The sequence below is a fragment of the Lampris incognitus genome, chromosome 1, assembly GCF_029633865.1.
Source record: "Lampris incognitus isolate fLamInc1 chromosome 1, fLamInc1.hap2, whole genome shotgun sequence".
NCBI classification, from domain to species: Eukaryota; Metazoa; Chordata; class Actinopteri; order Lampriformes; family Lampridae; genus Lampris; species Lampris incognitus.
Window position 1 is genome coordinate 128,092,194 of NC_079211.1, and position 72,089 is coordinate 128,164,282.

The window sequence follows — 72,089 nt, forward strand, 5'->3', positions numbered from 1 at the left end:
CAATGTCCATCAGGGGTGCCAGACATGTATCCTGAACCTGCCGCCCTCACTCATTGAGGGGTTTCGCTATAGGACGTTCCTGGGCTGCTATGGACCATTGAGCAATAAAAACCCTGTAACTAAATCCAGAGGCTAATCCAGCCCGGACAATCGCTGGCAGACCCTTTGGGCTATGCGGAGCAGAATCCCCGCAGACTGTCCCTAACACTCTTCTCATGTCATGGGGCCACACCAGCATGGGCTCATGAAACTGCATGGGGCGCTGGGAATGATGGGAACACTAAGCGCAAGTGAACGCGCATGCCAGTGTTTGGGAGTGTCACTCATATTTCATTGACAATGCAGTTCACCACCCCCATGTTTGCGATAGATGGTCATCTCAAATTGCATCACTGCGTGAACCGGAAATGTGGAAATGATGGAAGGTCTTGATCCAATCTTAGCCTCTGAATAAGCACTCAGATCTGCTCTTTTGCAAACTTAATCCACTGAGTCGAGTTGTGTTGTGATGCATTCAGGGCATTCGGTGCCAAATAGTCAAGGACAGTACCATCAGCCAATGGAGTAATTTGATGAGGAAGGATGGCCCTCTTATTCACACACACACACACACACACACACACACACACACACACACGCACACACACACACACGCTCTCTCATACACACGCGCACACGCACACGCACCCACACACATTCAGTCCAACACTGTGGAAACCACACCCACTGCTGGCTGTCATATAGAGTCCAAACCTATCGAGGAACAAATCAACCCCAACCAGAAAAGAAATGGATTCTTTGCACTTCCTTATTAGTTAAAACGCAAGATCCAAAAAAAAGAAAAAAAAGAAAAGAGGAACGTGATGCTCTCCATTATACTTGAAACTTTAATATAGGATTTGCAATTGAGACTATATTACCTTGATTGGAGTTCAGAGACTTGGCTATAGAAACATTTGCACATCATCATTTCAAAGAGGAACATCTGGACATATACATGCATATAAATATCAACGTATTAAACATGTGCATAGAGTTTCTCATCATCTGAAGACGATGCACAATCTGTCGGACCCGCGTGTCCTTGGCTCCTTGCAGCCCTTCTCAGCCAGCAGAGTTGCGGACGGCGCATTTGGATCGCTGCTGTCCGGACACTCGGCGCTCCCGTCAGCCGCCTTCCCTGCACGCGGATCTCTTCTCCGTTTGGCGCAAAGCGGCGCCACTTTCGACTCCGGAGCCGCAACCCTGACCCACACGTCGCCGGTAGCCGCCGTTCAGTCCGCGCATCCCGCGGCGCCCAAACTGTCGGAGACGGAGGACATGACTGAGGATGACCCCAAAGTCCATTTAGAGGGAAGGGATCTTTGGCAACAGTTCCATAAGTTCGGCACGGAAATGGTCATCACCAAGTCGGGAAGGTAAATGGACTGACTGTGAGGATGCAAAGTGAGGGTAACTGATGGCGGGTCAGCCCTGTTGGTTTTCTTTGCAGATGTGCTGACTTGATAGCTGTGGCGTGTCTTTCCGTGTGCAGGCGCATGTTCCCGCCGTTCAGGGTGAGGTGTGCGGGCTTGGACAGGCGAGCCCGGTACATGTTGCTGATGGATGTCGTGGCGGCGGACGAGTGTCGCTATAAGTTTCATAACTCCCGCTGGGTGGTGGCGGGGAAAGCAGACCCTGAGATGCCCAAACGGATGTATATCCATCCGGACGGCCCGGCCACGGGAGAGCAGTGGATGTCCAAAGTGGTCAACTTCCACAAGCTAAAACTCACCAACAACATATCCGACAAGCACGGATTCGTAAGAGAAAACCCCCACTTGATTTTGAGTTGCCTTCGTATAGTTCGTAGAAGTTTTGATCTGTCACGTGACGTGAAACGGCCCAGTAAAGGCAGTAACAATCCCAACTATAATAATCATAGTAATGTTTTCAAAGTTGCACAAATTCTTTCTCCCTATATGCATTTTTTTCCTCTCTCGTTATTTTCAGACAATTCTCAACTCGATGCATAAATACCAGCCGAGGTTTCATGTGGTGAAGGCCAACGACATGGTGAAGCTGCCCTACAGCACTTTTAGGACTTACGTGTTTGCGGAGACCGAGTTCATCGCGGTGACCGCCTATCAGAACGAGAAGGTAAGACTTCTCCTCACACCAGCCCGACTCTCACTCCGATCCCTTCATCCACCAACCGGTTCTAGTCACACCTGGGGACATTATTATTCACACCTTTACCTCGGATCTATAGAGCCGCTGTCGTGGTATTACGTTAACTATGTAGGGTCCTAACTTTAGGGGGGGGGGGGAAGTTTCATTGTTTTCGGGGCGAAACTCTTTGTCGTTCGTTTCAGATCACACAGCTGAAAATAGACAACAATCCCTTCGCTAAGGGATTTCGTGACACTGGCAACGGCAGAAGAGAAAAGAGGTGAATTCACTGAAAACTAAACCTCAACTTCAGCTTATTTCAAATGCACACAAACAAACACACACACACACACACACACACACACACACACACACACACACACACACACACACACACACACACACACACAATATTACATGTAAAAGTATGCACGCACGCACGCACACACACACACACACACACACACACACACACACACACTGCAGTTAATAATGTTAATATGACAACAAGGTTAGCAATTTCAAAGCACATCATATGCTGTAACAGGGTTGGGGTAGCCAGGGGTAAAGGAGGCAAATGATCAAACCAGTAGTTGGTCTATTTTACTTGTAATGCATTGATCTCCAACTCCATGCAAAAACTAATGTGTCTTAATTATCTAAAGTATCTGATACCTTCACAATATTAAGTACATAGTGTGTTATAATTGACCTTGTCATCAGTGTACACATCTATCTATCTATCTATCTATCTATCTATCTATCTATCTATCTATCTATCTATCTATCTATCTATCTATCTATCTATCTATCTATCTATCTATCTATCTATCTATCTATCTATCTATCTATCTGTCTAAAACTTCATAAATTCATAGCACAACTTGCCATGCTAAAAACTTTAGGGAACTGCATATGACAGAATTTAAAATGCACAAGTGGTATTTTGTCCTTATCTTAAAGTTATGTTTTTGTCAGTATATAGGCCTATGAAGAGAACCGTGGGGAATCATATGGAGGAAAATTGCTTTGAAATGCCTTTATGTATCCCCCATGTATCATAATGTATCGTCCTACACATGTATTCTCTGCTTATGTCTTCATGCATGCTCAATAATCCAGGTAAGAAAATCACAGAAAGTTGAATCAGTTCACGTGGACACAACATTTATTAAGAGAGAAATGTTTCAAGTGACCTCTTCAGTCTCAACCGACTGCAGGTATCCCCACCTTTATAAACATCACAGTGGCATAACGACCAGAACTATCGATCAGTTCCATATGCAAAGTGCTATGAGCATTAACTAGAGTTACGATGGCCATGTGTACTATTCACAGAGGATTGGTAATGGTTGCAACCACAGCATTGTTAGATGTCATAAGAATGTAATCTATAAACATCTAAACATCTATGTAAACATTTATGCGAAGAGGGTATGACCATCCCTGAACCGGGGGGTGGGGGTGGGGGGGGACTAAGAGTACGTCTGTCACCATCTTACAATGCTGTGATTGCAACTATTCCCTATTAGATGAGTGATGAAACATTTCTGTCAATAAACGTGTCCAGATGAACTGATTCAACTTTCTGTGATTCTCTGCTTATGTTCCAGTCAGTCATTCCATCCCTCACATGCCATCAATGAGTGTGATTTAAAAAGTAACTTTTTCTTCTTCCGCAATCATAGGAAACTGCAGCATCCATCACAAAAGTCAAAAGAGATGCATATGAATGGCATAAAAGCTGAACCACTGTTGGCAGAATATTCAGTGATGGCCTGTATAAAAGGTATAGATTAATATTGGGTCATATTTTCATATTTGGTTATCTGACATACCTGTACCTAAAAGTGACATTTTCTTTTATACGTTAAGAAGCACATGAAAGTGACAGCGGTCAAGATGGAGACAATGATGACAATTCAAGACAAGACTCTGGAGAATCTTTCAGCCCCAAGAAGACAAAAGCCAGGACAGATTTGGCCATCCAGCCTGAGAAGACATTAAAGACAGAGAGAGAGACTGACCCTGAACGGAGCCATGAGATAAATCTAATGACTGCTGGAGCACCTTCATCTATAGGCCGACCAGACCAACCAGGGCCAGCGGGGTGCCTTGGGGAAAGAGACACACATTTAGTCGGGCTTCCGCACAACTACTTTTATCCACCAGATTTAAGTCGACATCTCAATGATTTAAGTGTAGCCAACAACCTATTCCACCCTGTCCAGCTAAGCATAGGGACAGCCTTGTACAGGCCTGCCACCATAGACCATCCACTGCCATGTGGAGTGAGCACTATGCAGACTGGCTATGCATCACCTGCAAGAGCTGCAGGGCCGGGACTCGACTTGCAACACCACACGCTGGTAAAGGTACAGCAGGCATGTTGTCAACAAATAGGCCATTGTATTTATCAGAATGTGCACAAATGGATGCAATTATGTGGTGTATCCTTTTTCTTTGACAGGACCTGGTAGGCCTCTCTCATTTTGGAGGAGTTTTCTATTACCCGTATTGCAATTTCTCTGCAACACCAATTCCAACTCGATACCCTCCAGCGCAGCTTCATGCAGATTTTGAGCCGTATCAGAGAATACAAGCCCAAGCCAGTCATTTGGTGTCCCCCGTGGTGCCCCTTCCTTTTGTGAATGATCTGAGATATCAGGGCCTCGCGCCTTGTGTGCACTTCTGCTCTTCTTCACTGGTTAACGACCAATGGACCGGCTGTGGTCAAAAACAAACTTCAGATGTTCAACTAAAAGAACCTTGTATCATGCCACCGGTCACAGACTCCAATGAAGAAGTGTCTACTTGAAATGAAGAAAAACGCCTTGCAAGTATTAAGAGATATATGCAGCTTTAAATGTCGACATGGAAATGATCCGGTTTAAAATCTATGGCTGAAGCACTGCACTGTAGCTCATATTTCTTTTCTCCTTGGCAATTTATTTGAATTTACCTCGAATAACCTATGGAATTTGAAGTCCACATAGAAATATCCTAAAACACATCTGGATGTTGCATTAAACGTTTTAACGGAATTTATTAAAATTTTCATTTTACAGATTGATTTAGTCAAGTTTTCCTTCCATCTGGCCGCACAGTAAAACAATCGACTTTGCTGTGTACATTCTGTCTAAAAACGTCTCAAACTATTGATTTGGTATGTCTGTTGATAAAGTAAAGTAGCGAATTCGGGGGACAACGTAACCACAGGAACTGCCGCAGCCGGGAAGCGAGCCTGTATCGCCCGCACCGCAGGAGACATTGCTAACCGCTCGACTAAAGGGTCGTACTCGCGAGCCAGCGGCCAGCGTGTCTTCTTATCCATGCATGTTGCAGTAGTGTCGAAAAGCGCCAGCAATATTCATAACCAGTGCGCAATACTGCTGGAAAGTTTTCATTGTTCTCATAAAACAGAAACTGTTCCTATTTGGCAGTCGTCGTAATTTTTTAAACTTGCATTTGGAGTAGGCCTTTTCGTGATGGCCTCTTCATCTTTTGATTGTTGGTCTCCTATTTTCTTTTTAATATGCCATTTATTTACATTATGAAGCTACTGCATACGACTGCATGTGATTTATTTTTCCCATTTTGACCACTTGCAAATAGGAAAAACAAATTGGTGAAATAAGCAGACTCATTAACTACAGAGCCGAACAATGTCGTCTGAAAAGGGAGGGGGTGAAGAGAAATAGACGTGTTGTGCTGTTTTGGTCCTTTCCATTTTCAGTCGGTGTCAAGAGACAATATTCATAAATTATACAAACGCGTATATGCCAAATGCTGAAAAAATACCCTGTCCCACAAGATTGCATATCCAATTCAACAGAACCAAGAAAAACCCAGTTTTCAACACTTTCATTTTCTTATCCTTCCTTTCCATTTTATTTCCTTCCACTTTCAATTTGTGCACCTTTTCAGTTTCACCGCTGAGCGGCACTGCGTCGTCTGCGCCTTTTACTACGTCACATCTGTGCGACGCAGTCTCAGCTCTCTATGAAAACATTCGTCTCTGGCGCTAATGTCTCCGTCAAATAAACGCGTTTTGAGGATTCATGTTCTGTTTTGAGGATGGCGAGGATCTCAGTGAACTACATTCTCTTGTGCGGACAGTTTCTGCTGCTGATGACGGTGCTGATTTTACAGTTTTTGGAAGGAATTAATTCCCAGAATTCTTCATCCCCCTCGTCGTCGTCGTTAGAAACACCTGCACACACCGGACAGGCAGCGACTACTGTCCCGTTCAGTAATCAGCCGAACGTGACTTACACCGAGCAATATGAATACAGACCTACATCTCCAGTCGTTCTCTGCCGCTATTTGTAAGTATAAACCTCGCTCCCTATAGCTAGTAGCTCATGTTAGCCATATCATATCGTAATCATATCATAGTAGTTCTGCATGACATTGTAGTAGTACATTTGCTACAAAGTAAGTTTATCATATACAAGAGTGCATGTCACGTCAACTTCATTTAGTGTAAGTGCACCTACTGTAGATCATCAAGAGGCAGTGAATAGGAGATACATTATCTAAGTAAGTTAAGGCACAATAGTAATTGTACAACAATACATATTAAACAATATTGTGCAATAGTACAACGTTGATATAAACGTTGTATCCAGATGAATTGATTCAACCTTCTTTGATTAACTTACTTGGATTATTGAGCATGCGTCAAGGCACAATAGTAATCGCTCACACCAATAGTTGTATTTGGTGATTCATATTAGCTGCAAAGGTCCACTAAGTCAGTCTATGAATCTTTCTTTCTGAAAATTTAAGGGTTAAGGTAGTACTGAAAGAGGAAAGTTTTAGGTCTTTATTGAAAGAAGTGAGTGACTCAGTAGCAATAATGGAGACAAGGATTTCATTCCGCCATTTTGGGGCCAGGTGAGAGAAAAGTGTAGACCCAGAGTGTGTCAGTTTTGTAAGTGCACAGTTAGTAGTCTTTGAGAGATAGTAAGAAGGAGGTAAGCAGGAGTGGAGTGTGCATGGGTTTGCGGGTAAGTCGTTGTAGTTCCTGAACCTAAATGTCACCAACATAGTTTTCTCAGTTAGTTCTCTCCTGTATAGTTGAAGGTGTGGTAATTTGCGAAATCACCCATTGTTGTGATAGAAAGGAAAACCTGCTTACACATGGCCCTCCATGGGACATGATTGGTCCACTGAGGTAAAGGCTAGGATTAGGGTTGGGCATTGCATTACATTTTAATGTATGAAATACGCTATATAACGTTTGATTGATTGATCGATTGACTGACGATTTATTAATATCATTCATTTACCTTGTCAGTCTTCTTCTTCTTCTTTCAGCTTATTCCCTGTTTCCCAGGGGTCGCCGCAGCGGATTTGATAGTTTCCATTGGCACAGCACCAATGGTGGTCTTTTCAATCCGCATAATGATTTGGCAAAATTTTACTTCAGATGCCCTTCCTGACACAACCACTAACCCTATAGTTGCTGAAATCAGTTTCACATTTCCTCTCTTGTTTCTTGTCATATCAATGTTTTTGCACACAGGCCGGAGGAGTTCGTGCACTGTCAGGACCCTGTGGATCATGCAGGCAACAATAGTGCCTTTCTGGAGTTGGGCCACGGTTGTGTCGGGGTATGTGCCACTGTCAATGCCTTGAAACATGTGGTGGCTAAATCATCAATAACTGACATCCAACCTTCTTTTTAGTGGGGTGGCCAGACTCAAAAAGAGGTGAACCACACACCAGTCATTTGCACTGTACTAGATGATATTGAGTGTGCTGGACCCAGAGAGTTCCTCAGAGGGAATGTACCCTGCATCAAGTAAGTGTTGTTATGTGAGATGTCATTATATGCACTTGCCCATATATACGACCTTAATAAGGGGAGAACATCATTGTGTGATGCCGTTGTGAGAAAATTTTAGGGCAAGCCATTCTAACATTTATTCGAACGAGCTACTTTAAATTTTAGATATCTTGGTCATTTTTGGCTCAACAAAATTTCAGGCAACATATCTAATGTTATTTTTGATGATTCATCATACTAATCAAAGATAGCAGTGAGGAAATAATGACTCATTATAATGTGAATTTGAGATATCAAAGTAAATATATGCTGCTGTTGTCACCAGTTAAAATTTTAAATCTTGATATCTTCAATTAGAACTTGACAAAATGTTAATTCATGATGTCAATGAACAAGGGGCTAGTCAAAAGTTTAATCTCAGTGTCTGTATCTTATTTATTATTAATCATGATGAATTAACCTTTATTGATTTCTGCTCACCCTCATACAGATATATATTATCCAAATTTGATTCATCAGATGAAATTGTTCCCTTGGTATTAGACCTGGTATTGGCAGTTTGATTATGACTGATAACATACTAATTCTAGATGGCTTCCTCTATGTATCCACAATATAGTGACTAGTCAGAATGATTATTGTAAATATCTACACGTTTATTTAAACACAGTTATAACTAGTCAAAATGTTGATTCATTCTGCATAACATGAATGCAAGTTTGACTTGTCAAAAGCTATACTAGATAATTAGATATGTAAATATTTGTGATTGTGAATATCTAAAATTGAAAAAGTTAATTCCATGTAACTTTTGCACAATCATGACTTAGGAAGATACTTAAACATTATCTCAAAATTATTTATGATTCATTCTAATGAAATCGTAGATTTTTAAGAAAAAAATCTAATCTTTTGTAATGATCCCTTGTTACTTATATCTAAAAAATTGATTGCTTAAATACAATTATAGCTACTCATAGTTAATTTGATAGATTAGTTTATTAAAAAGAATTAATTTGAGATATCTTCAGCACCAGTTTGACTTGGCTTAGATATTTAGATAACTAGAATTTAGATAGCGGGCAGCACGGTGGCACAGTGGTTAGCGGGGTCGCCTCACAGCAAAAAAGTTCTGGGTTCGAGCCCCAGGGTAGTCCAACCTTGGGGGGGCATCCCGAGTCGTCCTCTGTGTGGAGCTTGTATGTCCTCCCTGTGTCTGCGTGGGTTTCCTGCGGGTGCTCCGGTTTCCTCCCACAGTCCAAAGACATGTAGGTCGGGTGAATCGGCCATACTAAATTGCCCCTAGGTATGAATGGGTGTGTGTTTGTGTGTGTATATATCGGCCCTGTGATGGCCTGGCGGCCTGTCCAGGGTGTCTCCCCGCCTGCCGCCTAATGACTGCTTGGATAGGCTCCAGCATCCCCACGACCCTGAAAGTAGGATAAGTGGTTCAGATAATGAATGGATGGATGGAATTTAGATAGCTAGAATGTTATTGGGACTAGTAAAAATAATGATCCACTTTTTGCATCCAAGAATGGTATGTATAAAACAGATTTCTAAAACTGATAAATGTTATGACACTTTGCCATTACATTTTCACTTTAAGATGCTATTCCTATTATGTGGTTTTTCTTATTGCATACATTCTTCCTTGAACATTACTTTTTCTGGGTCCAGTACCCCACACTTGGATTTGCAGCCCTGTTTGTCTTGTAGAATGTTGTGTTTTGAGCTTCAGTCACACTAAGAAGCCAGCAAATAGGGACACTAATCCTTCAAATTGAGCATTGTCTCACAGTTCAGACCGTTTGCTGTCTTCCACAGATTTTTATGTTGAGATTTTCCTCATCCAAGTCAAGGGTCTAAGGATAGAGTGGGTTGCACAGAATGTAATGTTGTTGTACCCCCTTGGGCTAAATTGTGATTTAGGGCCACATAAATAAGTTTGACTTGACTTACGGTGGTCTAGTAAATCCACTTTAGATGGTTTGAGCTATGTGAAGGGGTAAGAGTCCTGAAATTCCACAGTTTGTTCACATATATATGAAGATAAATTGTCTGTCAACACTTGTATTTGTGGAAAAAAAGAAAAGAAAAAAATTACAAAAACCGAAAACGTGCAAGATAATTTTAACAAATAGTTTGCCATTTGCAGCTGTTTAAGAATATCTATCATGTGTGAAAATTGGTTACATACAACTCACTTTCACATGGTACTTGCCATGTGTGAAAATCATTTTTGTTCAACATAGAAAATGCACATAGACATTTGAGACAGACTTTACTAGTTTTTGTTATGACAATTACAGAGGAAGAACTTTGATTTGGGGTTTTCCAAAAATCTTTAAAATTGGTTGAAAAGTTACAACTAGTCCTGTTACTTAGAAATTCCAGATTTGCATTGCCATCAACCATCATGCAATAATTTTTTATAAGCAACATTACTTGTACCAGGGAAGAGATCTTAAGATAAGAATAAGATGTTATTTCAGGTGCTCAATCAGTTGACCTTATTGTTCACAGCTGACATGAAAGGTAAAATGTTGTGAGACAAAAAAACTACGTTACACGTCTTTTAACAAGCAGAGTAGCTGCAAGAGGTGATATTTTCCATAACTTTGAGCTGCTTGGTGGATCATTTGAATGGGTGCTACCATCCTAGCAGTTTAATAGTTTTGACTGATCTTGTAGTTAAATTGTATTTTTCAACAATAAGAGAGCCATAAGGCAGACATACACTCACTGGCCACTTTATTAGGTATACCTTGCTAGTACCGGGTTGGACCCCCTTTTGCCTTCAGAACTGCCTTAATCCTTCGTGGCATAGATTCAACAAAGTACTGGAAACATTCCTCAGAGAGTTTGGTCCATATTGACATGATAGCATCACGCAGTTGCTGCAGATTTGTCGGCTGCACATCCATGATGCGAATCTCCCAGTCCACCACATCCCAAAGGTGCTCTATTGGATTGAGATCTGGTGACTGTGGAGGCCATTTGAGTACAGTGAACTCACTGTCATGTTCAAGAAACCAGTCTGAGATGATTCGAACTTTATGGCATGGCGTGTTATCCTGCTGGAAGTAGCCATCAGAAGATGGGAACACTGTGGTCATAAAGGGATGGACATGGTCAGCAACAATACTCAGGTAGGCTGTGGCGTTGACACGATGCTCAATTGGTACTAAGGGGCCCAAAGTGTGCCAAGAAAATATCCCCTACACCATTACACCACTACCACCAGCCTGAACCGTTGATACAAGGCAGGATTGATCCATGCTTTCATGTTGTTGATGCCAAATTCTGACCCTACCATCCGAATGTCGCAGCAGAAATCGAGACTCATCAGACCAGGCAACGTTTTTCCAATCTTCTATTGTCCAATTTTGGTGAGCCTGTGCGAATTGTAGCCTCAGTTTCCTGTTCTTAGCTGACAGGAGTGGCACCCGGTGTGGTCTTCTGCTGCTGTAGCCCATCTGCCTCAAGGTTCGACATGTTGTGTGTTCAGAGAATCTCTTCTGCATACCTCGGTTGTAATGAGTGGTTATTTGAGTTACTGTTGCCTTTCTATCAGCTCGAACCAGTCTGGCCATTCTCCTCTGACCTCTGGCATCAACAAGGCATTTTCGCCCACAGAACTACCGCTCACTGGATATTTTCTCTTTTTCGGACCATTCTCTGTAAACCCTAGAGATGGTTGTGTGTGAAAACCCCAGTAGATCAGCAGTTTCTGAAATACTCAGACCAGCCCGTCTGGCACCAACAACCATGCCACGTTCAAAGTCACTTAAATCACCTTTCTTCCCCATTCTGATGCTCGGTTTGAACTGCAGCAGATCGTCTTGACCATGTCTACATGCCTAAATGCATTGAGTTGCTGCCATGTGATTGGCTGTTTAGAAATTTGCGTTAACGAGCAGTTGGACAGGTGTGCCTAATAAAGTGGCCGGTGAGTGTACATACCAACATGTACCCTGGCTCTGCTGAATGACAGAAGCCAGGCAGGTGTGGGCTTGGTTAGTACTTGAATGGGAGACCTCCTGGGAAAACTGAGTTGGTGTTAGTGGGCCAGAAGTGGGACAGTCTTCCCTCTGATCCTAATAATAATAAAAAATCAATCCCAATGCCCCAGTGCAGTGACGGGAACACTTTGCTGTAGGAGATGCCGTCCTTCGGATGAGATGTTAAACTGAGGTCCTGACTCACTGGTCATTAAAGATCCCATGGCACTTATTGCAAAGAGTAGGAGATCCCCTGGTGCCCTGGTAAAATTCCCAACCTGGCTCTCTCCATCTGGCCACCTAATCATCCCCCCATGTAATTGGCTCAATGATTCCCCCCTCTCCACCTCAAGCTGATCTGTGGTGAGTGTTCTGGTGCAAAATGGCTGCCGTGCATCACCCAGGTGGGTGCTACACGGTGGTAGTTGAGGTGAGTTTCACCCCTTCAGTGTGAAACACTTTGGGAATCAAGATAAAGCGCTATATAAATGTAATCCATTATTATTATTAAGAGAAGCCAGGCTGAGGGAATAGCTCTCCAGATGGAAGTGAAGATGAGGTTTTCTTGACAGGTGTTCTTATTGGCAAAATGTTGTGTTATTGATATTTCTAAATGTCTGCTAGTGTTTCTGTTATTAATAACCACCAGAAGTCACGCTGGCATAAGAGTGAGTCTTGTCTCATTTTGGGCTGTCTTCAGAAGTGTATTTAAGTTCCTTTTGCTATGCAGTACACAGTGACTACTGGCCTAAAAACAATATGCTCCAATAATGTATTTTCCTTAGTAAAATGTTATCTGCTTGCATCACTATTCAAAGGTTAAGTTTAATCAAATCCACATAGTTAGAGGAGTCAGAAAAACCAAAAACTTTTTTCAGGTGTTCACTGGTATCTGGGTTGTATTTGGGATTGGAAACGATGATAAATTGGCATTACCTCCAAATGTAGTAAGTGCAATCTGCTGAAATTCCATTGTTTCAGGCACTAAATTGCGATTGTCTTTTTAATTTTTGGTATTGAAAATTAAAAGTAGGTGAACATCGTTGGATGTTTCATATTGTCTTATTTTAGTATGACGCTGTCATTAGTTTAAGGGTGTGGCCCTATCCACTTTGCCCGCATACTTCTGTCAGTCATTTCAAGGTTTTTGGAGAGCGAGGAAATTTTCAATTTTACAAACTGCAGTTTATCTACAGTTCATCTATTTTGCTGTTGTTATTTGATAGTTGAGATGGGTTGTTAGTGTCAGAAGGATGGACAGAAAGGAAATGAAACTGGGGGTTTCGTCTCCATTTAAACCTCTGCAGGTAACCAGTTCGCCACTAGAGAGCAGTGTTTACAAACGTATCAAAAAAATCTGCAGTTTTCAGTCATGTGTTGGGCTGCAAACTAGATTTTCAGTTTACAGTTTGCTCATGTGGCTGATACTTTTATCCAGAGTGACTAACCAGAGAGTCAGCACTCCCTGTATAGATTTGAGTGTTACCGATAGCCATCATGGCGCACAACATAGCATATCATAGGAGTGCTGTATGAAGTAGTAGTAGTAGTACTTTTAGTAATCATATCATAGTAGTACTATATGAGTTAGTAGCTGTACATTTACAGCTTAGTAATTATATCATGGTAGTACTGTATGTAGTAGCAGTAATAGTACATTTAGTAAATATATCATGGTAATGCTGTATGTAGTAGTAGTAATGGTAGCGCATTTACAGTAATCATATCGTAGTAGCTCTGTATGAAGTAGTAGTACATTTAATAACCATAGCATGGTAGTACTATATAATTTGTGGTAGTACATTTACAAACTAGCAAGCGTATCGTTGTAGCACATTATTAAATAGTAGTAGTAGTGTTTGTAAAAATCATATCACAGTCATACTTTATGAAGTAGTAGTAGTACATTTGCTATACAGTAATCGTATCATAGCCAAGTAAGTATGTCATGTCAAGTGCAACAGTTTTAACTGGAGTGAATAAAAACAGTGAAATGTGTTATGCAGTATCTAATGTACTCCTGACTCCCTTGGCTTGTCCAGATACACCGGACATTATTTTATCACCACCCTACTGTACTCCTTCTTCTTGGGTTGTTTTGGAGTGGACCGCTTCTGCCTGGGCCACACCGGCACAGCCGTGGGCAAGCTGCTGACCCTGGGAGGCCTTGGTATCTGGTGGTTTGTCGACCTGATACTTCTTATCACCGGCGGGCTGATGCCTAGTGATTACAGCAACTGGTGCACATACTACTAAGGCCACAAGCCGACACAGGCTGAGGGACTTTGGCTTGGTGACAGACGGGATCAGAAAACATGTAGGATTCAGAAAGGTGCAGTTGTAGCCTGACAAGGGTTGCAACTGTGTCCTCTTTAGACGGTTTCAATACTTTGGTTTTGGGGATTCACATTATGTCAAGAGATGCTGTGTATGGAGCATATAAAAACTGGTCGCAGCAAAATGGTGCACTGATGTTTTAACACCAGTATACTGTCCAAGTACTTAAAACTTTTACATCTTGTTACATAAAGCCACAAAAGCATAAATTGGAGTATTTGCTTTTTTGTCACTTCTTGAACATGTTTCATCAATGAAAATGAAAACAAAATAAATTGTAGATTGAACGCTGGTTGATTATGTGATATACTCAGTCAAACAAGTACAGACAGAACCAAGGATGTAACGTTGCGTAAATGGTCCTTGCAGCATATATGAGATTCCATCGTTTGAGTTATTTGCGCTTGGGAATTTTTTTTGGAGGGGCAACCCATACATCTTAACTGTGTTTGAATATCTTTCTGCTTTGCTTCCAGGCTTGGATTTTAAGACTGCTTAAAGTACAGAATTTAATCAGAAGAATTTATCTTTAACTGTAAGGTTTTGGTTGACATTCACGATAACACTAGACCCAGGACCAAGGGCTAGGAAGTGACATGAAATGCTATAGATGCAGAGGGTGAATTTGTAACGTCATATTGCTTCTTACTGTTCATTTAAGTATGATAACATGTCGCTTGTCACAGAAAACGCTCTCAACACTTGTTGTACTGAGTTCATGTACCGAGTTTCAACTGAAGGATGAACTGGTCCTCCACAAGAAGTTTCATGACCCCATTCAAAATGTGTCAGATTTCACAATACAGGGTCATGAATCCACCAAATTTGTCTTTTGAAGATTAAATTTCAGGTGAAATTTTAATTCATGTTTGATTTTTTTTTTTCCTTTCCCATTTTAGGACTATTCGTTCTTCCACCTGCTGAAACTGTGTACATAAACTGACATAATCGTTGTTTACAGGACTTGTTAAGACCGGCCTAAATGTGCAAATGCCCTTCGTCTGGATTATTTTAGTTATAAAGTCAGGATGACTCACAAATTCAGTTTATATGTCCCATATGATGTACTGTAACAAACTTTATTACCATTGTCTTGTGGGGTTGAAGGACCTTGCCCTTATAAAATGTTATATACAATATTGATTTTCCCACACTGGTTAGTTGGAAATTGTTTTTGTTACGTTGAACTGTTATTTATTTGCTTTATTTGTTTATTTTGTGTCAAATGGATTGTGAATAAAGAATGATCCCATTACCAGCAGAGGAATAACATGTGCTTTGACCTTTCATTAACTGTACACCATTCTTTTGAAATGAACTCGAATGGCAATTTCAAATAGACCTGTTGTATCGTGCCAATAAGTGGACAGCTTTTCCTGAAGTTTAAATTCAGGTTCAGGTCAAACTGAACTTGGAGTACTTCTGCAACTGTTGATTCAAAGGGAGAACGGAGCTGAAGTGTTTTTCCTCGCTGTGCTCCTCGCTGTCTTTGTTGTGCTCGACAGCCTTTTAATTAAGGAGTGAATGTGGTTCTTGGAATGAAATGTCACTGCAGAGTCCTGGGATTTTGAATTTTCATTCATTCTGTAGTGGCAAAAAGGAATGCAGTCCATGTCCCCCTGCACCAGTCGATGCACAAGTGCTGTTTCAATAAAATCCTGACTGGTAAGGTGTTATTTTCTTAATTCTTTAATTTGATGAATGGGCTGTATGTAAAAGAGGCTGCTGTCTCTACTAGGTACTTAAAGATATTGAATTGAACGTTGGCACCTTAGTCACTTACTTGAGTTCCACCAATCCACCAGTACTGACTCATCATCATAAAGTGGGGGGGAAAAACAAGATGTCTTTTGAGAAACACATTTTATTACATTTCTGCACAGCATTTGTCTTGTATTTGATTTTCTTCACCAACAGCAAATGAAGGCAAATGCACATCACGTAGTTGCATCATATGAGTCCGTGGTTCTCAAAGTGGGGTCTGGGGGACCTCCGGGGGTTCCAGGGGGTCCCCAGCAAAAAGGGGAATAATTTATTTCCACTATAACGCCATCCATGAATAACACAATGACAATGTATGACTATTTTGGTCATGGGTTTCATAGACTTTGTGTAACAAAAGATCTAAAAGCAAAAATCTCTTCAGATAGGGGACCCTGGGACAAACTCTCATCAAATGGGGGTCAGTGGTCTAGTTTGTGTCAGTTTAAGGGTCCTTGATGCGAAAAAGTTTGAGAACCACTGATATAAGTGACCTGTTCATTCCCAAACCCACATCAATACCCAAGTTACATAAAAGATAGTTCTGTTTACACCAGTTCGGGGGGAAAGATTGCAGTGCTGTTTGCTCAGAAAACTCCACGTACTCTGTCATTAGGAGTGATTACCAGTGAATATACAGAGTGACAGCACTCATTTGCTTCATCTTAATGACCGCCGTTTATTAAAAACAGTTCGTCTATCAATCAATCTCCTCGGGAGTGATAGTCAGGATGACATCTCCATCTTTCCGCCGCACCGCCACAGTAAGAGCCGCGCCGGTCTGCACAGCTTCACTCACGTCCTGCAGAGTGTGAACTGGCTGTCCGTTGATGTCAATGATCACATCGTGATCAACCATGCCGCCGCTGTGGAGCAAGCAACACGAGAATAGATCACACACACACACACACACACACACACACACACACACACACACACACACACACACACACACACACACACACACACACACACACACACACACACACACACACAACCTGTTGAAACACACTTGACCCTGCCCAGCTGAGCTCGCCTATCTCAGGGAAAACATCGGTTCTTTTCCCTTTCTCTGTTTCTGGTCCCTACTGATAATTTGTTCGGTGACTCATTTTGCTTTGAGTTGCTATTAAGGTATACTCGATATATTCCACAAACACTGTTCCAGTGAGTTTCCGTTGGTTGAAATAGTTGCCCTTCTGGGTGGAATTTCAGTGCGTTTTACTGGGTGGCTTCTCTGCCTCCATACGATTAACCTTTTGGTTAACCAGTTCTGGCTATTTTATTCTTCTTTTTTTTTTTAGTTCTTTTTAAATCTTATTTTAATGAATTGTCGGGGCATGTCATTGTACTCATCTGTACAAGCTAAATTAACTTATCACCTACTCAACAGTGGCTTGCAATAAATACATGCTAGACAAAAGCTTGAATTGTGATAAGAAAATGTTAAATTAAATGTTAAATTACATTTAAATCCCTACATTCATCATGCGAATTAGGAAAGTACACCATGTCATTATTTGCCAAATTGCCTCCAACACAATAATCAAAAACTCAAATGACAGCATTTGGTTCTATTAACTTTTAAATACCCCCTCTCTCTCTTTTGGGGGGGGGGTGGCTAACAGGTCTTTCAGGGGTGATTATCCCCTACAGGACCACTCCATAATCCACTGATATTATACTACATGTGGATGGACGGCAATCACAACATCTTTTCCAGTGTATCTGGCTTTATCCAAGGCTACTGCTATATGCTGTTCAACGCTCCGGTGGAACAGCAATGGTGATGGGCTATTTAGATCATGGTAACTGTAAAGAGTAATTTGGGGGGTTATTCTGCTTGGCTCTTTGGTCTGGTCCTGTCTACAACTCAAGACGACTTTATTTATCCCAAAAGGGCAAGTCAGTTTTACAGCATAGCCAGTCCACAACAAAACAATTCACAGGCAAGCAGCAACATGTCGGAGACAACAGATTAGTACATGGGTACAAGCAACACGAGCAGCAAACACTCTGGCACCCTCGAGTCTCCCCGTGTATGAGAGCTTACACGAGAAACCAGGTGAAAAAGAAAAAGATAAAACACCCATTATAGTTCACACAAGTTAAAGATAACGTGGCATTCATTTAAAATGACCACTGTTGGCATTTAGTAACCTGATGGAAGGAATGAAGGGCTTAGAATAGCAGTTTGTTTTCCTAAGGGGCGCATTATAACGCCGGCTTGAGGGCATTACAGTGAATTCACTGGACAGAACGTGGTCGGATTGGCTGATCTCCACCACGCAGATAGCCTGGAGGAGATTGTGCATTTGGTCATGTGTGTGTGTGTGTGTGTGTGGGGGGGTTGTATGTGTGTGGGTTTGTAAGTTTGTTTGTGTATGTGTGTGTGTGTGTGTGTGTGTGTGTGTCCGCAGCTAATCTCGCAAACTACTAGACGTATCATTCAAAAAAAATTTGTGCAGTTATGGCTGTATGATGAAGAACCTCTCGTGGTTGCAGTGATCAAAAACCTTCGTAAAATGTTGTTCCCGCTATCGCTCCCTCTCTAGCTTGCTTGACCACTGCTCTGCATCACTGTCCGCTCTGAGTCAGCCTTGTTCATGCGTGACTCACATGTACGGTTGAGTCAGATTGGGCAGCGATAGTGTCAAAATCAAAACATTATGTATTCGGGTACGAGTCTTGAAAGTAAATGAGGAGTCGATCGCATTTCGCAAGCCAGCAAATCATTCCCTGCTGATCTCAGCACAGGAGAACTGGAGAAACACCGGATAAACCAAAAATAATTCATCTTATATACCTTGCTGCCACGTGGCATTGCCATAATCTCCAATGTTAAAACTCCGCTATAAAAATACAATTTCAAGAGCAGGATTAATTACAGTCACAGCTGGATTTTATCTCAGTTACAATAAAACATTTCCCATGGCTGAGCTGTGTTTTCTTACCATTGTTTTATGAAAGAAAGTCAATCAGCAGAGCAGCCATTCCCAGATAGCATCCAGATGTGGGCCACTTCAGGCAATGATGCGGCACTGATGGCCTTCTTCTGGGCCTGACAAAATGGATGTGAGCCTGAAGTGGCCCACATGTATAATAGCAAATGTGGCCCAAATATACCAAATCAAACGTGGGCCTTTTTTGTCAAAGATGCGGTGCTCTCGGCATCATGTAATCTGAATGTGACCCTGAAGTGGCCTGTGTGGTAAATGGTGAATATGGCCCAAATATCACAAAACAAATATGGGCCACCTTTGGCAAATATGTGGCACATGCGGCATTGCTATGGTTTGGTTTTGGCCCAGATCTGGCAAACGGGAGCGGACTGCCCAAGTGCCATCATTCCATGCGGTATGTGGGCCGGATGGTGTTGGGTGTGGGACGGGTCCGGGCCACAGCAATTTTCCTATCTGGATCGCCTTCATTTATTTTATATCATGAAAATTGCGATGGTTAAACATGTCTTTTAATAAGGGCTTTGAACTTATGATACCCTGATCGCTGTTATTTCGGTTTGAGTGCTGCATATTAACACATTTTTTTTCATATTTCCTGTTCAATCGACTCTGGTGCGGCACAAAAATCTTATAATGAGAGGAAAAAAATTTAATTTTCTGTCCATGAGTGCGTGTATTTCCCTTCTCCCGGTAGGTGAAAAAGGGTTTATCGCCAAGTCTGAACACCAGCGAAGGGGAGATACGTACGCCTGGTGGAGATCTGCACTCTACTGACTGCACTCCTCTAGTTCCTTTTGCTTTCTGGGCCACATATTTCTCCCAGAAGGAGCACAAGTCTCTTTACTGGACTCAAATTATCTCGGAGCAGACCTTAAAAAATACCATATAGGCTAGCTACTCTTGCCCTTTACAGACAACCCATTAAACCAACAAATAAATGAGAAAGTTAAAAGACTTTAAATGAATGATTGATGAAAATTACATAAAATAGTATCGCAGACATCAAGAGTTAAGCTTCCTCATTCCTCATTCTTTGTTGTCCATGCTTGACAACCAACTCTGTATTCACATCAAACTTAAGTTGAGAGTCAAACAACGTTTCTATGTGTCGAAAATCTGAACATCCTCACCATGTATAATGCTAGCTTTTGGTTTGTCACTATATTTCCTATAATCAACAATTAGTTTCCTAGTTTTTGTTATGTTGAGGTCGAGGAAGTTATCATCACACCATTTAACAAACGCAGGTAGGGCACAACCATGATCTGACTCCAAGGCCCAGAGAAGAGACAACAGAGCGGTGTCATCAGAGAATTTCACAAGACAGCTGTCATCTTGACAAGTCCTGCAGCTGTCTGTGTACGTAAGCGGGGGGGGGTGGGGGCAGGACACAACCCTGGGATGAGCCCGTGTTTGAGACCTTGGTGTTGCACATGTGTTCATTCACCAAAACCTTCTGGATTCTGCTTGTTAAAATAAATCCAAAAGCAGCACTAAAAGTTGATCAGGTAATTTAAAACAAGAAGCAAGTTGCACAACCAAAAGACAAAAAAAAAAAAAAATCAAGGCTGCATCTTGTTAAAAGCCGAAGTCTGACATGAGATTTGGGTTTCTCAAGGTGCTTTTACTCTGTTGAGGATGAAGAGTTTTGCATCCTCCACACCTTTTCCAGCTTGATAAGCAAACTGCGAGGGGTCTAAGTTTGCCATCAATTAGGGAGGCAACCTCATCTTTTAAATCATACGAGAAGAGAAAGATGTCAGAGCTTTGCCTCTGGGAAGAAGAAGCATAATGAGCAAGTGGACCACAACTGCAGCCTTGAGAATCACACAGATGCTCTTTTTCCAGGGCTTTGAAATATATCCAGAGGTCTCCCAGCACTGGTTCATATTGCTAATAACACTCCCCCCCCCCCCCCCCAAAGAAAGTGCCAAAAAAAAAACCTTACGGCTTAAGAATATCTCACTGTGTACCATACTGATGTGCTTCAGGCAATGTCTAATAATGAAAAAGCCAATATCCAGTGCAATGGCTGGTGTGAAGTACCTGAAGGCAGCTGCTCCAGGGATTACCTCATAAACATACACCCCGGAAGTCACATCGGGAAAGTCACTCTCTCGCTCCTTGAGATGATTGATCAAACTGGACAGAGACGAACAAAGATGATGGGAACTTATAACCAGTCTTTAAAAATTTGATTACACTCTGAAGAAGACATTTTATTGATTATGGTCCAAATGACTTATTGACTGTTACTTTTGTAACATGCTTTGCACAACATAAATAATTCATCCCAAAATGAGATATCTGCCATTTTAAAAAGGGCAGTTCCTACAAAACTGTCCATTGTGGAAAAGTTAAAACAAATAATGATGACCTTTTTAAGGATGGTGGGTCACCTCATAATGCTTTTACAACCTTGATTCTCTATACTTTAAAAATACTGATCGATAAATTTCAGATATTTTTTCAAAAAGTATATTGCGTGTATATATGTGTATATATATATATGTGTGTGTGTGTATGTGTGTGTGTGTATATATATATATATATATGTGTGTGTGTGTGTACATATATATATATATATATATATGTATATATATATATATACACTACCGTTCAAAAGTTTGGGATCACCCAAACAATTTTGTGTTTTCCATGAAAAGTCACACTTATTCACCACCATATGTTGTGAAATGAATAGAAAATAGAGTCAAGACATTGACAAGGTTAGAAATAATGATTTGTATTTGAAATAAGATTTTTTTTACATCAAACTTTGCTTTCGTCAAAGAATCCTCCATTTGCAGCAATTACAGCATTGCAGACCTTTGGCATTCTAGCTGTTAATTTGTTGAGGTAATCTGGAGAAATTGCACCCCACGCTTCCAGAAGCAGCTCCCACAAGTTGGATTGGTTGGATGGGCACTTCTTTGAGCAGATTGAGTTTCTGGAGCATCACATTTGTGGGGTCAATTAAACGCTCAAAATGGCCAGAAAAAGAGAACTTTCATCTGAAACTCGACAGTCTATTCTTGTTCTTAGAAATGAAGGCTATTCCATGCGAGAAATTGCTAAGAAATTGAAGATTTCCTACACCGCTGTTTACTACTCCCTTCAGAGGACAGCACAAACAGGCTCTAACCAGAGTAGAAAAAGAAGTGGGAGGCCGCGTTGCACAACTGAGCAAGAAGATAAGTACATTAGAGTCTCTAGTTTGAGAAACAGACGCCTCACAGGTCCCCAACTGGCATCTTCATTAAATAGTACCTGTTAGAGCCTGTTTGTGCTGTCCTCTGAAGGGAGTAGTACACACCGGTGTAGGAAATCTTCAATTTCTTAGCAATTTCTCGCATGGAATAGCCTTCATTTCTAAGAACAAGAATAGACTGTCGAGTTTCAGATGAAAGTTCTCTTTTTCTGGCCATTTTGAGCGTTTAATTGACCCCACAAATGTGATGCTCCAGAAACTCAATCTGCTCAAAGAAGTGCCCATCCAACCAATCCAACTTGTGGGAGCTGCTTCTGGAAGCGTGGGGTGCAATTTCTCCAGATTACCTCAACAAATTAACAGCTAGAATGCCAAAGGTCTGCAATGCTGTAATTGCTGCAAATGGAGGATTCTTTGACGAAAGCAAAGTTTGATGTAAAAAAAATCTTATTTCAAATACAAATCATTATTTCTAACCTTGTCAATGTCTTGACTCTATTTTCTATTCATTTCACAACATATGGTGGTGAATAAGTGTGACTTTTCATGGAAAACACAAAATTGTTTGGGTGATCCCAAACTTTTGAACGGTAGTGTATATGTGTGTGTGTGTGTGTGTGTGTATGTATGTATGTTTAGTTTGCTTGAGGAATTAACTCTGGATGTTTACTTACGATTGTGAGAGCTGCAGCATGCGGACGCCTAGGAATTTCTTTTTGGGCTCCGTCTTTCCTAAAGCAAAACAAAGTAAGATGAAAGCACACATGAAAGAAGTTGCCTATGATCCTGTTGCTAAATAAATAATACAGATGAAAAACATAATCTTGCGAACCCTGGATTTGTCTGTGGTGTGACTCGGCGAGGAACTGGCGTATCCTGTCAACTGGAATGGCAAAAGAGATCCCTGCGGTGACTTTTAGAGTGTTTATGCCAATTACTTCCCCATCCTGCCATAAAGAGAAAATAACAAGATTGCAGTTAGATTTTCTTTGTTGTGGTGATTTTGCTGCAGCCACAATGAAAGAAGGCTTGGCATTGAGGGTAGTCTTCCACTTTTTCCTCTGAAAGTCATTTCTTTCCCAAGTACATAATGTAAATTGCTCTCTATCGAGACTTTTCACCCCCAGCAGTGCTTCAATAACAATACATTGTTCTAGATAATTGTCATTTTTATGCTGAAACTTAATCTCTCACAATGAAGTACAATTAATAGAATGTACCATTGGTACGGCAACTCTTCCCTTTTCAATGAGCTGTGCTTTCAGAGCAGAAAGCTGGAGGCTGAAACCTTGATAAATGCATGTGAGATCTCTGTCAATTCCAATGCCTCCATAATAGTTCATCTTCATTTATTTTTTTCCTTCTCCATCTCTCGATGACCACATAGCAGTTATCCCCAGTAGAACTGTTTGATAACATCCTTAAATATGCTTTGAAATGTATGCGCACAATTAAAAATGCACAATGGAGAGAGACCTTGAGTATTAAATTAAACAGCATCAAAACCTTGCTTTTTATTGTCATAAATAAAACAAGATAGATGCCATCCATGATTATATGCATAACACATGCAAATTGCATGGCATTAGCCCTCTCTCTCACACACACACACACACACACACACACACACACACACACACACACACACACACACACACACACACACACACACACACAATACCGTACTCACCAAGTTAACAAGCGGTCCCCCCGAGTTTCCATACTGTGAATTAAGAAAGCAGCAAAATACTTTGTTACTGCACGCTCACTCTTGATGAAAAGAACAAAAAGGGTGAAATTAAATGAAAAGGAGCAAACACGGGACATTAACACGTTTTCTGTAAAGTGGACTCACATTGATGATGGCGTCAGTTTGAATGTACTCCATGTCTGAGTCTCTGAAGCCAAGCTCCGTGCCGTTGCGCTGGGCCGTGCTGATGATGCCGGTGGTGACGGTGTTCTGGAGAGAGAAGGGGCTTCCAACTGCCACCACAAACTCCCCTGGGCGAAGGTCAGAAGACTGCCCGAGATGGAGCACTGGCAAGGGAGTCTACCGAAAGGCAGAAATAGAACAGAATACTCTTTATTAGTCATTTTGTACATACATACAAATTACATTTACTCTCTGCATTTAAGCCATCCTAGCTGTGTAGCTAGGAGCAGTGGGCAGCTGTCGTGCAGCACCCGGGGACCAACTCCAGTTATTTCTCCCCATTGCCTTGGTCAGGGGCACAGACAGGAGTATGAACCCTGACATGCATGTCTTTTTGATGATGGGAGGAAACCGGAGTGCCCAGAGGAAACCCACACAGACACGGGGAGAACATGCAAACTCCACACAGAAAGGACCCGGGACGGCCTGGGGTTCGAACCCAGGACCTTCTCGCTGTGAGGCAACAGCGCTAACCACTGGGCCACCGTGCCACCCAGAATCAGTTACAAAACTAAGAACAGTGAGAATGACTTGAAAACAGGCCCAGTTCCAAGTGTGTGTGAGTGTGTGTGGGGGGGGGGGGGGGCTAAGACCACCCAGATGATCAGGTGGCCCACTTTACAAAGAAGCCACAAAGCATTGGGGGGGGGGGGTCACGTATAAATAAGCCTGTCGAAGGCTTAGGGCCATTTGATATGGCCAGTGTTGGGGGCATTATCTTACTGCAGAGTCCTACACACAACGAGCATTGTAGTAGCATGATTAAGTGGATATGTTGTCACAAAGCATGGCAGGAAATAAACAAAGGGCAAAGGAAAAAGTGAAAGAAATTTTTATCTACTCGCATTGTTTCCTCTTTCCCATATTTTCTTTGGTTCTATTCCCCACATATAACGCTGATTTCCTGTTGTTTACTTCCAGCTATGTGAAGCTGTAAGCTTATTGGCTGCACTTTCACAAGGTCAGCAGAAGGAAGACATGGTCACAGTTCAGCAAGATCGACTTTTGGGTGGAACACTACAATGCCAGGTTAAAGGGGTACATGCTGCTGAGGTCCATCATCCCAGTGAGCTGAGCATCAGTGCTCTCCTCATAGTGCTGTGCCATTTTGCCGCTTGTCATGTGAAACAGCCTTTAGGGGGTAGACATGTTTTGGAGTAGCTTTCACCATAATTTAACATTACCTATCCACTCATACTCATTCTTATACCCAGAATTTCTCAGGCATTACCTGACTGAAACACTGGTGAGTTTTCTCTGAAGGGACAACTTAAAATGTCCACGTTTTAACAGACAAAAGGAGGTCTCAATCCTCCAGGCCCCCTCCTCTGTCTGTTATTGACCGTTGGGTCTTCCTTGTGCAGATCATCTGGTAATATGTAATATGCCTACCAGCATGGAGTAACAGTAACAGGCAATGAAAACAGACCTTCTTCCTCTGTATCATGGTCTGCATTTCCATGCTCATAGGCTTTTTCAAAGAGAGACATGTCACCTGTATACCCATATGTGAAAATATTTTATGGTGGCTTACAGCTGTATGGTAATGCACATTTAACACGCCTGTGTTATTTAAGAGCAGCTCCTTCTTGTGTATGTCAGATAAGTTGTCAGTTGAGGTGCTGCCTTTTCTGATTTCTTCGTTATGTTCTCCTCCTTTGTAAATCCAGTGAGGAAATCCTGTATTTCACTTAGCTAATCTTTCAGTGGAATGGTTTGGAAAAGAAGCCATGATGGTGTTCACGGGAGCTCACCACAAAAGGGTTTTATACAAAGCAGCTCTTGAAAATACAGCAGTTACATGAATGAGTGAATGAATGGATGAATTAGTTCAAGCTCTGAATTCACAAGATATGACCAAATAGCCTCCCTGCAATCTGATTTGAGTTGGTAAAGGCTCTTGTTAATGTTTTTTCTCCTGGAATAACTTTCTGACATCCTCTGCAGGACTGATACACTGTCTGCTGCTTTGACGTCAGCCCCGGACGATGAGCCGCGAGGCAAAAGTAAAACCCAAAACAGATTTTACAACAAGGACTTTGGGAAGCTGTGTGTAAATGGAGTGTCCTCTTTCCCGATGAGCACTTACGTTTGACTCAATTTTGATGAGTGCAACGTCCAGCTTCTGGTCCATGTCCTTGACCGTGGCATCAAACTGTTCACCGCTTTTCAACTCCACTTTAGTCCGCTGCTTGTTGTTGAGCACGTGTGCATTGGTGACAATCCAGCCGTCCTCCGACACGATGAACCCTGAACCGCTTGACACCAGGACCTCCTCATTAGAAAATGGTAATCTGGCAGAGAAAAAGGATAAATTACATTTCTTGCAGAGAGGTACATACAGTAAGGAGCCTGGGAGTGGACAAATGATACATTTTTTTCCATTTAAAGAGCACCTTTTGCTAAATTGAAGCCATAAAATGTTTCCTTTACCTTCTGAAAAGTTCCAGGTGTACCACCGCTGGAGCAATCTTATCCACCACATCTGCAATGAAGTTGAACTTGTAGCGAATACTTCCTTGGTGTTGAGTATCTGTAAACACATAATACAGAATCACTCACGAACAGAGTAAAGGACCACTTCCCTTCGAAATCTCTCTACGTCCATTTTGAAGAAAAAGAGAAAATCCTATGACCAGTCAAATCGAGTCAAATATGTTTGTTAAGCCATAAATCAAAATTTAGTCCTGGAGGGCTTTACATCCTATGGATGGTACGACACCCCTTATCCATAGGCCCTTAATGTGAAAAAACCTCATCAGGAAAAGAAAAACTTCACGAGGAGCATCAGAGGAGGGTTGACAGACATATAATAGGTATCAACTGGACAGACTAGATATGCCGTAACAGATTTACAATAACCACTAAATGAGGGACAAAATTACTACACAAAACACCAAACAAATGCAGAATATAAGGAATCAGGAATCAAGAACACTTTGTTATTTTATGTCATGTACTTGCATACATGAAATGAAATGAAATGAAATATCGTTTCCCCCAGCCCACAGCAGTGCAACACAAAGACAAAAACACATATCCAAAAACTACTAGAACTACAAGAACACACATATCCAAACTAAAACATATATCCAAAAACTACTAGAACTACAAGAACACACATATCCAAACTAAAACATATATCCAAAAACTACAAGAACTACAAGAACACACATATCCAAACTAAAACATATATCCAAACCAAAAAAAAAAATCACTGTCCAAGGGAATGGATGCCAGCCAGGATGACTGGCGGAACTGCTGGTCTGCATGGGCTAGCAGTTAGCTTAGCCTGCCCCGCTTTCGCGTCCTGTCAGACCACCCTTGGTGTTTCCTCTGCGGGTGCAGCTCTGGGCAGGGGCTATGGTCCTTGGGCCCACCAGACCCAGCAGACCAGGCCCCTCCAGCCGATCCAATGCCAGCTGTCCCAATCAGACATCCTCGACACACCTCCATGCATTCCACACGATGACACCAAAAACACCACAGTCGATGCCAGGCGAGGCTGCCGCCAGACCGCCCTCGGTGTTATCGAAACTGCCGGTCTGCATGGGCCAGCAGTTAGCTTAGCCTGCCCCACTTCTGTGTCCTGTCAGACTGCCCTTTGTATTTCCTCTTCGGGCGCAGCTGCGGGTAGGGCTGTGGTCCCTGGGCCCACAGGACGCAGCAGACCAAGCTCTCCCAGCTGATCCAACAAAGACAAAACTTGGACGCAGACACGGACAAAGACACTGCATGGACGGTACTGGGTGAGGCTGCTGCAAATGTGAATTCGCGCTGCAATCTTTCCACACCGGAAGCGGAATATGCACAATTATTACATAAATTAAAGCAAAATAAGGAAACCTAATGATTATATAAGTTACCTATAACTTTATAGTTACATTTCACGTACTCCAAAATGGCTGAGAGGGTTATTGCATTGTGACATCATCCACAATAGCTCGCTGGAAAAAAGAAAAACGATGGAGGTGCATTCCCCGTGCCAATCCCGGACAATATGACCCCCTGTGGTCATATGTCCTCCCACCGACCCCGTATTTGCACGCCCACCGGAAGCGCTATTCCTCTTTCCATCTTGTCAGATGTATCGGCGTAGCGGTGGAGATTGATACAACTTGACACTATTAGTATCTTTAGCCTTTGGCATATTTATTTTCCATCAGGCTCATCATGCGACCATGTTGTCGCATGATCTTGAATCAACAAGTCTACCGGAACTGGTAGGCTACCAACAGAAGAAGTAGCAGTGACATCACATCCTGATGCACTGCCTAGTGTAAACATTGCCCTCTGGTGGACAAATAATATTATTGCCCTCTACTGGGCACAGGAGTTATATCCATTACTATGAACACAATAAGTAAGGGCGTACATTATATTATAATAAAACATTCAACACCCCCACTCGCACATAGCTTATTGTGGTATAACAGTGCAATGTAGAAAACAATAACCAAAAATATTCCCGCTATTTGGGGATTAGTTACCAAAATAACAAAAATACAATGAGTCACACCATACATGGCGTTTTAGCAGTTCAAGTACCAAACAAGTGCTGAGCAAACTTTTTAAGTTGTAGCTTTGTGGCTGGTTTGGTCATCAAGTCAGCGATCATGCTGTCAGTAGGACAGTATTCCAGAGATATCTTACCACTACTAACAGTCTCTCGTATGAAGTGATATTTAATATCAATGTGTTTACATCTTTGGCGATTAACTGGATTTCTTGCTAAAGCAATTGCTCCTTGGTTGTCATCATAAACCTTAGTTTGTGCATATTTGTATTTATCCATACCCTTGAGTAGCTGATGTAAATACATACACTCCTGAATAGCTGACGCTAAGGCCATGTATTCTGCCTCGCAGGTAGATAGTGCAACTGTCGGTTGTTTCCTACTCTTCCAAGAAATGAGAGAGCTTCTCTCACTTAGGCTAACACAATATCCCATGGTGCTACGTCTATCAGAGACCTCTGAGGCCCAGTCAGCATCACTGTGGATTATAAGCCCTAGCTGACTTTTGTAATCCCTTTTAAAACATAAACCACGGTGACTTGTACCCTTGAGATACCTGAACACGTGCTTTACTGTGTTCCAGTGCTCCTCAGTTGGATCAGAGAAATGTTGGGAAAGTTTGCTGACCACAAAACTTAAATCTGGCCTAGTGCAAGTAGCCAAATAAATCAAACTCCCAACTGCCTCTCGATACAACCTTGGATCTTCCATTTTTTCTGCATCCTCTGTGTATTCTAGTTTTGCCTCGCATGGGGTCTCTCTAGACTTACAGTCTTGCATCCCAAACCTGGAGAGGATTTTATTCACATACCTCTCTTGTGACATAGTGACTTGGCTCCCTGACTGGTGAAAATCAATCCCTAGAAAATGATTGAGTTTCCCCAGGTCTTTCATTTTGAACCTAGCGGTGAGCATCATTTTTACAGTTTTCACAACATCCTCATTGTTAGCGGCAATGATTAGATCATCAACCCATACAATAATGATTACTTTTTCATTTTCCTTTTCCCTTGTGTATTGACAGTTATCAGCAGGATTTTGTTTGAAACCATTTTCTGTGAGGTATGCATGTAACAGAGCATACCAGTTCCTGCCGGACTGTTTAAGTCCATAAAGGGACTTCTGTAGTTTGCATACTAGTCGTTCTCCGGTTTTTGATACCTCCTCATAACCTTCTGGTTGTTCTAGGTATATCTCTTTATCTATTTTTGCATGCAGGTATGCAGTTTTTACATCCATCTGATGTAAAACTAAATCGTCCTGCACTGCTTTCTGCATGACAACTCTAACAGTAGTCATGTCAGCTGTCGGCGAGAAGGTTTCTTCGTAGTCAATACCTTCCTTTTGGCTGTAGCCCTTAGCTACATATCTAGCCTTACATTTTTCTGACCCATTAGCGTCACTCTTTAGGGAATACACCCACCTGCCCCCCACTGTCTTTTTGCCTGGTGGCAACTGGGTGATTTTAAAAGTCTCATTCTCTTTCAGTGACTGCATTTCGTCATCCATAGCATTTTTCCACTGTTTTGACTTTGTTGACCTGATAGCTTCCTAAAAAGTTTGTGGTATGTCACAAACAGCTCTGTAACAAGCATCTACACAAATTACCAGTGTGTCTGTTGTATCAGTGTCGTATTCCTGTAAATGCGCTGGCATTCTCCTATTTCTAGGTGGGTTCCTTCTAACTCCCCCACTGCTTGGCTGTTCACTCTCGACCTCAGAAACATCACCACCAACCCTTTGACCTGATGCATTTTCATCATCATTTATCTCATTGTCATAGACCATGGGTTCTACCTCCCTGTCCTGACATTCACTGTGTGGTCCCTGTGTCTGTGTTTCTTTCTCTTTAGGGGTCCTATTGTTGAACTTCACCAACCTGTGTCATGATACCTTCTGTGTGTCAGGAAAATATACAAGATAAGCAGGACTATTCTTATCGTAGCCCACGAAAACCAACTCTTTACATCTGGAGTCCATCTTCCCTTTCTCTTGTGTGTATGTAAAACACACAGACCCGAATTTCTGAAGTCTGGACATGTCTGGTTTCTTGCCTGTAAGCATCTCATATGGTGTTTGCTGGGTGCGTTTACTATAGCACCTATTTCTTACGTGTGCTGCGGTCTGCACAGCATGACTCCACAGTGTATCTGGTAACTTGCTGTCTAGCAGCATACACCTACCCATCTCAAAGAGGGTTCGCCAACCTCTCTCCGCTGTACCGTTCTGGTGAGGTGAATAGGGTGCGGATGTTTCATGTTTTATGCCATTTTTGGTTAGCAGTGCTCTGAACTCTTTACTGGTGAATTCGCTCCCATTATCTGAGCGAATTATTTTGACCTTTCCAAAGGGGGCGGAGTCTGCTAAGTACCTCTCTGTGGCCTGTAAGGCATCACTTTTGGATTTGAGAAAATATACGGTCATCGCACCCGAATAATCGTCTGTAAAAGACTGTGCATACTTGTGACCTTCTAGACTTGGGGTTCTCATGGGACCAGCAAGATCCGTATGGACTAGCTGAAGAGGCTCTGTAGCCTTTTTATCTGCCTCTCTATTCCGTGTTTGTGTGAACTTTCCTTTAGTACATATCTCACACATCTGTGCTGGTCTAACAGCACTACCTCGTATTTCCATACCTCTTACCACACCCATTAGTTTGCTTACATCCTCGTAGTTGCAATGCCCTAAAATCTCATGCCATGTTTGCATGTCATGGCACACACTGCAAGTATCAACATTTTTCACAACAGTGGGTAGGTAGAACAAATTACCACTTTCATGGAAATCAAACCTGGTACCCTTCTTGGTGAGCATGTGACTGTCCCCTCTCTTAAAAGTCACTGTCGCCCCTGCATTGGTTGCTCTTGCCACTGAAAAGATGTCGTGCGGGTACGTCGGCATATACAATGCGTCCTGTAGCTGTGCGGTTTGTTCTCGTCCATCGCTGTCTAGTAGAGAGATCAGCGCCGTCCCTCTGCGTTGCGCTGTCCCCGTGCACTTAGTTCCATCTGCCAGCTCGATTGAATGGGCGTCGGGCTGGAAAGTGTTATCGAAGCTCTCGAACATGGCAATATCAGTCACAATGTGAGATGTCGCCCCAGCGTCCACCATGATCCCTTTCTTTTTCACATTGGCTGGTGGCCTGTCGTTGCTCGTCGTCATGAAGAGGAAGTCCCTGTCGTTCCTGCTCTCCTCCTCTTCGTCCTCTGCAACCTTTCGGGCTCCGTCTCCTTTTCCCTTCTTCCTGCACACTGAGTCAGCGTGCGAGTTGTTCCTGCAGTGACTGCACCACACTTTCTGGGTGCACTTGGTCCTGACATGTCCTTTAACACCACATCGGTAACACGTCAGAGTGGCTTCCCCATCTTTTCTTTGTGTCTTGGTGCCTTGTTTGCTTTGCTTAGTGTTAGTCTTCATCACAGTGTCCGCAGATCCAGACGTCCTCATCTTTTCGGACTCTTCATACACCCTCAATCTTCTCTTAAAAGTCTTGGAATGTGACATTGTCCTCATTTTGTGTTACATGGACAGCCAGTGGTCTGAATGAGTCAGGCAGTCCATTCAAGATGGTGGCTACAAGTAGCCCATCACTTATATTCTCTCCTGCATCGCGGAGAGCTGTTATAATATTCTCTGGCCTTATTATGTAATCTGTAACAGTCTCAGTTCCTTCCATACTTATAGTGGTCAAGGATGTGTACAGATTCAGAATCCTTGGCTTGCTTTTACCTGTATAGTGCTCTCTTAATATTTTTAGAGCTTTGCGGCCATCTTCAGCAGCATCGTGTCTTATTAATGACAGACTCTTATCATCAAGTGAATTTACTAATTGTGCATAACAGTCTGCATTTCTTGCTACATCTGTAGCTATAGCGTTAGCATCGGCACCGTCGGCTGGTGCTTGTAAAATAGTGTCTTTTAATTTCAGAATGTGTAACCGGCTAAGAAATCTTGTCTCCCACAGATCGTACTTATCCTCTGCTCCGTCGAACACGGGCCTCATTAACTGCTGCTGTAACAAGGAGACCGTTCCTGCTGCAGCCGCCATTATCACTTTCTTTTCCAAGTTCAATCTCCAAACGTTGAACTGCGGCTTGTAGAAACTCTCGTTGCGCGCTTTTCACTGCATTTTCAGCGGGAGTCTCTCGGCGCCGTCTTCAGAAGCCCTTTTAGCCTAGCTAGTAGCTTCACTTGGCTAACAGACAAAAGTTCGTTTTTCTGTTACCTTTCCTTGCTCTAAACTGGCATGACTGGGCCCATAACCTGTCAGATGTATCGGCGTAGCGGTGGAGATTGATACAACTTGACACTATTAGTATCTTTAGCCTTTGGCATATTTATTTTCCATCAGGCTCATCATGCGACCATGTTGTCGCATGATCTTGAATCAACAAGTCTACCGGAACTGGTAGGCTACCAACAGAAGAAGTAGCAGTGACATCACATCCTGATGCACTGCCTAGTGTAAACATTGCCCTCTGGTGGACAAATAATATTATTGCCCTCTACTGGGCACAGGAGTTATATCCATTACTATGAACACAATAAGTAAGGGCGTACATTATATTATTGTTGCGGGACAGCTCCCTGACAGATAGTGACAGACAGACAGTCTGACTAAAGTAACGCGAGACCCTGTTAGCCAATGAGAAGAGACTTAGGAATGCGTGCGTGCTGCCTATTGTTATCCATTGCACAGCACAGCGTGAGTTAGTTGTTATAGTGGTTTACAGACTGTCACACAGTGTTAGCTTAGCATAACTTGTTAGCGATCAGACGTAACATTCCTGACTCCTACACCTCGACTGAGCTGACGCTAGACAGTGACTAACCAGCGACGACCATAATAGAACCAGTAAGAGTGATTACCAGCCCCCAGAGAGAGATCAGAGTGTGCAGCCAGTGACAGTGCGAGTGTCTGCAGAGTGAGACCATCCCAGCCAGGCTAGCCAGCGTCCGTCATCGTCTGCAGACTGCAGGAGCAGTGCAAGGTGGGTTGCTAAACCCGTAGCCTAGCCCGGCTAATTAACGCCAGAGACTGTGTTGTCGCACCATAATTCCCAGCCTCCAACTACTTAATATAAGAACATCTAAACCCAGTCCCGCGACAAGTGGTGTTCAGAAGTGGTGAAATTGGATTGCATTCTGTCTCCATACAGAATAGCGGTGCTATTGCTATTTACGTTAGCGTCCTTGCTAACTAGCAACCGGCTAATTACGTGCAGTAGCACTTTATCAAGGCCATCGTTGCATGTGATCTAGATGATGTTGGAACCTACTGAGGAGATCGAGCACGTGGAGCACGGTGCTGTAGGGGGGGGAGAGGATAGCGCTGTGGAAAGCGAAATGGAAAAGCAGATGTGTCGTCTAGCCCAAATGTTTGAGCGGTCCCTCCTTAACCAAGAAAAGCAGGAACAATCAATGGAGGAGGTGAAGTGCATGCTTAAAGGGGTACTTGTCGGGCGAGTTGTGCCACATCCCCAACCTCCCGCTGTGCAGCAATTGAGCACGGGACTCCACCCGCTCCCTAGTTCCCCGCAGCCATTCAATGGCTATCAGGAGGGCTTTGATAGTGGCCATGGAGCCAGTCATAGCATTACAACATTGGAGGTGCAGGACATGGAGTTAACTACTCCACTGGTCCCCCGTCCAGACGGACCGGATGTGAGACCCCGTGAATATGCTTTGCCCCCGGGAATGGAGAATGTCGGCCCAGTAGCGGATGGCCGCAACAGAAGTCACCATCCCAAACCCCTTGTCAACAGTACTCCAGCGGAGCGGGGTGGTAGGAGCGCCAGAGCCCGGAACGCATTTCCGGAAGGGAGTCACCATTTCCTGAGCACGCCCAGCCGGGGTGACGCGGCGCCGCCTACTGGTGGTACCGGAGGGCCGCCATCCGTCATAACAAATAGTCCAGTGGTAGGGAACGGTCGGGACCGGAGTAGTAGCTACACAAGTGAAGCTGCTAGCTACCTACGATGGGAAGGGCGACTGGGACTCCTTTATTGGCCCGTTTGAGAGGATGGCCCGGAAGCGGAATTGGAGCAAGGAAGTCTGCCTGGACATGCTCTACCTGCGAATGCGAGAAGGCGCTATGTCATTCGTTATGGCGCAACCGACTCCTATCCGCGAGGACTACGACAAGCTGGTGGAGCAGCTACGGCGCCGTTTCGGACGAGAAATACCCGAAAGTACTGCCCGCCGTAAACTGAGCGAGGTTCGGCAGGGGAAGGAGACTAGCCTGTCTGAAATTGGAGAGGAAGTACGGAAGCTGGTTACGCTAGCCTATCCAGGGGTCGACGTCGGACTGCAGGAGGAGTTCGCGGCCGAGGCGTTCCTGCGAGGCCTGCGCAACCAAAACATCGCCTACGAAGTCCTGGGCTCCGAACCTAAGACCCTGGCAGACGCCCTCAAGAAGGTAGAAGCCCGAGAATACGACTATCGAGCAACGCTTGGAAGGGAGAGCGAAGCTAAGGGGCGGATTCGCCGAGTGTCATGGGATGATGAGCGTAAAGGGGGAGCGCCAAACCCGACATCGACGGCCACCGGCGCGACGCAGTCCGACCTAAATGCTGACATCAAGGAGTTGAAAGCCGAGGTAGCGGCGCTGCTGCAGGAAATGCGGCGTTCCTGGAAACCGTCCCCCCCGCAGCTGACATCCGACACAGCCGAACAGAAGAAGGAGGAACGGGGCAGAACTCTAGAGCGGCCGGCGAGCAGCACTAATGGGCAGCGGCGTTACCAATCACCGAGCCCTCACGTCAAGGAAAAGGCCGATAGCCAGCCAGCACCCCGCATAAACCGAGCAGCAGGAGATGGTCCTAGTCTGGTAGTGCCCATCACGGTCAACAAACTGGAACTCAAGTGCGTTGTGGACACCGGCGCGGAGGCGACCGTCATGTCTGAAGACACCTTCCGTCAGCTGGAGCTAGCTGGTCAGCCAAGTGTGGGGACTGCCGTCCTGAGGAACGCGGAGGAGGGGAAAGAAATGACCGAGACTCCGAAGTATAGAGTCACCATCCGCTTGGGCCGTAAGACCAAGGACTGGGACGTCTACGTCGCACCCATCCGCGACCCCTTTCTCCTGGGTCTGGACTTTATGCTAGCCGCCAGAGTCACAGTTTCGGTCGGAGGACAAGTACACGTTGATGGAGAACCGATCGGCACTGTCGTCATAGGCAGGTCGCTAGGAGAGTACACGGTTTCCAGAGTACTGCTGGAGTGCCCCTCGACTTTACCAGCGGAGAGCGAACGCGACGTCTGGGGTCTAGTGGAAGGCCCAAAGCCAGGAATTTCTGCCGTCCTGGAGCCCACTGGCCTTGCAGAAGGAGTCTCTTCAGGCAGTGTAGTAGTCGACGTTGCCAAGAGAGTCCCTGTGCGACTATGCAACTTGTCGCCCCGCGAAGTGACCCTAAGGAGAGGTGTTTGCTTGGGCGTGTTGGTTGAGGCAGAGGAAACCCCGTCCCTAGAGCCGAACCCCACGAACCCGGCGGAGAAGGAACAAGTGTCAGTGCGACGGCTGGAGTCCGCAACAGCCTTGGATCTACCAGACCATCTGTCATCCCTGTATGCAGCCGCCAGTAAGGAGCTCGAAGAGGGGCAGCAGAGAGCCCTACTGCAGCTTCTGGTCAAGCACAAGGAGGTCTTTGCAGCAGCAAACGACGACCTGGGCTGTTTTGATGCTGTCCAGCACCGCATCGACACCGGAGAGGGACGCCCAGTACGCCAGGCAACCCGCCGCACACCGCTGGGGTTCCAGCAAGAGGAGGAACAGCACCTCCAGGAAATGCTGAAGGCTGGAGTGATAACGCCATCGACGTCTGAGTGGGCTTCACCTGTGGTCCTGGTGAGGAAGAAAGATGGAGGCGTTCGATGGTGTATCGACTACCGAAGACTCAATGAACTGACGCTGAAGGACGCGTACCCGCTTCCAAGGATTGAAGATTGTCTGGTCACCCTGGAAGGCGCAACCGTGTTCTCCACGTTAGACATGCAGAGTGGATACTGGCAAATTGGAGTCCATCCTGCTGACCGATGCAAGACGGCCTTCATTACTCGCTATGGCCTGTACGAGTACGCCCGAATGCCTTTCGGACTCTGCAACGCGCCAGGCACCTTCCAGAGGGCCATGGAGGTTGTCCTGCGCGGGTTGCAGTGGAAGAGCCTCCTCGTGTACCTAGATGACGTCATCGTCATTGGCCGCAGTGTTGAAGATGGGTTGAAGAACCTGGCCATCGTCCTCGAGCGGGTCCAAGCCAGCGGGCTCAAGCTCAAGCCCTCAAAGTGTCATCTCCTGCGCAGCGAAGTGCTTTTCCTGGGCCACATAGTGAGCGGACAGGGGATCGCTCCCAACCCCGAGCTGGTGAAGGCAGTGGAGGACTGGAGTCCACCCTCCAACATCACGGAGCTCCAGGCCTTTCTTGGGCTGTGCAACTACTACCGACGCTTCGTCCGCAACTTCTCTCTCATCTGCAACCCGCTGTACGAGCTTCAGAGTAAAGGAACAGAGTTCCACTGGACCGATCGCCAGCAGGAGGCGTTCGAGGAGATGAAGAAGAGACTCACATCCACTCCGGTGCTAGCCTACCCCACCAAAGATGGCGAGTTCATCCTCGACACTGACGCCTCAAACACCTGTATAGGCGCGGTGCTCTCGCAGGTCCAAGAGGGGGAGGAAAGGGTTGTCTCCTATGCCAGCGCCCACCTCCAAAAAGTCCAACAACGGTACTGCGTAACTCGCCGGGAGTTGCTGGCCGTAGTCCGGTTCGCCAGACAGTTCCGGCACTACCTGCTCGGACGGCACTTCACCTTGAGAACTGATCACAACAGCCTGACCTGGCTCTTCCGCTTTAAAAGTCCCGAAGGCCAGCTAGCAAGGTGGATTGAGGAGCTTAGCCAGTTCCACTTCAAAATAGAGCATCGAGCAGGAGTCAAGCATGGCAACGCGGATGCACTTTCAAGGGCGCCAGCGCCAACTTGTGACTGCTACCGGGCAGGAGAAAGCCCCGACTCACTGCCCTGCCAAGGCTGCCCGTACTGCCGACGTGAACACCAGAGATGGGCAAGGTTCGACGAGGATGTCGACGACGTGGTCCCCCTGGCGATCCGTAGGACGACGAGGACCCCGGCGACTACGGATCCGGCGTCAAGACCTTCGACACCCGACCAGAACCCGGTGGACACTGCCGAGCCACCAGTGGACGAGAACTCAAACACTGGGATCCAGTCATCGCCACCCACTGTTAACTGGCTGCCCCAGTATACCGAGAAGGAGCTGGCAGAGTACCAGCGCAGTGACCCTTTGCTGAGGAAGCTTCACGCCTGGAAGGATGGAGGCCAGCTACCGTCTCAAGATGAAGTAGCCCTGGAGGGTCCGGCCGTGCGCAAGTTCTGGTTGTGCTGGGACCATGTGGAACGCCGTGGAGACGTTCTCTATTACCGCTGGGATGAGGGAACCGGCCAAGTCCCTGTCTACCGCCTGATAGTTCCAGCAGCCCTCCAACAAGAAGTCCTGCGTTCTTGCCACTGCCCTCCGCAGTCAGGCCACCTGGGAAGAGAAAAGACGTGCCACCGAGTCAAGCGGGAGTTCTTCTGGGTGGGACTGGCGGACAGCGTCCAACAATTTGTCCGCCGGTGCCCACAGTGCCAAGCCTGCAAGTCTTCCGGGAGGGTCGGCAGAGCTCAGATGCAACTGTTCCAGGCCGGTGCTCCCATGGACAGGGTCCACATAGATGTCGTCGGGCCGTTCCCTATCTCAGCATCCGGGAACAAGTACGTCCTTGTCATGGTGGACCAGTTCACCCGGTGGGTGGAGGTCGCAGCTATCCCTGAACAAACCGCGGAAGTGACTGCGACGAAGCTTCTACAGGAGTTCATCTCCCGGTTCGGGTCGCCCCTAGAAATCCACACAGATCAGGGACGCAACTTTGAAAGCAGCCTGTTCCGTGACCTCTGTGAGCTTCTCCAAATAGCCAAAACCAGAACGACTCCTTACCATCCTGCGTCGAATGGCCAAGTTGAGAGGTTTAATCGGACGCTTCTCCAAATGATCCGCTGCTACGTAGAGAAAAACCAGCGTGAGTGGGACAAGAACCTCCACCTCCTCGCCAGCGCATACCGCAGCTCACCCCATGCCCTTACAGGGTATACGCCGAACCGGATGATGCTTGGCCGTGAAGTCCACCAGCCCCAAGGACTCACTCTACGGGTGCAGGAGGCCAACGCCCATCGTAGTCCCCCAGCCGAATATGTTGCTGACCTGGAAGCCAACATGCTAGACATCCACGAACTGGCACGTGAGCGTCTCCGTACATCTCAACTCCGGAGCAAGAAAGACCACGATCTGCGGGCCCGTCAACGCACATTCCACCCCGGAGATCTGGTGTATGTCAGGGACGACGCGCGAAAGAAGGGCCAATCGCCAAAGTTGAAGCCACGGTGGAGAGGCCCGGCACTCATAACAGAGAAGATGGGAAACGTCCTGTACCGTGTCCAAGAGGGCAGGAAGGAGAGAGTCCTCCACCATGACCGACTGTTGCCCTACCTCGCCGAGGAAGTACCCATCTGGATTCAGCGGAGGCGGCACGCACTGCTGCAGATTCCGGCGTCAGGAGAGAACCTGCCGAGTACACCAGGAGAAGACCTCGAGGATCCGGAAACAGAGGCAGCGGACGACAAAGAGATTGAGCGACAGGAGGATATCGGTGGACTGGCGGAGGATCAGGGGTTCGAGAGCGATGACGACCTCGACCTACGTCTGGAAGACGTGTTCCCCGATGAGGAAGATGACACATCGGGCCCCCCCACGGAAGCCCCACGAAAGCCCCACGAAAGCCCCATGAAAGCCCCACGAGCGCCCAGGTGTCTCCCTCCTTGTCTCCGCCCTTGGCTGCCAGCAGTTCTCCAGGGGAGCCGACCACTACTCGACGCCGAGAGGCCGCAGCCCGTGTTCCAGGCGGGCAGTCTTCCGCCCCTGACCCAGAGGGAGCCGAAGCAGATGTTGCTGAGCCCCTGCCCCTCCCCACCACTAGACGGGGCAGACCAGTCCGGCCGCCTGCCTGGCTCCGGGACTCTGTTCGAGACTGATCTTGACGGACGTGACTAGTTGACTTAGGGGGTTACTAGGCTAGTCACAGGAGTCCTACTTTAATAGTGACCACCCAACCAGTTTATTTTGACGCCCTTAGTTCCGGGCCTAGTTGTGTGCCGGGTGTTTTGTCCCGGGTGTAATTCCGACTCTAGTTCCCAGAGTTATTTTATCTTTATGTTGAAGGGACTCAACAATCTAAAGGGGGGGTAGTGTTGCGGGACAGCTCCCTGACAGATAGTGACAGACAGACAGTCTGACTAAAGTAACGCGAGACCCTGTTAGCCAATGAGAAGAGACTTAGGAATGCGTGCGTGCTGCCTATTGTTATCCATTGCACAGCACAGCGTGAGTTAGTTGTTATAGTGGTTTACAGACTGTCACACAGTGTTAGCTTAGCATAACGTGTTAGCGATCAGACGTAACATTCCTGACTCCTACACCTCGACTGAGCTGACGCTAGACAGTGACTAACCAGCGACGACCATAATAGAACCAGTAAGAGTGATTACCAGCCCCCAGAGAGAGATCAGAGTGTGCAGCCAGTGACAGTGCGAGTGTCTGCAGAGTGAGACCATCCCAGCCAGGCTAGCCAGCGTCCGTCATCGTCTGCAGACTGCAGGAGCAGTGCAAGGTGGGTTGCTAAACCCGTAGCCTAGCCCGGCTAATTAACGCCAGAGACTGTGTTGTCGCACCATAATTCCCAGCCTCCAACTACTTAATATAAGAACATCTAAACCCAGTCCCGCGACATTATAATAAAACATTCAACACATCTCCAACTAAATGAGATCGGTCGATGGCTGTTTCTCTCTCGCTGGGACTAAGAGGAAAACTGCAAATACGCAAGTAATCTAGTGATATACTGGTATATTAGATACTAACTTATAGTTAGTTTACCTTTTATCGCCAAGATGTTCGTTAATCCGGTCGATGTGGCCGGATTCTACGCTTGGTGCGGGTGTGTTAAACCGGCGACGCTCCGATGGGACCCCCATCCGGACTGTGTCTCCCATATCCCGCATGTTCACTACACGGGCTACTTGAGGGATGTAGACCGTAATGAGATTGACTGCAATTTCTGTAAAACCATCAGAGGATCGGGGCGCCAAAGGTGGGCTGCCCTGTACCGTCAAAGATGGGGAGTTGCAGATCCCTTCGCACCTGCTAACGAGGCGGCTAGCATGGTGCTACCTAGCTATAGCCATGGGGCGGAGGCTAGCAACATCCCTCCGATGCTTCCTAGCTACAGTCACGGGACGGCGGCTAGCATTAGCATCCCTCCGGAGCCAGAGGCTATCCCACCATCCGGGATAGTTAGAGAGGACTGGATCAATGAGATCCTATCTCTCCCTGGTGAATCCGTGGCATGTTATTCGGCGGGTGCGGAACCCGAGGATTCACTGCCTGAGGAAGTAGACGATCAGGGCGTGGAAGACGACCAGCCAAGTTCGTCTCAACCAAACAAAGATGGCGACGCCATGCAACGTGGGTCCGAAACATTCCTCGCCAGTTTCCGCGATCTGTTCGCGCGAGCGGTCAAGTCTGCCGACATCGTTACCGAGCCGGGCAATCCTCAAGATCCGGTGGTAGCCGATTTTCCACGAATGGCAGAGAGGGTCAGGGACTCCACTCTACCACCTTATCCTCACATCGAACGAGCGTTTAAGCGGGCGGAGGCGGATCCGCTACTTAAATCGTCCTCAAAGTTCAGTCAGAAGGGGGTTGACGTCTTAGCAGTCGAGGTTAGGAACTCAACTACAAAGACTGGAAAATTCCGCAACCAGAGAGGGACGTTTTATCGTTCAACCCTAACACCAAGGTGGGGTCTCGCGATACTCCCAAACACCCTTCGCAGTGGGGCCAGCAGGTGGATCGTTACGCGTGTGATGCATGGCACGCCAGTACACGCGCAGCTGGACTCGTCTCAACGGCTGGGATGATAACGGCGTACATGCGCAAGCTCTGCAGCCTATCAAACGTCGAGCAAAGCAAAGCCGCCATCGCTACAGCAGGTATCGACGGGGCCGAGTTCGGTGACGTAGTGGCCAGCGAAGCAGGTTGTGAGTACATCTTGGAAATGGAACGCATAGCTGACTCCCTGGGATCGCTGCTGTATTCCATCGCTCTAGAGTGCGGTTCTAGCGCAGCTGCCTCCACCCTTTCGCGCAGATGTCTCTGGCTAGAGACAGCCGGGGTACAAGAGGAATTCTGCAAGGAGTGGATGGCCCACTCCTGCGCAGGGAACCAGGGCCTGTTTGGAACGACCCCGGACATTATCAGCAAATACAAGGCCGCCCAGGCTGAGCGCGAAACCTTGCACAAGGAGCTTCTCCCGATGATGAAGAACCCGCCTACCCCTAAACCCGCGGTGGGCACAGGGCAGGGGGACAAGCCTGCGCGCAAGCAGAAATGGAGAGAGACTTATCCAAAAAGAGGTGGTAAAGTGGGCGCGGTCGTGGACAGGGCTCACGTCCAAACTCCCAGTCTTCCACAGATCCAGCGGCCAAGGCGGCCAAGCCGGACAGCACAGACACTTCCAAGAAGGGAGCTGCCAAGTGACGTGTTTCGGCAGGATGTTACGACCCACACCAACAGACTGATTCCAGAGCCGTCTCCGGCGATATAGACGCTTGTTCAGGGGACACAGCGTGCGCAGGGCTAAACACTGCGCCTTTTATTTTGGTTTCTGATGCACAGTCTACTTGTTCTATTCCAAAGGTTGTGAATGTGAATAAAAGTTTTTATGTTGGTGATGATGGTGATTGCGTTTTAAAAGGTTTGAAACGCGAGTCTGATTGTCTGTCTGAATCTTTAGGTAAAGATGATGATAACAATGTAATAACATCCCTGCTGGAAATATTGGATAATAATGACATGAGCGCAAATGAGCCCCTGGGAGGGGACTATGATGCGACAATGTTTAGTCTCTCTGATGGGTCAAATGGTAATTTGGAAAGGTTCAAAACGCCAATTCCCCCATCTGGGTCTCCTTTACAAGGACGAAGCCCCCCCATGGATGCAGGGCATGGCGGGCGGGGCTTCCCCAGACCCTTTACGCGCAACTTACGCGCGCTACCTGAACAGCAAGGTACAGGAGGCAACGAGACCTGTCACGCATGTTACACAGGTGGAAGGAATTGGTCCCGTCGGCTTCTGTTTTGGATCAGATAGCCCACGGACACCAAATCCTTTTCGAGAACGGTATTGTACCCCCGTACTTGGGAATAGTGCATACGGAACCGGGGTCGGTGGCCGAAGCACAAATCCTAGACAACGAACTCACAGAGTTACTCTCGAAAGGGGCAATCACGGTGGTTCCTCCCCTAGAAATAGAAGACGGGTTTTACAGCCGTTACTTTCTGGTCCCCAAGAAGGATGGGGGCATGCGCCCAATCCTAGATTTGAAACCCTTCAACAAGTATGTAGAGAAGGTCAGTTTCAAAATGCTACGCACACCAGTTCTGCTGTCAATGGTGACACAGTCCGATTGGCTAACTTCGGTCGACCTAAAAGATGCTTTCTATCATTGTCCGATTGCGGAAAGACACAGAAAGTATCTTCGGTTCTGTTACCGGGGTCAGTGTTACCAGTACACATGCCTCCCGTTCGGATATCGCCTCTCTCCTCTGACATTCACAAGGTGTGTGAAAGCAAGCTCGGAGTGTTGATGCGCAAAGGTATGCGCTTGGCATGGTTCCTAGACGACCTGTTGGTGTTGGCCCGGTCGCCGGAACAAGCAATACTCCATACTCAGGAGTTGATGGAATTCATGGAGTACATGGGTTTCACTATCAACATAAAGAAGAGCGCGCCATGGCCTTCGTGCCAGGCAACGTATCTGGGTCTGAGTTTGGATACGGTATCCATGCGCGCAACCCTTACGCAAGAGAGATGGCATTCCACCAGGACCATGTTAGCACATTTCGTCCCGGGGACATATGTCACTTATCGGATGATCAGGAGGCTGCTGGGCCTTCTGGCATCGGCTCACCAAGTTGTTCCTTTAGGTCTGTTGTTCATGAGGAGACTGCAATTGTGGTACGCAGTTCACTTCTTGAAATACGGCAACGAACGCCGGTACAACAACCATCTTATCCTGGTCCCGCGCGTGGTAGCGCAGGACCTAGACCACTGGAACAGAGCCTGCGTGGACATGTCTGGGGTCCCTATGGGCCCCAGGGGACCCGAGGTAACGATTTATACGGATGCGTCCCTCTCGGGTTGGGGGGCCATCCTTGGCTACAGAACAGCGCGAGGAATGTGGCCGTCTGGGGAGAAGGTCGAGACGGAGACGATTTGGCTGGCTATCCAGCATTTCGCTCAGGATCTCGTAGGCCGTCACATACTGATAATGACAGACAGCATGACGGCCAAGGCCTACATCAACCGCCAAGGCGGTATGAAGTCCAAGCGTTGCAGAGAGTTGGCCATGCAAATTTGGATTTGGGTCAACAGCAACGCGCTATCAATCAGGGCGCTTCATGTTCCTGGGAAGGACAACGAAGCAGCGGACATCCTCTCGAGAGGCGGCCCGCATGCGGACAATTGGAGCCTCAACCCAGCCATAGTGGCTATGATCTGGGAGAGGTTCGGGGTAGCTCAAGTGGATCTGTTCGCATCGAAACTCAATTACAAGTGCCCTCGTTGGTACTCGATGCTCCCGTCCGACCTAGCGCCGTTGGGGGTCAACGCGCTTGGACTAGATCCATGGCCCGAGGAGATGCTTTACGCATTCCCCCCGCGCAGGTGCCTCCTAGACCTGGTGGTCAAGTTCGAGCGCACAGGGGGTCGGTTAGTTCTCGTGGCCCCGTACGAACCGAGCACCCCGAAGTTTCCGCGAATAGTGCCCTGGATAGTAGGCGAGCGGTTCGACGTCCCGGAGTGGGCGGACGCGCTCACGCAAGCAGGAGGGCTGCTACGGGAGGGCCCCTGGATAGGAGGCTCCGGATTAGCGGCGTGGATGCTTACAAAGCCAGGCTCTTAGCGCGCAAGTGATTCGTGTCATCTTAGCGGCGCGTAAAGACTCCACGTATTCCAGGTACCAGGGGTACTGGAATCGATTTGACCAATTTTGCGCTGAATGCGACATGGACCCTTTGTCAGTAGGGATTGGCCCTATACTGACTTTTGTGGAGGTCTGTAGGAGTGATAGACTATGGTCTTTCTCCTCGGTCAAAGTCTGTGTATCGGCTCTCACGTTCTTCCGGGGGGAAGATCGAGGGTAGCACGGTTTTCATGCACCCGCTCATGATGCAGTACCTGTTGGGTGCTAAGAAGCTCTCAGCTAAGGAGCTTACGAGAGCTGAAACTTGGGATGCTTCCCTTGTTCTGCGCACACTAGAGAAAGATCCCTTTGAACCCATGTCTACGGCAGACATGCGTTATGTCTCGGCTAAGCTGGCTGTGCTCTTGGCACTTACCACCGCAGCGAGGGGTTGTGAGCTCACTGCACTCACCATCAAGGGGATGGTGTTTTCTGGTGATCTGATGGTCACGCTCTTTACAGACCCCAGCTTCGTGCCCAAAACTGTGTCTGTCCTGACGAGTAGGGCCCCGGTGGTGATACACGCGTTTCATCCGTCACCGGTGACTAGGGATGAGAAACGCTTGCACCTCTCGTGTCCTGTGCGGGCTTTACGCATTTACATGCGGCGCACAACAGATATTCGTAGGTCTGACAGGCTGCTGTTGACCTACAGAGTGAGCAAACCAGGTTATGCCCTTTCCACCCAGAGGCTAGCACACTGGCTGGTGGATGGTATTACGGAGGCGTATACCAAAGCGGGTAAAACAGCTCCTAAGCTGAAGGCGCATTCTACCCGAGGGACTGCTACGTCGATAGCTGTGTTGTCAGGTATCGACTGGGAGGCCATCCGCCAGGCGGCGGTTTGGAGTGGTGAGACCACTTTCTTACGGCATTATTACCGGCACGTTAAGGTGCGGTCGGTTGCCGACGCTGTTCTGGAGCAGGCCTCTTAGGATGCTCTCATCAGAACGCGTACCCCTTCCCACCAGGGGTTTGAAGGGTTCATTGGACGGCTAGGGAACGGAGGCACGAATTCTGTCGTTGTTCAATGCAATAACCCTCTCAGCCATTTTGGAGTACGTGAAATGTAACTTTGGGTTCGCGAAGCGAACCCTAGTTATATGAACAACGACAAAATGGCTGAGAATAGAGCCGTTCTCCTCCTACCCGGGCCACAGGTGTGGTGCTTATTTAGTTGGAGATGGTTCGACTTACAAAGAGGAATAGCGCTTCCGGTGGGCGTGCCAATACGGGGTCGGTGGGAGGACATATGACCACAGGGGTCATATTGTCCGGGATTGGCACGGGGAATGCACCTCCATCGTTTTTCTTTTTTCCAGCGAGCTATGGTGGATGATGTCACAGTGCAATAACCCTCTCAGCCATTTTGTCGTTGTTCATATAACTAGGGTTCGCTTTGCGAACCCAAAGTTATAGGTGAACATTTAATATGTCTAAATGTAGATAGTTTACTCACTGTTCTTTACAAGGCACTGGAATTTGTTGTGTTAGATTTAAGTGTGGTGTACATCTTATTTAAGAAAACAACTGCTCCTAATCTGCTAGTTTATGCAAAGTGAAATTACACTGAGGATATATTGAGGAAATGTTGCAGGTAAAGTCAGTACAGAAAAATGTGAGCTTCGACTTTTTAAGTTGCAGGTTTCAAACCTGATCCACAGTTTGTCAGTAAGTGACAGGCTGTATTTTCTCTGCCAATGGCAAAGACATTTATCACGTCGGGGCGACTTTTCTGGCAAGTGGCAGCACTACCTTTCTCTCATACGTGCTTTTACAAGTTTTAACAATTCCCTGGAAATACAAAATACTGCATTAAAAAAGAGGAAAGTTACATGGCAACATACTCCTGGGTACCCTTACTTGCATCATTACCATTCTACTTGTTTGTGCTTGCAGCCCATATCAGCTATTTTTTATTTTTTTTGGAAAAACTAACACAAACGTGTGGTAAATGCAGGTTCATATGCCTGCAAGGGAAAGTTCGCTGCAAATGCCCAACAGGCTTGCAGCCTGCTACAGGTTGAGCTCGCTTTAAAGAGCAAGCGTGACACAAGCTCTCCGTTATGACTTTTACCTTGGGGCCCTGAGAAACCTGTCCTCCCCCCTGAAAAAAAAGTCTCGTAAAAAAACCCCTTCTTCTCCATTCAGACCGATGGACCTCCTCCATCATGCCTGGCTTTCACGTGAACTTACACGTTCCTCTCCTCCAGCCACTGTTCTGTGGTGAGATGGGAATCGCTGATAAATTCCATGTATTTCTTTATGTTTGTGAAGCAGTCCAGATGAACTCATCTGAGCTGAGACGTCGTTACACGCAAATGAATAGAATCACTGCTGATGCCAAGAATTCCTTGGCGGATTATCAACAGCCCTTCCACCAGCAAAACAATATGTTCCTAGCTAATATGGCAGATTTCATTATCCTCAATTACACCGTATGGCTCAGCCAATGTAAATGATATGATGTGTGATTCATCTGATTATACACCACCACATAGACTTCAGAAGTAATCAAAGTACTGATTTCTAAAACTTAAAATTTGTGATATTATTGGGAAAAGATAATCTTATTGAATGCTCTTATTTAATATACTCTCCCTCATGTTCTGTTCAGTAATTAGCACTCGATTTACTGTCCGCTGGTCACGCTGACTCGGGCAACCTTTGGATTTTCTACCAGTACAATTTATTTTCGAATACCTGATATATCTTATCTCCATATCAAGTATTAATAACATTAACAGTATTTATAATTCATAGTAGTTATTCACAACAGTTACTCTGACCCAAACAAAAAACAATGGTTTAAGTGGAAATCCTACTCTAGTTTCAGGACAAATATGCAACTCCTATCAACACAGATGTTTGCAGCATTTTCACATTTTTCCGCTCTGCTTTGTAGTAACATCAGAGATAGAGCTAATTTCTAATTCATTAAATTCAGCAAAGGTTTACTTGGTATAGAAATATTTTGCCGTCAAGTGTCTATTTCACCCAATCGTTCAATAGAGTAATGGGAACAAAAGCTATTTAGATATTATGTGAATTGCAGTTTTAATTTACATTCTAAATTGAGCGAATTGAATGTGAATTAACTGCAACCCTGGATGATAGATTTATGAGCCCCTCAGAGGCTCGGAGACTAAAATAGCTCCAGATGAGGCTGAAATATAATGCACCAGTTCTGCTCATGTATGATACTTGCGTCCCCCAAAGGCGCCAATGTCCAACTGCGAGAGGTGGAAAAATCTATGAAAAGTCCTTGATATGATTCAGACAGTGGACGCACACATCAATGACAGGTTGTAAATGAGGGTGAGTCTTTGAAAACTAGACCCGGTGTGAAACAAATCAAATGAAAAACTAAAATAAAAGTAGTAAATTAGGTTGAGGGCAAAGATGATTTAGCATTAGGCGTCTTACTGGGGTCTCCGCTCTGATGAAAAATACACACACACACCTGTGGAGAATGACTCGTGTAGAATGACACATACATGCATGCAGGCACACACACACACACACACACACAAAAACAGCTGTCTACACATTTTACATCAAGTATCAGAGATGCCGGCATGTCATTGCGATGGCATTTGGTTTGACTTGTCTTTTTGTTGTTGTTGTTGATTTTTTTTAATCTCTGTAATAACAGTGGGGAGAGGACGAGTTGAAACTCTGTTGACAAGCCTCCTGCTTTTCCAAACTGATAATCAAGATTATATTCAGTCGATTTAAAATCTTGGCAAGGTCTGTTTCTGAGTTGTCTCTCATCTCTTTCTACCCGGCATGAGCCACAGTGCAGTCTGAGCCTCTCATGGGCCTCCTGGCCAGCTGAAGACCAATACAGCAACATCTGCCTCATAAATAAACTATACCGTTCTGATGCATCGGAAGGCAGAACTCGGCGTTAATCTGATATTTTTGAACCTTTTATAGAGCTAAGATATAGGAACCTAACTTTCAAAGAGGTCCTCCAGAGAAAATTAAAAAAGGTTCACTTTCCGATGTCTTATAGTTTCTTTAATATGTATTGTAATTGTTTTGTGGCTATTTTTGTTCAACTGCTCACTATCACTTACAGAACTACATTGACTGGTCCTATAATCCATTGGTTCTCAACCTGGGGGTCACGAGATAATTTCTGGGGGTCACCAGATGGTTGTGGAGAAAATGAGCACAAAAGTGTCAAGACCCACAGTGCACCTCATGTGAAAAATAGGTGTACCGTGTCTTTAATTGCTGTTCCGTCACGGTATGAAAGGTGGTGAACTCTGCACTGGACCTCAGTATCCTTCAACACTTCTTTGAGAGAGCAATACAGTACTAAACGTCTGTACGTTTAGTAGATAATCATTCTTCATATCAGGATCAGCATGAAAAAAAACATTGCAGGCATTGAATGTTACAGAAATCAAACACATCTGTCACCTTTAAGAAAGAAAAGAAGAAAGAAAGCCACTTTATTTTTGTCATTGTACAGTTGTTCATTTACAATGAATGTGTTCTCTGCATTTAACCCATCCTATTGTATAGGAGCAGTGGGCAGCTGCAGCGCCCGGGGACGAACTCCAGTTCTTCTTTGCATTGCCTTGGTCAGGGACACAGACAGAAGTATCAACACTAACATGCATGTCTTTTTGATGGTGGGAGGAAACTGTAGCACCCGGAGGAAACCCATGCAGACACGGGAAGAACATGCAAACTCCACACAGAAAGGAGCTGGGATGGCCTGGGGTTTGAACCCAGGACCTTCTTGCTGTGAGGCAACAGTGATGAGCATTGTGCCACTATGCCGCATTGTCAGATGATTCACCTCAATACATACATCAGCAATAACAGCTTCTGTGCACATAATAGATACACATATTAAGCATTAGCTCCTTAAGAGGACCCTGAGATCCAGCGGTTTTGGTGGCTACCGTGCATAGAGGAACTGTTGTTGAGAAAATCGAAGGACAGCGAGGACATCAGCATACTTGTAGCAGTTGCAGTCCAGAACAACAAGGTGACCACAATTTGCATCCATGAGTGAGTGACCACAATTTGTGATTCATAGCCCACGCCATCATGGGAACCCCCCCATATATTTTAGACTGGGGAATGGTTTCTACATTACATCGCTGACACGATAACTGGCCAGAGGACAGGCACCTGCATACTGGTTGGCCTGTGATCCGGTGCACCTGTGCTGGGGACAATTTGACTGGGAGCTTTGCAGACATTCCCGGTCGAGTCTTGGAGAGGTTTCACGTAAGTCTGCGAAAGCTCTTGGATCCCGAACCCTCATCCGCCTCCTCTGTGTGAGAGAGTGTTTTGCGTCGTTTTGTATTGTATGTTTATCCAAGTTTGCATTTTTGCCTGCCCTGTTTGGCAGTAGCCTTTTGTTGTGTGTTTTGCTGAAGTCCAGTAAAGCAATGTTGTACTTAACCAACTGCCTCTTCCTCTTCTCTGCAATTGGGTCCAAATACTCAGCGTTACAGCAAGACTCGACCAGACATGGACCCAGCAGAGTTAGAGCAGTTGCACACCGCCATTAAAATCCAAGGTGCAGCTCTGGGCGAACGGCACGCCAAGCTGCAGTCACTGGAGGCGAGTGTCCACTCCATCTCCAGTTCTGTTGGAGAGATCCGCTCCATGCTTCAGCAGCTGACAGCAGATCGCTCCCAGCTGCAGCAGGTCCAGGCTTAACAGCAGCAGATGATGGCTGCCATCACCAGCCTCTCTACTGCTCTCTAGCAGCTACAGTCTTTGTGGCAGCCTGTGCCCAGCAGACATCCCCATGCCAGCGTCTGCCCGGCCTGCTCTGCCCATTGCCTATCCCACGTCAGCCTTGGTCCCACCTGTCAGTGGACTTCGTCACCGGCCTTCCTCAATCCGAGAGGAAGTCAGTCATCGTGGATCGGTTTTCCAAGGCGGCGTGGTTCATTGCTCTGGCTAAGCTCCCATCTGCTCGGGAGACCGCAGCCTTGATGACAGAGCATGTGTTCCGTGTGCATGGCCTTCCTCGTGATGTGGTGTCGGATTGTGGGCCTCAGTTCTTCTCCTGTTTTTGGAAGGCCTTCTGCTCCCTCCTCGGGGCCACTGCCAGCCTCTCTTCAGGCTTCCACCCTCAGTCCAATGGGCAGACGGAGAGGGTGAATCAGGACCTGGAGTCCATGCTGCGCTATCTGACTGCTTCCAACCCGTCCTCCTGGAGCTCGCCACTGCTGTGGGTGGAGTATGCGCACAACACTTTGCAGTCCTCCTCAACCAGCATGTCCCTGTTCAAGTGCCAGATGGGGTACCAGCCACCACTGTTCCCAGACCAGGAGGCTGAAGTGGGGGTTCCAGCAGCAGCCGACTTTGAGGCGGTGTGCACGAACCTGGAGGAGGGCCCGGGCTGCGCCGTTACATGCCAGGTCCAGGTACACTCAGCAGGCCAACCGACGGCGGCGGCCAGCGATTTCCTTCCAGTTGGGGGATAAGGTGTGGTTGTCATCCAGGGACCTCCCACTGCGGGTGGAGAATCGGAAGCTGGCTCCGCGCTTCGTGGGTCCATTCGCCGTGGTGGCACAGATCGGTCCAGTCTCCTGCCGGTTGCAATTCCCTGCTTCCATGCGGGTCCATCCGGTGTTCCATGTGTTTCTCCTGAAGCCTGTCTCCACCAGTCCCACCCCCTCCTCCTCCTCGCCTGATTGATGGGCTGCCTGCCCACACAGTTGGGAGGATTCTGGATACCCGCCGGGTGCGTCATGGCATCCAGTATTTGGACTGGGAGGGCTATGGGCCGGAGGAACGGTGCTGGGTTCCGGTGCGGGCCATCTTGGACCGGACCCTCATCCGCGATTTCCAACACCGTGGCCCAGGCCAGGCCATGGGTACGTCAGGTGCCGTCCCTAGGAGGGGGTAACTGACACGATCGCTGGCCAGAGGATCAGCAGCCAACGGGTGACATTTCCCTGTTGGCCTGTAATCAGCCAGTATGAGTGGCATCTGCGTACTGGTTGGCCTGTGATTAGGTGCCTGGGGACTATTTGACCGGGTGCTTTGCAAACATTCCCGGTTGAGTCTTGGAGAGGTTTCAGGTAAGTCTGCGAAAGCCCTTGGACCCCGAACTCTCATCCGCCTCCTCTGGGTGAGTGTTTCTGTATTGTATTGTATGTTTATCCAAGTTTGCATTTTTGCCTGCCCTGTTTGGCAGTAGCTTTTTGTTGTGTGTTTTGCTGAAGTCCAGTAAAGCAATTTTGTACTTAACTGCCTTTGCCCCGTCTCTGCAATTGGGTCCAAATACCCAGCGTTACAATCGCCTGTACCAATGATGTAATAGATTTCACTGCGTGTGATTTTTGTGTGTGTGTGCGCGCGTGCGCACATGCCGTTATTTCAAGAAATCTATAAACACTAACGTCAAAATCAAATCAGTTCTGTCTGTGGGCAAAGCAACGGTCTTCCCGTGTGAGCGTGGTGGCTTTCGTGTGTTGCATTACAGTAACCCCTGAACAGTCTCAGGCAGACTGTTTGAGTGATCAATGGGTTTGCATCGGGGTGATGTGAGTTAAATGTCCCAGCTCTATTTTGGGGATGGGGATCGCAAACACCAACATGATTTATTCTGGGGCCGTGACGCAAAGGTTGAGAACCACTGATAGCCACTCCTGTCATGACCGGCTTCACAGGTTTGGAAAGCTTGTCAGTACTTCGATTTAGACAACTATCATTTATCAATCTACTGATCTATCATTAAAGTAAATGGCTATAGCAATGTGGTGAATTTGTATGAGGAAGGGTATAATCGGTTTCAGTTAAAAAAAAAAAGGGCTTGGGGGGCATCTGGGTAGCGTAGCGGTCTATTCCATTGCTTACCAAAACGGGGCTCTCCGGTTTGAATCCCCGTGTTACCTAAGGCTTGGCCGGGCGTCCCTACAGACACAACTGGTCGTGTCTGTGGGTGGCAAGTTGGATGTGGGTACGTGTCCTGGTCGTTGCACTAGTGCCTCCTCTGGTCGGTCGGGGCACCTGATCAGGGTGGAGGGGGAACGGGGGGGATAGCGTGATCCTCCCTCACGCTAGGTCCCCCTGGCGAAACTCCTCACTGCCAGGTGAAAAGAAGCGGCTGGTTACTCCACATGTATCGGAGGAGGCATGTGGTAGTCTGCAGTCCTCCCTGGCTCAGCAGAGGGGGGTGGGGCAGTGACCGGGACAGCTCAGAAAATAGGGTAATTGGCCAAGTACAATTGGGGAGAAAAGGGGGGGGGGCTTGGAGAATCCAATATAGTCATAATAGTGAAAACTTAGCAAATGTCAGCATGTGGAAACTAGTCTTAATGTCATTGCAGTTAAAGGGTTTTTTCTAAAAGAGTGGCAGCATACGCCCAATGGTTAGAAACACTAGTTTAACCAAAATTATGCAGCAGTCGTGTGTTTAGATAGACCGGCAAACATATTAATCTATGGCACTTTGTCTTGACAGCAAACTCCTCCTGTTCACTCATCACAGGTCTTCTTTAACATTATAGTCGGCCTGCTGAATGTAATGAACGTGTGGTGTATTAATTATCTGAAATGTATTTGAAGTATATGAAAAGCACTTTACATAGTCTGCCACTTGCTAACCAGTCTGTTAGGGTGGCACAACAATGTGAGGGCTGGATGTCATAGGTCATGCAAGTGACAAAGTGAAACACAATTAACCTTCTAATGTAAAATGGCACAATGTTCCTTTGTGACTAAAATAACAATACTGACAAAATCCCGCAAAGTTGAGTCAGTTCATCTGGGCACAACTTTTATTGAGAGAAATGTTTCATCACTCATCTAAGCAGTCAGTTGACACTGAAGAAGCCACATACATGAGTGATGAAACATTTCTCTCTCAATAAAAGTTGTGCCCAGATGAACTGATTAAACTTTCCAGGATTTTCTTAACTGGATTATTGAGCATGCACGAAGACAATACTGAGGAAAAGAGCAACAGCCCAGTGGGCACAGATGCATATTACAGCTGCCCAAAACATCGCCTTTCATCCCATAGTAATTGTAATTATTTAGTAACTTAATTTTTACATGACTACTTTTCATTGATATGATGGCTAACACATGATGAATTCTCTGTCTTCTATCTGTCTAAGGTGATGCAGTTGCTTAGTGTTTAGCGCCGTTGTTTTCAGGGAGTTCTGGTTTCAACCCAGGCCTTTCCGTGTGGCGTTTACATGTTCTCCACATATGTGTTGGGTTTCCTCTTAACGACATGTACATTAGGGGTATTGCAGAGTCTGTATTGCCCATCGGTGTGAGTGACCCATGCAGGATGTCTCCCTGCAGGCACTGGCATCAATTAGGATAGACTCCAATGCCGTACCACTATGAATTGGATTTAGTCCGTACGGAGAATAAATGAGTGAATGTCTATGATAAGGGAACTCCATTATGCAAAGGACAGGAGTGAAACATGATTAAGGTTTTGTACTGCAGTTTGGCCAGACTTCTGTCAGTAGATTAAACATCATCAATAGAGAATTTGTACCATTTTTGCCTTGCTATTCTTCAGAACATGAATATGCAGAGAATTATATGACCACTATGCCAAACCAGAAGTAAAGATACATATTCAACAGCGGTGATATACAATCTTTGGAAACTTATCAAATTAAACAACAAAACCCATTATTAACTTCATTAGGGTTAATTCGTGAAGTATGAAGAGTATGATCTTTTCGAACCTTTTATTCATCCAGGGACGGTTAATGGAGCATGCTGTGTCTGCACTAAAGCCTTTGCACAGGCTCAGACATTGGTGTTTAGTCACTGCAGCTCCACCAAAGTATTTGAGTGTTAAATACTTTGCACATGGGCACTTAGGCAATAACCTTTGCATGAACTGAGTGGAGGAATACTTACTTGAACCAGGATCTGAAGCGACTCAAGTCACAAGACAGCTTCTCTGACTTGTGTGCTACCACCAGCCTGTCATATTGTGTTGTCTAATTTGTGGTGCATGTATGTGGTAAAGCTTGCGTTATGCCCCTATTCAGTCACATACAGTGATAGTCAGATTGTACTGTGGTGGAACAAGTCATAGTTATCTGAAACAAAGACCCATAAGAGCCCAGAGAAAGCAGGAATACAGTGACTCTACTGCACTTTGATATGGGCCAATTACAGTCTGGGAGGGATTCATCCCTCATCTCATTATAGGGAATACTGTCTGCTTCCCACCAAATGACAAAAAAGGCTTTGTATTTCATTCATAAGAAAGAAAATGGTGAGGAAAGGTGCACGGGTGGTTATTCTGATAACATTTCTTTTGTTCAGGCATTATCTCTATAGACAGTTTTGCAATCTTGCGCTAGTTCAAATCTAAACTATTATTCTCATTATCACTGGGCCATATCACCTAATTAGCAATGCTTTTGGGATTATGTGCAATTAAATACGACCCTCTATATCAACTATGTTAATACTCGATTTACTGAATATCTATTTTCACATCTATGTATTTTGTTGTATTTGCATTTAGTGTATGCCCTATAGTTATTATAGTTTATTTTTTTCATAGTTTCACTAATATTTTATATATTTGTTTTATATTTTGATCACTTTTTAAATTTTATTTGATTTTTACCTATCCTTAGCTAACATAAAATTGTTCCTAGGTGTGAATGTATGTTTGTGTGTGATGGCCTGGCAGCCTGGCCAAGGTGTCTCCCTGCAGGCCACTGTCTGGAATTTCAGACAATTCCTATCTACCTACCTATTGCTCAACAATATGGAAAATGTGATCACAATATCAAAGCAACACAAAAACAATATATCACAATATCTGGTTACATGTTGTATTGCTGTAAAGCCCACCGAGACAAATTTCTAATTTGTGATATTGGGCTATACAATTAAAATTGACTTGACTACATACACAAAAATACAATATTTAAGAATCCAGCTGAGGTTCATGACACGGCGAGAGCAGGGAGAGGACCCAAGTGCAGACAGCGGAGACAAACTGGGTCAAAACAACTCTTTAATTACACAAAGACTTACAAATAGTAGGTACAGACAGCAGGGAAAGCTCACAACAGGACATGGCGCATCCGGCGACCAAGAGTCTGTGTGTGTCTCTCTGAGTGTGTGAGACGATCCGACAAGGGGCCCGAGAAACCATGGGCCATATAGTATACCTAGGGGGGCCAATCAGGGAGACTGGGCGAAGGTACCGCACAGCCAATCGGACGAGGGAACAGGCGAGTGAAGCCGGGCAATCAGGGTCACTCAGGCACATGGGTACAGGTGAACTGAAACACCAATCAGGGGATGGGCGAGCCCCGATGACCCAGATCACACACCCATGACAGTTTATCACATTGAATTGTTTTGGTCATTTAAAGTATAATATCAAAATGCTCCAAATATTTCAGACCGTAATTTTGTGAGAAAGTTTAGGTCAAAAACCTCGTTATTGTTGATGTGGACAACAAAGTCGTGTTTCACAATATGGCAATAACTGAACTTCATCCCAATGTAGGACCAGCCCCGGCTCCAGGGCAAAATTGTTAGAGGGGCATTGTGAATAATGGGGGGGATATTAACAATTTTAAAATTACCAATCTGACCACCGTCAAATGCACCCAAAATTTAAAAAAAAAATTGATATATATATATATATATATATATATATATACACACACACACATATAGACAAAGGCTTGCAATCTAATTGGCACAAAACATCGCAACTCGTTCCAAGTGTAATGTGCACAGATAAATAGACTCACTAGCCCTTGGTTAAGGCATCGTACCCTTTAGTCGACTGGTTAACGTTGTCGCTCGCGGTGCGGGAGATACGGGTTCGCGTTTTAGCTGTGGCGACGGTTCCCGGGCTGCCCCCCTAATTCGCTGCATTGGTGTCAGAAGTGGGATGGTGAGACCGTGAGGCCATCGGAAGCAGGCACTTCCGATGGCCTCACGGTCTCACCATCATGTCTTTGCATGACATTTTTCCACTCATTGCAAAATCTTGCTGTCAAGTCCGTTTCAAAAGACAACTGTTCGAAGTGCGCCTTCCGTTCACGCAACATGGTTAGCTTTTTGTCTGTAAAGACGTTTTTCAATGATGAGAACGAGTTTTCACACATGGTGGTTGATGCGCCAGAAGTGAGTGCATGTTTGAATACCATAATAACACTTAGCATTGCCTCCAAAGCAGTGTGGTAGTTGCGGAGAATCCGGGAGATGGTCCAATTATCACTGCTGATGTTTCCTCTTAGAAACTGGCGAGCAACCTCAAACTCGGATTCTAGAGCATCAGTTCCAGATAAAGCCAAGATTGGCTGTACCTGCGTTGCATCCAGAAAATGTTCACTACATGGGTCAAGTACTGATATGGCTTTGATCAGTTCACCGTTCCTTGCACTGAACCTTCTGTCTATTTCGTTTATTATAATATCAAGTGCCAAAAACAACCACAGTTAATTATCTTGACCCTCTTCATCATCACTTTCTCTCTGTCCATTTCCTGCCTCAACCACGAAGCCCTGTAGATTTTTGTTCTGCATCCTTCTGTTTTTGTGGCCTTTCAGCATCGGGCGTGTGGCACTGTTCCAGAATGGTGGGGAACTCACTCTCACAGCGAAGTTTTGCCACACATTCTGCCGCACTTCGAATGAGTCCAAGACCAGAGACAAGGTCGGTGTTCTCTGCTTGTAAGTTTGTTGGGAGGATCAAGCAACAAAAGGATTTTTTGCAGCATTCGTGCAATGAACTCAAAGCTGCGGTCAGTAATGGCCTTAATTAAATCCATTGCCTCAATGCTCAGATGAGCTCCGTATTTGTAGTTGTTGTCAGTTTCAGTCAATAAGGAGCAAATATCCTCATAGGATCGGAGCAGAGCAGTTACTGTGGCCAAATGTCCTGTCTAACGCTGTTCTAGAAGTTTTAGTTTTTCACCTTTTGAAGTGAACTGCTACAGTGGGTTTCTTAAGAAACTTGTACAGTGTGCCACACACTGCCAGAAAATGTTCGATTTCTTTTTCATGTGACATAGCGTTGGTGACTACTAAATGTAGCTGGTGGTTGTAGCAGTGGACTTATAGTATCTCTCTGTCCAATTTGTCCTGTAGAACCTTCTACACACCACCATGCTTTCCTGACATCACCGACGCACCGTCATAGACTTGGCTAAGTATCTTAGATGGATTGAGTCCAACTCTCCCTAACTCAGACAGGATTGTGTTTGCTAGCGTCTGTGCATCATCAGTCTGTGAACTGGCTATGGTCAACAGCCGTTCCCTCACCTCATAATTACCTGCTACAAATCGCAGAACAATGGAAATATTCTCAACCCCAGTTGGGTCCCGTATGCCATCCGCTTTAATAGTGTACCAGGACTCACCACTTTCATCAACAATTTTTCCCGCCAGTATGTCACTCATTAGTCGAATCAGCTCATTTTGTATGTTGTGTGAAGTATATTGTGCATTTTCAGGTATCATCATCAATATTTTCTGTATTTCTGGATCTTTCCTTAGGGTGTATTCAAATGAATAGAGAAACAGGCCACAACTGTCCTCCCCACATGACTGAAACACATCTTTGCTCCTCTGAAAAACTATCTGGTTTGACGCTAGAAATAATATCATATCAATGATAGCAGGTAGCAGATAGCAGGTCGGTCGGGGCGCAACCCGGATCTGCAGAGAGGGGGTGGAGCAGCGACCAGGACGGCTCAAAAAGAGTGGGGCAATCGGCCAGTTATAATTGGGGAGAACAAGGGGGAAAAGTATAAAATGTGTGTGTGTGTGTGTCGGCCCTATGATGGCCTGGCGGCCTGTCCAGGGTGTCTCCCACCTGCCGCCCAATGACTGCTGGAATAGGCTCCAGCATTCCCACGACCCTGACAGCAGGATAAGCGGTGAAGACAATGGATGGAAATAATTTGGGTGGGTAAGGGGGGGCATTGAATGTCGCTGGGGGGGGGGGTAAGCCTCACTACAGCGCCCCCTGGAGCCGGGCCTGTTATCGTTTATCGTCCTAAGGACGATAAACGATAACATGCCTTTTGGATTATTGCCCAGCCACCAACCCGCTGACCTCTACTTAAACATGCATAAAAGTCAAAAAGTATTTCGGATGGGACAAACTTTGACAAAATTGGTACTCTTGCACCAGGGCAGCAGATTCTGTTCTATGTGCCCTTAATATGAATGTCTGCTCCATATTTGACTCATGAAGAAAAAAAGATGACACGCTGTATAACTAAATAACACAAAGTGACAGAATCAATCCTGTTTTATTGTCTTTCAAACACCGCAGGCTATGCAGCTTTAAAGTGACGCACATCCATCAATTCAAAATAATAGAAACCCCACAACTCACCGGAACGACATGGACCCTTGTGGACCAGAATGACCGGGAGAGTCCCGCTGAGGTCGGCGCGTTTATTCTCCGCTGTCAGGCGACAGACACTGGGGTAGGTCCGCCCGTCGCTCCCGCACACCGGGTGCGTCGCGGTGCAGATGCAGTGACCGCCGGGCTCGCGCTTATTCCGCTGCGTGGAGTCGCACGTGAGCCCGTCGCCACAAGCCGCGCTGCCGGACGACCCGCATGGCTCACCCTCTCCCGCCGCACAGATTGCGCAACAGCCACAGATGTCCAGCGCCGTGCCGTAATAGCAGGAGTGCGGAGGAGGGGGACAGCGGGACGCGGCGCAAACCTGCGGACACGCAGCTTGCCTTCTCCTGAGAGAGAGCGCCTGCACCGCTGAGGCCAGCAAAAGAATACAAACTATACACTTCATCCCCAATCCAGCAATTAACAACCTGTAGTTAAATAGCTCTGTGCGTTTTGGCAGCATAGGCCTGTTAGTCCACGCGATTTTTGGTTTTACGCGTTTTTCATCTCTGATGTCCTCCTGTGGAAATCTGTAAGGTACTTCGGGCCTACACACCAAGAGACTCAGAATTTAATATCCCTCTTATAACTACTGGATTTTCTAAATGTCATTTTTAATTAGCCTTGATCTTCCAGTAGGAGCATGCTTGTCCCTGTGTATGCTGAAAGAGGTCTGCAGGTAAGCCCTGTGGAATGCAGTGGCATCAGGTTTTACACCGACACCAGACCCACCAGCAACCCCCTGCAGGCCATGTGGCTGCTCACTCTCAAAGAAAGCTTGTACTGACACATAGCTAGAGAATAATGAACCAGAGCCTTACCTCCCACCGAAAAAAAAATGCAAAGGCCCAATCCATGATTTATTTGACCATATAAAACTGAGGTATATTCACATACATAATTGAGGAGTCTGCGTTGTAGATTGAAAATGAGCATTTTATGGATTTCTCAACCAATCGTAATTGGAAATATGGGCCAGTTTTATTCCAGTGGTTACAAATATTACCAATGCACACAAACCTTTTACAGAATCAGAAGACATAAGAGACTCAGATTTAGTTGTTGTTCACCATTGGTCCTTGTATAGAGAGACCTGTCAATCAATTTGGAAGTGATAGCAGGGCCCAGTCCTGTGTTTTGGTATCTTGGAAGCTGGGTGATCCTTTTCTTGGCTTTTGAATTAAGATTACACCTGATGTCATATAACATGTATTTTTAATGTCGCTACAAGCATTATTTGCTCTGTGAAGCCAAAAATTGTCCCATTTAGGCTATTAGGGAGGATGCCTGATGATTTATGATGCTAAACAGCGCCATCCTCAGACGATTAAGAGGAACCTCAGTGAAGCAGATTTTTCTCTGCATGTCTAGTTTAACTCAGTGGATGAACTTATACACCGATCAGCCAGCACATTAAAACCACCTGAAGCCACTGCCATCAGGGAATACCACTGCCATGAAGGGGTGTACCTGGTCTGCAACAGAGACCAGGTACACCCATGTTTAGGTTGGTGGCACGTGTCAAAGTAACATCCACACGAATGCCAGGACCCAAGGTTTCCCTGCAGAACATTGCCCAGATCATCACACTGCCTCCATCAACTTGCCTTCTTCCCATAGTGCATCCTGGTGCCATCTCTTCCCCACGTAAATGATGCACACGCACCCAGCCATCCACATGATAAAAGAGAACGTGATTATCAGACCAGGCCACCTTCTTCCATTGCTCCATGGTCCAGTTCTGATGCTCACGTGCTCATTGTAGAAGCTTTTGGCAGTGGACAGGGGTTATCATGGGCACTCTGACCACTCCACGGCTACACAGCCCCATACACAGCAAGCTGTGATGCACTGTGTGTTCTGACACCTGTCTATCATAGCCAGCATTAACTTTTTTCAGCAATTTGAGACACAGTAGCTCATCTGTAGGATCGGACCAGATGGGCTAGCTTTCGCTCCCCACATGCATCAACAGCCTTGGATGCCCATGACCCAGTCGCTGGTTGTCCTTCCTTGGGCCACTTTTGGTAGGTACTGACCACTGCATACTGGGAACACTGTACAAGACCTGCTGTTTTGGAGATGCTCTGACTCAGTCGTCTAGCCATCACAATTTGGCCCTTATCAAAGTCGCTCAGATCCTTATGCTTGCCAATTTTTCCTGCCTCCAACACATCAACTTCAAAACTGTGTGTTCACTTGCTGCCTAATATATCCCACCCCTTGATGTGTGCCATTCTAACAAGATAATCAATGTTATTCACTTACCTGTCAGTGGTTTTAATGTTTTGGCTAATCGGTGTAGTTCAGTGGTCGTCAGTATTCCAGGCATAGGAAACCTTTTGCCACTGAGAGGCAGGTTTTCTCTACATCCGCTGACCTCACATTAGTCTGTCCTTTTTGGTTGAAGGTGTGTTAATCAGTGAAATCAGGGGGTGTAGTGCTGAGTGGGAAAGAAAACCTGCACACTCTTATGGTACAGCCGCGACAAGTACCCAACCGGAACTTGCCACTGCAGTAGCACAACGTAAAATGAAGAGAGTAAACCAGACAGAGCTGATATGAAAACAGAGGCGAGTAACCTGGCAGCTATGCTTACCGTCACTACAGCCGTGAGCCGGTTCGGGATCCCCGCGAGGACGTCTCCTCTCAGTGGTCCGACGCAATCCCAGCTCGCTTGAGCGGCCAGTCCTATTCGTTTTAGATGGTGTTCCAAGTCTCGTTTTAGTGGAGAGAGAGGCGTGCAGAAAACCGCTGTTCCTTCCGCTGAGTGCGGGCCATACAGTTCCCTTACTTTTTGTGCCCGCCGATGGTGACCAATTAGCAGTCAGCCATTCCCGCCAAACCAGAGCGGTTGAAAAACAGAGTGGCGACACTTCCATAGGCTCCCATTGTACTGTCGCGGCTTTTCTATAGCCCGGATAACTATGGATGGAGGCGGGGACTTTTAGGTGCGACAAACCGGGCTTCACCACCGTTAGCTCGATAGCTGCGCCAATGCTAGGGCTAGCCTGCTAGTTAGCTAGTTAGCCGTGTGCTAATGGGTTAGCAAGCTCACCTCGGGACCAGGGCTGGTGATGGAACAGGGCGGCTGAGCTCTAGGCGGGGCGGGAGATGGATGGCTGCTCTCCGGGGTGCGTGTCTCTCTCTCTCTCTGTACTCTGGCTCCGGTGTGACCGGGTGAATGTCTCTCTCAGTCTCTCTGGGGAAGCTCTCGGGGGTAGTCAGCTAGCTACAGGTACCGAGGCAGTCTGCTGCTAACACTACCACTGCTAGCCACCGTATCTACTGTCCAGCCCAGGATACGCTAGGTTTCCCTGCTCTATCCCACGCTAAGGTGACAGTCTACGATATGGTTACTAAACAGTTCTGGCGCTTTGTCTCTCCCGCGGTGTCTAATATAGTTGCGTCTGTGACAGCGCGAGCTAACCTGTGATTGGTCCTCTAGCTGCACGAGCCCAGTGCAACATTCCAAGTACATCCCCAGGCATTTCCCACTACACTGCCCCCCTCCAGCACTGTTGAGTCCCTTCAACATAAACGAACAACAGACTACAAAGATCAGTCTGATTAATCTAACACGATAAACGGGACAGAACACCCGCGAAATGAACTAGGCCCGGAACAAAGGGCGTCAAACAAATGTGGGTGGTCGCTATCCATACTGGACTCTTGTGACTAGCCTAGTAACCCCCAAGTCAACTAGTCACGTCCGTCAAAGTTAGTCTAGGAGCCAGGCGGGCCTCCGGACTGGCCGGCCCCGTCTGGTGGTGTACGGGAGATGGGACTCAGCGGCGTCGGCTTCGTCTCCTTCTGGGTCAGGGGCGTTGGACTGCCCGCCCGGAGCACAGACTGCTGTCCCACGACGTTGGGTGATTGTCAACTCGCCTGAAGAGTAGCTGGCAGCAGTGTGTTGGAGCGGCTGGAACCGAGCCGGGGAGCCTGGTGTGCTGGGTCCTCCATCGTCGTTTGCGTGGAACAGGTCCTCCAGCCGGAGATCAAGGTCTTCATCGATCTCCTCCTGCTCTGTCACTCCTTCGTACTCCTCTGTTCTCTGCGCCCCCGGCTCCTCCATGTCAGCAGCGGGAGGACCTCCTTCAGGTGTTTCCTGCGGCCCTATGGCTGGTGCTGGAGCAGACAACAGAGCATGGCGCCTGTCATCTGTGCCCCAGATCTTCACCAGGCAGTCATCTGAGCCCGTGAAAATGCGTCGCCCGGTGCGGTCGAAGGTGACACAGTAGACAGAGGAGAGATGTCCCAGAATCCTCTTGTGCATCTTCATGTGCTGGTAGACAGCTGTAGGCAGTAGCTGGCGTAGACGGTAGGAGCCATTGAGCCGACGCCCATTGCTCGTCTCCACGATATTGGGTGGACTCCCATAGATAATAGGAGGCTCTGGGGGTCGTCCACAGTGCAGAGCAGCCAGCGCTGAGCCCTTCCACACAACATGCTTGCAGCTCTTGTTGGTACGCAGGAGGTTCTGCCTGCCGGCTCCCAGGATGCTGTGGAGACCAGGCACGCTGGCAGGAACCTCTTTCTCCAGCAGTGGACATACTCTAGAACACACTTGGAGTAGGTGGTCTGGGCTGATGTGCCTGTGCAACTTCACCTTGTTAATGTTGTCGATGCCACTGGCCAGGGTCTTGAGCTCGGGGGTGCTCATGCTGTCTCCTACCGGCGGAGGACTTGGAGAGCTATCGCGACGCCGCTCGTCTTCCCATGCTACTCGCCGGATTCTCCCTTTTCCTTCAACCTCTCGCCCCAGCGTCGCTTTAAAGTCATACTCGCGTGCCTCAACCTTCCTGATTGCTTCAGCTAGTGTTTTGGGTTCTGCCCCCAGGACTTCATACGCGATGTTTTGGTTCTTCAGCCCGCGCAGAAAGGCTTCTGCAGCGTAGGCCTCCTGCAGTGTAACACCAACCTGCGGGTATGCCAGTGTGACAAGTCTCCTCACTTCCTCGCCAAACTCATAGAGGGTCATCTCTCTGGCCTGCTTAACCTCGCTGAGTTTACGGCGCGCAGTTCCCTCAGGCAGCTCTTTACTGTAGCGGCGGCGTAACTGGGTGATGAGTGCGTGGTAGTCATCTTTTATCGGAGCCGGCTGCGCGATGACAAAAGACATGGCGTTGTCCCTCAGTCGGAGATACAAGGCGTCCAAACAGGTCTCGTCGGTCCAGCCCCTCTTTCTCGCCATCCGTTCGAATGGTCCAACGAAACTATCCCAGTCGCCCTTACCATCAAAAGTGGCGAGGAGCTTGATGTCATTTTCGTGTCCTCGGTCGGGACCTTGTGAGCTTCGGTTGCCGCTCCGACTTTGAAGGTCTCCTGTCTGGCTCTGTTGACCTCTAGAGGAACCTGCCTGCCCTCCAACGCTGTCATCCAGCAGGTTTCGGCCGCCGTTGCTGTCCAGGGACATTTGGCCACCCTGCATCCCGTCGGGGGGTGGTACTGCAGTCGCTCCATTTTTTCCACCATGACCGATCGGAGTGCTGGTAAGTGGTGCGGGCTCACTGGGTCCATTTCCTGTATAGCGCAGGGCTGCTGGGGCCGCTTTGCTGCTCGGCCTGGCTGGCGTCTCCTCGTTGCGCCGGTCGCTCAAGTTAGCCACTGCGGCCATAGCTGCTGAAAACAGGTGATCAGCGCCGTCTCGCTGTCTGGCCCCTGGGTTCTCCCGGGCCGGGGTGAACTGCGAGAGTAGGCTCATGTCTTGCACCGTTCTGCTAGTTCGTTCTCTGAGCACAGCCCCTGCCGACCCTACACCACTATCGCTTTGAGGGCTACTAGGAGAAACCCCTTGCTTCACTACTTGAGCGATGGGCGACAAACCGGGAGGCTCACCTTGGATATCTGAACGATGACGGGCCCAATCGGTGCGCTGAATGGGAGGTGTGGGGGGACGAGATCGCTTAGCCACCGCTTCTGCTAGTCCATCGATACGCGCTGTGAGGGCCTCCATCTGCATCTCTATCTGGCGTTGCATCTTAACCCGGGTCTGGCATTCCATGTTTTCCATCTGGCGTTGCATCTGAACCTGGGTCTGGTTCATGGTTTCCATCTGCGCCAGGAGGAGCTTCATCCAGGCGTGCTCTCCGGGGTCTTCTGTCCCCACACCAGCACCATCCAGACTCAACTCAGACTGTTCTTTTACATTTTCTTTGTCCTGTGACATTTTTATTTTTCCACTGATTTACGTGACTACTGAAGAAATTACAGTGCTTCACAAAATGGCTTCTTGCTAGCTGGGTTAGCTCACAGTGTGCAGGCTGAATTATGCCGCCATGTGACCGGGGCAGGATCCTCCGGTGTTGAGATTATGGGGAATCCCAACCTTTTATCCCGCTTCTGACACCACTTGTCGCGGCTTTTCTATAGCCCGGATAACTATGGATGGAGGCGGGGACTTTTAGGTGCGACAAACCGGGCTTCACCACCGTTAGCTAGATAGCTGCGCCAATGCTAGGGCTAGCCTGCTAGTTAGCCGTGTGCTAATGGGTTAGCAAGCTCACCTCGGGACCAGGGCTGGTGATGGAACAGGGCGGCTGAGCTCTAGGCGGGGCGGGAGATGGATGGCTGCTCTCCGGGGTGCGTGTCTCTCTCTCTCTCTGTACTCTGGCTCCGGTGTGACCGGGTGAATGTCTCTCTCAGTCCCTCTGGGGAAGCTCTCGGGGGTAGTCAGCTAGCTACAGGTACCGAGGCAGTCTGCTGCTAACACTACCACTGCTAGCCACCGTATCTACTGTCCAGCCCAGGATACGCTAGGTTTCCCTGCTCTATCCCACGCTAAGGTGACAGTCTACGATATGGTTACTAAACAGTTCTGGCGCTTTGTCTCTCCCGCGGTGTCTAATATAGTTGCGTCTGTGACAGCGCGAGCTAACCTGTGATTGGTCCTCTAGCTGCACGAGCCCAGTGCAACATTCCAAGTACATCCCCAGGCATTTCCCACTACAGTACAAAAAATGGCGGAGACTTTTCCGGCCAGCTTCCGGGTTATGGGGACCATGAATCATTCCTAACATTGATATTCACAGCATTTCTTTCCATTGCGTGTCAAGCCATTTCAGCGGTAAGTTGTCAAGTTCGGCGGTAAGATATCTGATAATTCACTCCATTTACTGCATTACCTGACATTAGTATAGTAAATATTGTTATTTTTATATGTGCTCAACATTAGCTGTTCAATATTTTAACTTAATTATTGTTAACGTAATGCCCGAACTAGGTCAGCTACCGGGCTAGCATGTTTGACGAGTTTCTATCAAATCAGTTTTTAATACATCAAGGAATGAAGGTTAACATTAAGTAGAAATGTAGGTTTATGATTACAGGTTGTTAATACACCCGAATGAAATTATTGTATGGACAAGTAGGACTTTGGCTATCTGATACTGTCTAGTTAGCTCGTTAGTTTTAGACAAACTATGAGGAAAATCCTACACTATATATAATCTATTTAATTCAGTTATTTCCATTGGGGAACATTATATATTACGGTGTTCTGGTTATCAACAGGTCTGTGATGGCAGTTTGCTGTACTGCTACCATATATCGTTACACTTTAATAAATTTAATGTTACTATATTTGGCTTACCTGTTATTAATTTGTTAGTTCGCTAGCAGAGTTTTAAGTTGCCTTGAAATGGAGCTCGTGATCAGGACATGCCCAGTTGTGTACAGAACTCGTTAGCTATGCGCTCTCAGTAAATTTCCACTTTTGAAGTTTTTAATATCGGTAGGGCGTTCAACTTGTGAACAAGGTAAACACACCATATGACAACAGCAGGAGAAGGTAGGAAGTAAACCGAGAATGTGTTCTTTCTGGAATACATTTCATTACCATCTTTTTCCTTATGAATTTTTGGTGAACATTGCATATGTTGAGAGAGGTTGCCATAGTCATTGTGTAGTATTCAGGTGGAATTTTTTTTGTTAGTGTGCAGGGTTATTTACTATATTTATTGTATGGATTATTGTATGCATAACTAAAAAGGACAGATTGCCCATGTTATGACCAAGTTGTAAATACCGCTGCTCAGTTCACATTCTACAATATACGAAAAATCCGACCTCATCTGACACAATATGCCCCAAAACTTGTGCAAGCTTGGATAATCGCTACAATGCATTCATTTGTTGTTTCTGCAATAGCAGAGCAGCTTGAGCAGAGGACACAATGCTTTGGCCGGGTATAGCTTTACTGTTTGCTCGTAGTTCATTAATTAGGCATATATCTTGTCATGAAACAAACAAACCAAACAGGCCTTGTAAACAACTCTTTATGTCTATAGGCAGCACCCCAAAAATTCAGGGAAGCTTGCCCTTTATTCAGTCAGCGGACAGTCTTTTTACGATGAGTATGGCATATTTAGTGTGTTATCTCATTTGACCCAGTATGGATAACTCAAAAAAGCAATCAGGTTCATTATATTATGAGAATGAAGATGTTCCATCCATTGAATAATGTTTATTAACAGTTAATGAACAGAGATTGGGAGCAATTAGATTGAAAGGCATTGAGGGTAATTAAGCAGTTAGGAATGTATTTTTACAAATAATTAAGTTTATACTTTGGATTAGTGAACAGATGCTGCAGTTGTGAAGGACAAACCCAGTACATCCATGGCAACCAGCAATGTGCTTGGTAGGGGTTTGGTTGACAGAGCCATAGGTGCCACAGGGGCAGAGGTAGGTGCTATGGGTGCCATAGCCATGGGTGCCTTTTGCTTTGCCTTTTTACTCTGGCTTTTGCTTGCATGATGCCCATTGTCGCTTTTCTTGTCCCTCCTTGCAGCTCTGATGTTCTTGCTCTCAATCCGCAACCTCAGCCTGATGTATTTGCTGATCATCTTTTTCTTTTTTCTTTTTTTGACATCATGGCATAGGGAGAGCCTGCTGTCCAGGAGCATGGCATCTCTTTCTAGCAAGTCCACCGCATTGGGGAGTTCCATGAGGGAGTCACTCGTCTTCGCGCGGAACAACTTCCACTTTACAGACGAGATCAAGGGCCTCATCTGATGGACGGTAAAGAGCACCCCTCTTGAATTCTTTTAGCCGAAGTAAAGTGCTACATTCTTTGTCATCACTGTTGTCATTTTCCACAACAGCAGCCTGGCATTCATCACAAATTGAGCAGTTGCTGACGACCTGCCTCACAATGTATCCTTGAAGATGGAAGAGAATGCAGGTGTCTGTTTGCTTTAGCTCAGGTACTGCACTTGCCTCCATCAGTTCTTCCACCCTCAGACCAGGGCTAGAGACCATCTCTACATCCAGCAAGTCCACTAAGTTGTCATCGTCAAGGTAGCTGCCAGTTTTTACAGTTGTTAAGAACTGCTTAACAGTTACTGCCCTCAGTGAGTTGCAAAACTCCACTGGAGTTGGGACAGCCTTTCTTTGCCTGATGCAGCTGAACGTGTTCTCCAAACAATACTGGGTAAACCTACTGGTTAAGACAAATTTGTGGCCCCAACTCAGCAGATCCTGCTGGATCTCGAGAATTGTGGTGGTGGCCATCACCACTCCAGTTTGAACTGGTTTCCACCTTCCCTGATGACCAATCCTCAGGCCACAGAAAAGATGGATAATTTCATGCAGGAAGTTGATGGCCTTCTCATCTTCATCCAGCCTAAATCTGTTAAGCGCCATTACCACATTATGAGAGGACATCAGGTTGAACCAGTGGTCTATCTGCTCAAGAAACCATGATGTTGTGAGGTATTCTTGAGGATGTTGCTCCTCCAATACCAAGTACCTCAGAGCAGCACTTGTAGCCTTGCTGAATAGGTGCATTGCAGAGCTCACCTTCATTTTCTCAAAGTGGCTTGGCTGAATGATTTTCTTGGATAGATTCGGGACAAGTTTCAATGCTATCCCCTCTTGAAATGCCACGAGATCTTGAATGGGGCCAATGGACAACACGCTGCATGGTAGACTCTCTCTCTACCACATCCGGTGGAATTGTAAAAGTTTGCCTGCTGCTCAGAGCACTTTTCAAATTCTTCACCAGATGTGGTGCATCCGGCATGAAGTACAGCCTCCTTTCGGGCTGGACAGGTCGTGGCACCCATGTTTTTTTTTTTTTTTTTTTAATTGACCCCAAAGGATCGCCACATAGCCCTGTTGGGGCTCCCCACGTCAGATGTTACATTGACACTGTGAAGCCCCACAGAAGCTGCTGCCTCCACTATGCGGACAATTATTGGCCTGTTTACTGACCCGTTTGTGGCATTGCCAGTAAAGTGGTATGCCACAATTTGTTTCCACCTTGTAGTCACTCCAGCCAGCATAAACACACAGACATGGCTTGCCAGAGCCTTTGCGCCCAGGCAGTGTAACATCGCTGTACAGCCTGCCTGTACCCATGTGTAGCTCTACCCTTGGAGTAATGGCCATCTTGTCCAGGGTGAGTACACAGTCTCTTTCCATGTCTGTCAGACCATTTTCCTTGAGTCTCAGCATCTTGAACACCTCTCCCAATACCCCTGGCTCCAGCTTAATGTGTTGCATCCTTCTTTGTATTATTCTTATGTCTGGTAGTGGAATCTACATTTCCTGCAGTGTTTTATAGCCTGTTGTGCCTTCAGTGAAGCGGATTTTTATTGCCTTTTTAATAGTTTCATTTCTCCACCGCATGCGTCTTTTATTCTTTAGGCCAATTGTATGAATCGGATCTTTTGTAAAAATTGCTGCACATTTTTTCTTAGTGTTATTTTTCTGTCTTAATGCTGCGTTTATCCATTTCTGCTGTTTCAGTGCTCTCTCTGCTCTTCTTCTCATTGCTGTTTCGATTTTGAGCTCTTCCTTTAGGTCCCCCTGACTGGCTCCTGGCTGACTTGCCCCTAGCTGACTGGCCCTTGATCCACTGGCCTCTGCATCACTGTCTTGAGGTTTGCTGACTACATGCACACTGTGTCCAGGTATGTCCCTCTCATTCACTTCATAATTGACACAATTCGTGCCCTATCTTCCCTCAATTTCTCCCTCAATCTCTGCAATAAAAATAAGACATTTTGGGTACAGGCGTATGTGCTGTCTATATATGAATACAATGACATCAGAAATGTTATTAAGAAATATTGTGTGTTCACATTTGTCATACCAAAGTTTGTTGTTTGTTGACCACAATAGGTGTGGTCACTGGCCATTGCAGTAACCATTGCTGGTAGGATTCTCAGTGAAGGGGCCTTCCTCCTCTTAGGCCTCGGGCGATGCACAAATATGGTGGGCATAGCGTCAGCCCTCAACTTCATTTGGCCTTTTTTTGTGGCAATGAATTGGTCCTCATCAAAGTGCACCTGGAGAGAGGCATGCAAATTCAGTGTCCACCCATATTCCAGGTATCCCCCTTAATCATCAGTTGGAATTGCATTGTGCTCTCCATTTAAAAGGACGCTATCTTTCCCACGTGTATACAGATTAATTCAAAATAACTAACAATATATAGCTTATCTAGTGACACAACATGTAGCTAGCCAAGTTAGCTGCTAACAACAAGAAAAGCAACCCGCTTTTCTCAATATATCATCTGTTGCAAACCACAGCAACACAACAAAGAGGAGACAGAGCAAATTACACCGTACTATAATGGTATATGAACCAGCCTCCACTAGTCACGATCACTCAAACACTGGCTTGTACCTAACCACACTCCAAAAGCTAATTACACCACTGACTCCTACAATATAAACGCCACACTAATTTCTCCATGTTAATACAGCTCCTAATAGAATAAACCCCACAAAGGGTATTGGCGATAGACCTGTCTTGGTGATTAGATTTTTACCTGAGCTATTGCTATTTATTCACACAAGCAGAATGTTAGATTGAGTTATCGTTGCAGGTGGAAACCAAAGTTTCCTACTGCCAGGCCGACATAAAGTCAACCCCACCGGAACCCCGACAACGCTTCTGCTTATGAGTAGCTAACTAACTGGTCGGCTAATAAGGCATGCTAATCAATCACCTTAGCTTCCTTATAGCCTGACTACACTGTCATATCCCGGATGAGCCCCCAATTATTATGGTACAGCCATGACAAGCACCCAACCGGAACTGCCACTGCAGTAGCACAACGTGAAATGAAGAGAGAAAAACCAATTACAGAGCTGATATGGAAACAGTGGTGAGTAAACTGGCAGCTATGCTTACCATCACTGCAGCCATGAGTCAGTTCGGGACCCCCTGCGAGGACGTCTCCTCTCAGTGGTCCGAAGAATGCTATCCCAGCTCCCGTGAGCAGCCAGTCCTATTCGTTTTAGATGGTGTTCAAGTCTTGTTTTTAGTGGAGAGAGAGGTGTCTAGAAAACCGCTGTTCCGCTGAGTGTGGGCCATACAGTTCCCTTACTTTTTGTGCCCACTGGCGGTGACCAAATATCAATCAACCATTCCCGCCAAACGAATGGGCAAGATGTGATGTCATACTCAGGAAACCTGCTGCACTGGGATTTGTAGTTTTTTTTTCCTTTAAAAAAAATAAATTCCCAGGCGTCACACAGCATACAACACATAATAATGATAGCTGTGGCATCTCATGTTTACAATCAGCTCTGCACAAAAAATAGAATGGAAGGGGAAAGAAAGACCCCAAAACTTATCTAACAATACACATGGCTCTCTATGGCACATGGTTGCCTATGCCTGCAGTATTCAATTTATTTCAGTGGTATTCGCTTCAATGGCTCTCAGTCTGCTTTTAGGTGACCTCCCACATCACTACTGCTGGTTTTTCTGTACTGCCGTTCAGGTAAGTTTATCATTTTGACGTGTTGTGTCAGCAGAGGTGTAAAAACAAGGAAGGGAAAGTAAAAATCCCAACCTAGTATTTGCTCCGCTCATGTACTAAACCAGCAGATTTTATGAATTAGTTTCCCCCATTTAGCTGAAGAATTGCGTTGAATAGAATCGGCTGGTTTAGTACACGGGT

At 46.2% G+C, this 72,089-nt stretch overlaps 3 protein-coding genes across 3 annotated transcripts; 2 read left to right on the forward strand and 1 right to left on the reverse strand.

Moving 5' to 3' along the window:
- The first annotated feature begins 1,056 nt into the window (after positions 1-1,056).
- On the forward strand, positions 1,057-6,157 carry tbx3b (T-box transcription factor 3b). The gene is made up of 7 exons (XM_056279566.1): positions 1,057-1,418; positions 1,535-1,802; positions 1,993-2,139; positions 2,355-2,431; positions 3,840-3,940; positions 4,027-4,141; positions 6,079-6,157. Exons 1-7 carry the CDS (start codon positions 1,057-1,059, stop codon positions 6,155-6,157), a joined length of 1,149 nt encoding a protein of 382 aa, XP_056135541.1.
- On the forward strand, positions 6,139-15,918 carry tm2d2 (TM2 domain containing 2). The gene is made up of 4 exons (XM_056290970.1): positions 6,139-6,479; positions 7,682-7,769; positions 7,845-7,960; positions 13,992-15,918. The coding sequence occupies exons 1-4, from the start codon at positions 6,229-6,231 to the stop codon at positions 14,203-14,205; spliced, it is 669 nt and encodes a 222-aa protein (XP_056146945.1). The 5' UTR covers positions 6,139-6,228; the 3' UTR covers positions 14,206-15,918.
- A 272-nt stretch (positions 15,919-16,190) lies between these two features.
- Positions 16,191-59,573, reverse strand: htra4 (HtrA serine peptidase 4). The gene is made up of 9 exons (XM_056275174.1): positions 59,153-59,573; positions 26,588-26,687; positions 26,244-26,448; positions 24,077-24,271; positions 23,912-23,944; positions 23,054-23,168; positions 22,896-22,953; positions 21,057-21,152; positions 16,191-16,913 (listed from the first exon to the last, which is right to left on the reverse strand). Exons 1-9 carry the CDS (start codon positions 59,571-59,573, stop codon positions 16,748-16,750), a joined length of 1,389 nt encoding a protein of 462 aa, XP_056131149.1. The 3' UTR covers positions 16,191-16,747.
- Positions 59,574-72,089: the final 12,516 nt, after the last annotated feature.

Coding starts and splice junctions, on each gene's coding strand:
- tbx3b (XM_056279566.1), top strand. CDS start 1,057: ATGCACAATCTGTCGGACCCGCGTGTCCTTGGCTCCTTGCAGCCCTTC. Junction 1,803..1,992: donor TATCCGACAAGCACGGATTC/GTAAGAGAAAAC, acceptor CGTTATTTTCAG/ACAATTCTCAACTCGATGCA. Junction 4,142..6,078: donor AGGACAGATTTGGCCATCCA/GCCTGAGAAGAC, acceptor GCACCTTTTCAG/TTTCACCGCTGAGCGGCACT.
- tm2d2 (XM_056290970.1), top strand. CDS start 6,229: ATGGCGAGGATCTCAGTGAACTACATTCTCTTGTGCGGACAGTTTCTG. Junction 6,480..7,681: donor GTCGTTCTCTGCCGCTATTT/GTAAGTATAAAC, acceptor TTTTGCACACAG/GCCGGAGGAGTTCGTGCACT. Junction 7,770..7,844: donor TGGGCCACGGTTGTGTCGGG/GTATGTGCCACT, acceptor CCTTCTTTTTAG/TGGGGTGGCCAGACTCAAAA.
- htra4 (XM_056275174.1), bottom strand. CDS start 59,573: ATGAAGTGTATAGTTTGTATTCTTTTGCTGGCCTCAGCGGTGCAGGCG. Junction 26,688..59,152: donor CAAGGGTCCATGTCGTTCCG/GTGAGTTGTGGG, acceptor ATGTGTTTACAG/ATACTCAACACCAAGGAAGT. Junction 26,449..26,587: donor CACCTGGAACTTTTCAGAAG/GTAAAGGAAACA, acceptor TTTCTCTGCCAG/ATTACCATTTTCTAATGAGG.